A 72,089-nucleotide genomic window follows, 5' to 3' on the forward strand; every position below is an offset into this window, starting at 1 on the left:
TTATTTCTTTAATATTCCATAGCCTATCCATCATAGGATTGCTAAAATTCATAGGTTTCAGATCAAGTATCTTCCTTTGATGTACCTTGGAATCCCCTTAGCTCTAGGAGCTCAATTAAAGGACTATTGGTAGGACCTTTTGGATAAATTCTAGAGTAGGTTGAGCCATTAGACTCATAGGTGGTTCTCTTCCACTAGGAGAGTAATTCTCCCTAAGATAGTGATTCAAGCTATTCCCATTTATAGGTGCTTTGTGCAAACTCCCCCTGCTAGTGTTATAAAATAATTTGATGCTTTGTATCAAAAATTTCTTTGGTTAGGTAATCTTCTCTCTTCGAAGTGGAGCTTAGTCAATTGGGACATGGTTTTCTTGCCAAAGTTTTCTGGGAGTCTAGGCCTCAAGTGTATGGATCTTTCTTTCAAGGCTCTGACTACTAAATTATACTGGACACAATGCAATAATCAAGATTGGGTTTGGGCCAAGATTCTTGTCCCAAAGTATTTTTTGAGAGTGGATTGTCAAGATATCCCAAGACTTTCTCTAGTTGGGAAAGGTTCTTTTATTTGGGATACACTAAACAAGGGAGCACATCTAATCAAGGGTGGCATTTTCTGGATATGTAATGGGGGATCATGTCCTTTGTTCTGCTAGGATTTTTAGGATGGTCATTCTTGCATTCTCTCCATTATCCCCATTTTCAGCCTCTATGCCATATCTTTACGAATGCACGGTGAACTAAGCTGTCACAATTTAAGACTGTCAAAAGGTGTGGATTAGTGGATATGGCCTATTGGAAGGACCCATGTGAGTGGCCTTTAGGTGGTTCCATGGTGATTAGTGTTGAACTTGATAACCTCCTCTTGGGTAGGCTTTGCAGTTCTTCTAAAGACAAGGATATCCTTGCCTGGGGTCCAAGTCCTAAAGGAAATTTTAGTGTTGCCCAAGGTTATGCTTGGCTAGATAAATAATGATATGGATTAGCAAAAGCTCCCTGGTGGAAGAAGGTTTGGAATAATTTTTCTTGGCCTAAGTGTAATTTTTTCTTATGGTTGGTGGCTCAAAAGAAATGTCTTAGCTAGGATAACCTTCAAAAGAGAGGATTTCAAGGGCCTTCTCTTTGTCCCCTTGATATGTGGGATGGGAAGAGTGTATCCCATTCATTTTTTCTTTGCCCCCTCTCAAGATAAATCTAGCACAAGTGGTGGGAGGCATGGTGTCATTGTTGCATCCATGCCAAGTCTCTCATTGAATTTTGGGAAAGCCTTGGTAGACCACTTGTGAAAACCACTTTCCTTCAAGTGGCATGGGTTATTAGACCTACTTTCATTATATGGAATCTTTAGTTTGAGTGAAATCAAAGGATATTTTGCAACTCAATTTTGGGAGTCACTAAATTGTGGCAAATGATTTTGAGCAGACTCCAGGAAACTATATATGCCAAGTGTGATATGATTGAATATGTTGACCCTAATGATTAATAGTATAGTAAGGAATTTGGGACTAGTAGACAAAGGAATGGGATGTACAAGTGGTAAGATATCCTAGCCACTCAAGAGAAAGGTTTGTAGAGTTGGAGGTGGAGACCACCTCTGACTGTCATACCAAAAATTAATACGAATGGCTCCTCCGATGGGAATCTTGGGTAGGAATGTATTGGGGGCATAGGTAGAGGTAAGGATGGTGAATTTATATATTTTTTCTCTCTCTACAAATGTGACTACTTTAATAATATGATGGAAGCCCTTGCTATTAATTCAACTAGGATGTTCTTTGGGATGGAAGAAGTTTATATGTGAGTCAAATTCTCAAAATGTTGTGGATATGATAAATAACCAAAGTGTGGATGATGTTAACTAGAATTTAGCCTCTATAATTAGAGAGATTTTTTATCTAAGTAATCATGTGGATTGGATCTCTTTTTGTCATATTCCTAGGGAATAGAATGGAGTGGCTAATATTTTAGCAAAATGGGCATCAGAGAATGAAGTTGGTTCGGATATTGTAGGAAGGGATAGGCTTCCTACTAACTATATTGGGATTTTGGAGCAATTAGTGAAAAATTGATAGGATTTAATTGTTGTGGTGGTTGTTTGTGTTCTATTGGGCCCAAGGCATTTTTTGTTACTTTGGTTCTAATTGAATAAATTTTTACCCCCTTTTATCCAATAATCAATGACCTCGTTGTATTGGAAAAATACTTAAATACACTAGTCAATTATATAAAAATAAAGAGGTGTAATAGTTTTACATTACTGAACACTAAAATAACTAGAGTGGTTTTGTAGTAAATACTTTCCCCACTTTTATTCTATACCTAATTGATACATCAAAACATATACAATAATCCTATGGAGGCATGGTTATTATTCTTGGTTATAAAGACCAACAAAACCAAAGTTGATTTTTTTTTCCTTCACCTTTGTGATTCCTTTTGGTGGAGCTTGTCCACATTTAGCCTATTTATTATAGAGTTAGTCCTTGATGGAACTAAGGACTTTTCTTGTATCATCTCTATGTACTTAAGAATTATCATAAAAATACCATAAAGGAAAGGATGATTATGTTAATAAGTGGTGACTACTCAGGAAAGTACTATACACTTTTCATAATCTACTTGTCAAGTATTTTTCAGCTTAACTTGTTAAGAAAAATAATCTAGCTCTATTTTTGTAAGCAAAAAAAATCTTGTATAAAATGACTCAGGGATAAGAATTTCATTAATTTTTTTGGTTTCACAATGCATGCCCCATTTCTTGTAGAAATACCACACCTTATTGAAGACCTCACCCCTATAGCTCCACAACCCCACTCCCAATCCGCTACACACACAAAACCTAAGATTAGAACCTCAAGGAGATGTGCACATGTGCACCTCAACATGTACACACCTCCAAATTTAGAAAAAAACACTAAAAAGCTAAAAAAATAAGAACCAAAGACCTAAGCCCCCCCCCACACCCCTTAGTCACACACACACTTTAAACAAAAAAAAGTCTAAGACCCACCCCCCTGAACAACTCACATACATGTGCATACCTCCCTAAGATTTCCACATGTATAGGTAAGAAACTATACAAAATTAGCCTTTTTCCATGCCAATTAGCATACTAGCACACCCGTAAGGGTGCGCTCGGTGCACTGAAATGCACAATAGGATTATTCTGGGGGAGATTGCTTGTTCACTTATTTTGATTAGTTTTTACTTCATTTTGATGACATTCAAAGTCTCGTGGCATCTTTTTTTTTACTTCTAAAAAATGTTTTTCCTCGTCTATGTAGACCAAATGGCATCCTCATCACCTTCCATGGCAGAGAAAATGGCACAAAAAGTAGTGGTGTCCAAATATCAAGGAGTCCCAAAGAAATCAAGATTCGAAGATGGGCATGCAAAAATTAGGGACAAAGAGTTAGGACATATTGATTGGAATTCCTTCCTTACAATCTACAACAAACCTAAAGAAAGTTTGGCAATGGTATCTGCACTAATCCGATCATGGCTCATAAATACAACATCTCACTCGACATCAATTCAATCTTTAGAACTGATAAAGACCTTAGTAGAGCACTATGTGACTAAAGAAAATGTTGTGGAAAGTGTAACTTGAGAAATAGTATTGGATCTCTTGCCACCAAACATAGAGAAAGTGTTTCACCTCCCAAGGGCAGACCAATACCTATCAATTTCTTATGATGGATAAGAGCAATGGAATAGGGAGAATGAGAAAGAGACCAAAAAAATTGTAAAGGCATCATTTCTCATTGACAGGACACCTATGGGCTGTATGGTAGGAAAGGTGGATATGACCTAGGGATAGATGAAAATGACATTGGATATGCAATTGTCCTCCTAATTAGAATCATGGGTCTTCCTATAGCAGGTCATCTTGAGACATAAACCATCTGAACCATGAAGATTCCCATTGATTGGGCCACCATCCTAACTGACAACTTGGAAGAGCAATTAGTAGTCATCAAAGAAAACCCTTGCTTCTACATGACATCATACATGGTGTACTTACTGGTAGATAGAACCATAGATTATCTAGGCCTATACAAAAAGGGAAGCATGCAAGATGCAAATGCATGGCCCTATGTGGTATACTTACAATTGGTAAAGAAGAAGCTCTCACTATAGAGTGTGGAATATAAAGTAGTCAATGATGGGTTTATCTTTTCAATTATCAGGTTTATTGAAGGTGATTATGCAAAGAGAAAGCTAGTAGAGGAAGCAACCAAAATCGCAAAGGTTAGTGTCTACTACATTCAATTCATGATTTTCACATATATTTGGGTAGATGGTACTCTATTGTGCCCAAAGAGCTCCCAAGATACCCCTAAAATAGGCTAATACTCTTGGAGATATCCCACCAACTCACTTCTACATATGACAGAGTGAGAAAATGGCATAAGAATACATGGATCTAGCTCATTACAACTAGTGTATTTGAGGTGAAGAAGAAGCATAAAATTTCCACCTTCGACTCTAAATGGGATCAGTATCCCTAAGAAAAATAATAACCCCCTCACCCATTATTTGATAATAATGGAATTGTCTAGCATCTAGCAGGGAAAGAGTTTGTTCATGAGGAAGCATTAGATGAGCACTAGATGAATGTTATAGATGACTATGATGTCTATATAAGGGACTATTATTGGACCCATTTTTGAAGGCATGTTAGTAATGGCATGAAATTTTTGAGGAGAGGAGGGTGCAAATTAAATAGGAAAATTTGAATCTATTGCACAACATCCAATCAAATGATGACAAGTTGGTTTCCATAGTGAACCAAGATTTTGGGTTGATGGTTGAACTATGCACCTAGGCTAGGGACTTGTAGGCACAAAGATCAATAAAAGCCAGAGATACTAGATGCTAATGGAGGTATATATAGCTAAGGAGCTTGATAAGATTGATGATTAGATAAAGAATTTTTTGACAGGTAATAAGGTTATGGAAGGATTGCATGAGGAAATCTAGAGGATTAAAGATAAGGCTCAAGAGAAATTTTTGTAAGCAAAGACATATTACAACACCACTAGCCTTGAGATTTTTGAGGATGAGTTAAAGACCAGGTTTTTTGTGCTACAATCAATAGTCCAAAAATTTAGAGGAACTTTTGAAGAAGCTTCATTAGATGATGAAATTAGACAAGCCTTCAAAATCAAAGAAGTGTTGTTGGAATTAGACACCAAGCTTGAGGATTTTGTGGATACAAGAATCATAATTAGCATTACCAAAAAGTAAAAAATGATAAATATGAGACTGAGATGATAGAGAAGTTTAGAGTAAACATCTAGACATCATTTTGGTGTTAAGAGGAAAAAGAACCAGATGCTAGAAATCAAGTTCTCACACTTCAATTTTTTTTTTAGATTTTTGGAACCTATCACCAAGGTGCATAGGTACGCAAGTGCACTTTTCATAGAGGTGCACCAATAATTTTGAAGAAGCAATAGTGCACCTATAATCACCTAAAAATAGTCAACTAGACTATTAGCCCCCTTCTCAGCATTTTGGCTAAATTAATTAATCATTCACCTAGACCAAATTGCTAAAAATCAATTCAATTTGATTATAATCTATAGTTTGACTATACTATCCTAAGTTCATTATTTGATCAAAAGAACATGTCCCTTTTTAATTAAATAAAAGACCCCATTCTTCTAACCCACTCAATGTGCACACATAAAGTATTATTCCTATTTCAAAATTAAAAGAAAAGGCTCTTTTTGTCTCACATGCAAAGTCAACTCTTTTTTTATTGGTCAACTTGTTTGTGCACATGGATCACTCCAATTTTTAAACTCCACCCTTTATCCTTTATCATTTGATCTTGATCCCCACTATCTTTATGTCTTTAAAAGAAAGAGCTCTCCCCTTCTCAAAGGATCCACACTCTTGAGTATTGTTATACTGTAGGTTTATCATTCAAATTCTTGAGAGCTTTGTGGATAATTTTTAATTTCTCATCTCATTCTATCATATCATATAATTCTAGTTTAGATTCATATATTTTAGCTTTTATTTTGCAATAATCTAGCTCACATAGTAATTAGTTTAGATTGTAACACTCTCATCTTGTTTAAATCTAGCTGCATTTTACATATTCATAATAGTTTAGTCTACATTTACATTACATCCTTGAGGAACTCCTTATGGACATTTGTATTTTTGCATCTTGTCTTTGGAACTTCCCATTATATGGCGTACTAGCAAGAAATGCACTTCCAAGGCTTAGTTGAGAGACCATTTCATGTTATTTTATGCATCCTTGCACTCTATGGATAGGGAGCTCTAAGTCAGCATCCAATCTTTCTAACTCATGGAATACCTTGGATAGAAGGGTTTAGAGTGTGACACCTTTTGAGTGTACATTTTTGGTGCCCACCATGGGGCTGAACATCCTAGTTTTACTCTTTATCTTATTGTATTTTCTACATTTTTTCTACATCTTTCTTTTTTTTACAATCCCATATTTTAAGTGATAGTCTTCTAGTATCGTAAGATATTTGTTTGTATTATCATGCGATAATTTTCTAGTAAAAGTATCGCACACTTTACTGAAGTTTATCACCCCAGTATAGTGATTTTTATCCCCAGCTTAAGTAGAAATATTGGATGAAAGAAATTGTCACATGGGTATACTAAGAAGTATCATTTTATAGTCTTCCAAAAAAACCTATCACCTAGCTTGAATTTTCTTGTTGTTTGGGTGATTTAGTTTCCCAACTACATCTTGTTGTTTGTCGGATTTTACAGGTCTATAATTGTCTGACAAAGGTTTATTTACAAACTATTTCTACTATTTTGGGACTAACTTGTGGTATACTAACAGTTATTCTAGTAGGGTATTACCTTTTAAAAATTGCATAATTACCTTTAAAAGAATGCATGTCAAAGATTCAAATGTGAAAGGGCTACTAATACTTGTTTGTAAGGCTTTCCAAAGCTTAAAAACCAAACTTTCTTGTATTTCTTTTATTCAATGTGTGACACTCTACTAGTTGCTTTCATTTCCTATGTACATTAAACGTGTGATTGAGATTATTTGGTGATAGGAGAGTATGCTCTTCACCATTGTGGTGAATCAAAAATATTGACTCACCTTTGGGCTTCAAAATCAAGGGGTTAATTGAAACTTCTTGGCATGTTTGGGGGAAATAACCAAGATAGGAGAGTATGCTCTTCACCCATGCAATGAACTAGATGTCTTGACTCTTGAAAGTAGATCCAATCTATTGTAGTTAGAATCCTTTAGAGGGCCTACTCTTGAGAAATGAAGAGAAATGACCCAAGTGGGGACAAAAAAACCTAGCTATTCCAACCCACTATAAACTCAAGGCTATCAAGGACACAAAACCTTGGTAAATGTAGTGTTTGTCTTTGCTTAGTGTGAGTACTTGTGGGATTGGGACCATAAGGAAAAAGCTAAGCAAGAACACTTAAGGTGCTCATGTGGCCATGAGGTCTATTACCCATTGCAAGGTGGGGTGTCCCATAATTGGGTACAAGAGGAACATTATGAATGGAAGCCCTTTCTAAACATTCTAAGTTAGTAACTACCCTATTTTCCACTCAACTTCTTGGTGCAAGGATCGATCCTAGTGGGTTACCTAGATCACCTCAAGATTTTACACTAACCATCTGTGTTCCCTTGGTCATGCTTATGGAATTTCCATGAAAAATCCAATATCTCTTGTAGGAAACCACTTGGCATGAGGCAAAGGAGCACTTAGTGTGGGACAAGTTGTTGAGTAATGAACCGTGACTTTTAGGTAGATTACTTGAAAAGTATTTTCAAATGTGTTGACCTGTGTAAACATTCTCACAAATCAAACATCCTAGTAACATTGGTAGGAAGGATGTTCTAATATCAAAAATGCATATTGGCGAGGTTGTTTTGACCCTTTATTAATTGTTTAAGATATGCTAAATACCCTTAATGTTTGAAAACCATGTTGTTCGTTGACACAAACTAAAGTCTCATACTGTCTTATCTAAAAACTATCTGAGTGTTAAACTAAAATGTAAAACTTTTGGGTCAAAAAATGTCTCTTTCACACTTCATTAGCAAACTATCACATCCTTTCTAGAGAAATATTGTATGATACTTTTCATCCAAAATAGTATTGCTTGCCTACTTTGACTTATATCGCCCAGTTATACTGAACTTTATCGTCTTTTTAAAGAGAAGTTGTCACCCAAGAGAAAAGTGTTGCCCAGTTACTATAAATTTTGTCATATGATACAAATTGTTGTTCTACTATCACATGGCTTTTGGAAAAATATCACCTAGGTTATTTTGCTGACAAAACAGAGTCTACGTGCATTTTAACTGATCTAGAGTCTTGTCACTTGATTCCTTTCTGAATCTAGTCTCAAATTTGTATGTTAGGTACTATCCTAACTTGAAAAGATGAGTTTAGTCCATCAAATGTAAGTCTCAAAGTGTCATTGATGATCACTTGTCAAAATTTGGTTACTATTCTATGCTTGCTATTTTCTATCGAGTTTCTTGCTCGCTCTCTTAGCTTGAGTCACTAGTGTTGTAAATTCTTGAACATTTTTGACAAGCCATATATTTTACTTTGATAAGTGATTATTCTTGATTATATGAGCTTCAAATCTGAATTACTACTCTCACCCTATTAAGAAAAGTCATATCCTTACATGTCAGCCACAACTAGGTTCCAAGTTGGTAATGGTAGTTGTACCTCTTTCATTTTTGCACAATTGGAAACTCCACCTAGACACCCTCATGGACAACCTTGTGTGGAAGATCCTAACTCAATCAAACACAAATAGCCCAACATATGACATAATCCACTTTACAACTTTGAAAACCTATTTAGTACACCCTTTGACACACCTATGTGTGAAGACAACATCTTGACCAACATGCATCCCTAAGAGATCAAACTCCTCTTATAAGAAAAAACATGAGAAAATGAAAGACTCAAAGAGGCAATATGCGCTAGAGAAAGGGCTTATCAACAAGATGAGCCTAATACTCATACACACAATGGGGAAAATAGAAGAGGCTATTATCACAATCCATTTGATCACATTCCCCTTGATGGTAATGATGGCAAAAACATACACCCAAGGACTCCTAGAGTCAATGTGGGATCATGCCCATCACCACCTAGATAATCACAATCACATCACAAAAGTGATGATGAGATCACTAGTGAAGATGTCATAAGATTTCAATAAAACAAGGTTACTCAAAAAATGATGCTCAAAGATTTGTAGTAAAATGGGGACCAATACGTCCAGTATATGATAGGAAGTGGATGGAAACTCCCTCAAGATTTTGATGTGCAAAGAATAATAAAAAAGTGAGAACCTACTGAGACTGAAATCTTGAGAGAAGAAATGAAAGAACTAAGGAAACAACTTGCACAATTACAATCTTTGAAAGAGAAATCTAAAACTTCATTTGTTAAATTAATATGTGCTCTCCCTTTTGATAAGAGTTTATACATGCTACCATTTCCTAGGGACATAGTGTTGACATTTGATTGAAAAGATCATTTGAAAAGAGTATTGTTAAGAAGGAGATTGTTGAAGAAGACTATGTGTTTCAATCATTGTTTTGTCATTGATGTGAAACCTGCTATTTTCAGGTAAGATAATTGCTTATAAGATTCAAGTACTATCACTTAGTTGATTGTGTAAGGAAACTTAGGTGCAGAAACAGCTTCCTACACTAATCTCATAAGGAAAGTATGATGCAAATCCTATTAAAATCTTCTACACTTACAGATTCAATATCATGTAAACAACAATATTGCAGCCAACCATGCATACAGAAAATAGACAGAGAAAGGAACACATAACACAAGGATTTTTCGATGGGGAAAAACCTTTTGGTAAAACAACCCCACCCCTTCAAAACTTGCACAATGTATTATCTTCAACACAAGGTTACAATACACTTGCAATGCAAGTTCAACATCAACAACAGAAGACTCCAGTAGCTACTTGCAGTACCAACAATACACCTTTTTTGCATCACATCTCTTCGCAACCCTAAAAATGCTTATAACATGTGCTTCGCTTTAGGGCTACTCCCAAAAGGTAAACAATACTCAAATATCTTAGTTGCCACATGTCTTCACCTATCATTGAATCTTCCTAACATAGCTCTTGCGTGTCATAGGAATCCATCATAACTGTTTTAGTCATGATCTCCTTACACACAATTCAAGATGTCGACACATCAGCATTATTTGCAAGAAATACATTTTACAAAACAAAAAATAAGAATAGGAATTATACAAGGTTGAGACACCTTATTCCTAACAGATTGATGAGGAGGATTTGATCAATAAGATGTAACAAAAGCACCTAGCGGAAAGGTTGAGTTATGATTATGTAATGAAGTACAAGGATCAGTTAAGATAGTGATAACATGATGTATTGATGATCTACATAAGGTTACAAAATGGATTCCTACATTTAGAATGTTTAGAAGAACAAGTTAAATAAAGTTTGTCTGCCAACTTGACTGAGCGGATAGTAGGTGCCAAGCAAAGTTAGTGCAAGCCAAGCAAAAAGTCAGTTGGAGCTGAGTGAAAGAAAATTCTAGTAGATGTCGATTAGGACAGTTGATGTTGAGCATCAATAAAATCTAGTTGATGCTGAGTGATGTAGTATGTGTCAAGCATTAGAAGATTGATAATGTCGAGCTACTGCATTATGACAAAGAATGAAGATTCACCAAATATAAGCCAACAAGTTTGTTTTCTTGGAACTTGTGAACTAGGAGGAAGATAAGATTGATGAGCTGGTGACATAGAATTTTATGTAAACCATTTTTAGGAAAATTTAAGTGGATTCTAAGAGAAGTTTCTAGAAAAGACAAGATATGGGGTAGATGCATTTTATCCTACCTAATCCATCCAAAACCCTAATTTAGACAATGGATAATGAGCGGGAAAAATATTCTAATTTCCTTTATATAGAAATGTTTGGTCATGAAGCAAAAGAGTTAGAGGGGTTGGTGTCATGTGTGAGAACCTAAGGAGGAGAAGGAATTAAGGATTTTGCTTCATCAAGTGACCCAAGAGAAGTGTCTACAATGGCATACCAAGCAAGAAGGCTTAAGGAGATGAATGCTTGAAGGATGAACAAGCTATCAGAGCTACAAAGTATGAAAGCCAACAAAAATTGAGGATTGAAAAGAGATATGTAATCTGTAAGTGAAGTCGTAAGTTGTATCAGATCAAATCTCTATTGTTACTCTCTAACAATTGTATCAATCTAGGGTAAATCCTTTGGATTAAGGTTGACCTAACAGTCACTAGAAAATCCTTTAACAAGGTGGCATTCCAAGTGAATGGCCTAAAGTCCTCTAACAAAGCTCACTTTTAACAGGGTGACTGAAATCCCTTAATCAGATCACATTTAACAGTGTGTGTTGTAACCTTTAATAGGGTTGGCCTTTCATAGGGAATCACTTCAGAGGAGTGAAAAGGAGTAGCATGTTACTGGTGGTTTTTCCCAAATTGGGTTTCCATGTTAAATCACTGTGTCAAATGTGCTAATGAATGTGTTGTATTTCATGCTTTACATTTCTACAATTTGATTTGTCAATAACCTGCAAGTTTTAAATATTCACATATTCATTTGGATGCATGCATGAATATGAATGTTTTAGCGGTTCACTAAGACAAGAAAAGTTTTATTTGTACATCTAGACCTTGAATAACTGATTCACCCCCCCCCCCCCCCCCCCACCCTCTCAGTTATTCTAAAAGAATTCCAACATATAGAGGTTCCCAAGTATGATAAATACGATGGAAATGGTGATCCTCATGATCATGTGAGGCATTTTTATGCTATTAGCATGGATTTCATGCACAAACACATCTATCTTATGTAGTTGTTTCCTAGGATTCTAAGAGGGAAAGCTATGGAGTGGTTCACAAAATTGACCTCCCCTCTCAAAATATTTGATGAACTTGCACAAAATTTTATCCAACAATACTCCTATAATATTCAACACCCTATAACTATGTTGGACTTGTGCACCATCAAACAAAAACAGAGAGAACCTTTTGCAACATTCCCTCTCAAAACATTTGATGAACTTGCACACCATTTTATCCAACAATACTCCTATAAAATTCAACACCCTATAACTATCTTGGACTTGTGCAACATCAAACAAAAATAGGGAGAACCTTTTGCAACATACCTTTAGAGATGGAGATCCCTACATTCTAGATACCCTTGGCAAGTTCCTGAGGTTGAGAAAATTGACATCTTTGTCAATATTCTGGTACCAAAGCTTTACTTTGATATGAGAAAATAGTTTTTCACATCCTTTAACATGATAGTTGAGAGTGCATACCTTATTGAGGATGTTTCTATTAGGAAAGGTGACATTATTTTAAAAACAAAAAAGAATGGTACTAGAAATGGAAAGGACAAAAGAAAACCTTGGAACAAAAAAAAATATGTTGTTAATGGAGTAGTACTAAGACCAAGGAATCTACATTCAACCTTTCCAATGCTATTTGTGGTACAAAACAACAAGAGGGTTCAAAACCGCAAACATTTGATAGGAACACCATGTTTACTAAGAAAAGACATGTTTACACACCAATGGTTGAACCTTATGATGTGGTCTTGAAGACCTTAATTGCAAACAAACTGGTTACACTTCTAGAAAACTCCTGCAGCTATGACCCACCCGTCAGGCCTGATTGGTGGAAATATGATCATTTCTACAACTATCATAGAAGAAAAATCCACGATACTGATCATAGCTTTAAACTCAAAGATGTCATTCAAGATCTTATAAATGCTAGTAAAGTTGTCACAAATGACCTTGTTAAAAACTTTGACCATAAAGCTTTTAAACAACTATTTCCAGAGTATGAGAAAGGTGAATCCTCCAAGGTTTCTAAGAAAAACTATGATGCTAAGATCAACTATGCGTAAGGTAATACTGATAATGTTATAAACATGATTGATCCCATTGAATATCTTTTCATGATGAATTCCAATTTTGATAAACAACCCAACTATAACACTGAGAATGAAAGATCCAAGGTTGTCCTCAAAATGTAAAATGTTCCCCAAAAGCATAGGGACACCCAACCTAAGGTGGTACTTTGAGTGGCAGAATCTTCCTCCTACTAGAGTGAGTTACTTAATGTTGTCACTAGGGGGAAAGTTAGAGTTATTCTTAAAGTTTCTAAAAATCCTCAAAATGCTTCATCATCCGAACAAGCAATTGTCTCAAAAATCTCCAATTATGATATTGTCAGCCAACTACAATGAACCCCAACTCATATATCCATCTTTGAGTTATTAGAATTACCCCCTTTGCACAAGAACATCCTTGAAAAAGCCTTGTGTTCTAGCAATGTCCCCATGGATATTGATGTAGAGTGATTCCATGCTATGGTGAACCATATTTCTTCACCTCATTTTCTCACCTTTTCTAAAGAAGATGATAGAGCTCTTAGTCATCCCCATAATCTTACCCTTCATGTTGAAGTCCAAATCTTCTCTAATTGTGTTTGTTGGGTCTTGATAGACAATGGTGTAGGATTGAACATCATCTCATTCAATGTTATCCAACAATTAGGCATGTTTGAATTTTCCATTGACCCTAGGTGTAAGATCATTATCAAAGCCTATGATGAGGTCGAAAGACCTTTTAAAGGTCTCATTATGCTTCCAATCTGATTTGGTCTGGTTGAAAAAGATGTTTTTTTTCCAAGTCCTAGACATACCACTCGCATACAATTTGTTACTAGGAAGAAGGCCCTAGATTCATGACATGCAAGTAGTACCTTCTACATATCATCATTGTATTAAGTTCCCTTTCAATGGTATTGAGATAGTTGTCCCCGAAGACAACTCAATTTCTATCAACATGCTATCTACTGCAAAAACATTGGTTTCTCATAATCACTCTTCTCATGAGCTACTACAAAAACATTGGTTCCTCATAATCACTCTTCTCATGAGCTAACACTTTTATAGAGTGCAAATAGAAATTGAAAATGATGAGCCTAAGAATGGGAAAATACACTATGGTTTCTATAGTTGGTTTACCTATATCTCCTCGTTCTTACAAGAAACTTTCTGCCAAATTGAAGTCTTCATCTTCTACAATGACCATGTTTGGCACCTTTGTGCAATCCTTAGTCCCCCTAGAAGCAAAAAAAAGAAGAAAAAGAAATAAAGGATTGGATATATAGGGAAGAGGAAGATGAGCAAGATGTCATAGTCACCACTCCCATCTCTCCTAAGTGCTATGGAAAAGGATATAAACTTTTGGTAAATATGGGCTATCAGGTCCACAAGTCCTTAACTGGTAACAAAAAATCTCTTGTAGAACCCTTAAGTCATACTAAGGGTTGCAACACTCAAGATACTACTGGCCTAGGTTTTGGGCTAGAAGATGAAATATCAACATTTGACAGAAGAGCTCCCATGTCTAGTGAATGGGGGGATGATAATCCACCTTTTGTTGTTACTACTTCGCAAGATGAGGATTTCATGTCTCCCACTTATCTTCTTTGGGGAGAAGATCCAATAATTACCCACAATGATGTTGAAGCTTCTATTTCTAGACAACATGAACAAGATGAATCCAACCATGAAGACTTAAATAGAGGAAGGATTAGTCAAAATATTGCTCTCTTAATTGCTAGGAACCAGAGTACATATTCTAGTGAGTATGAATGGGAAAGTCTCTCAGATGCATCTTGCAAATTAGGGGTCGACATCATTCACACCTATGCTACCCAACCAAATGTAATTGACAAGTCTAGTGTAGGGATAGAGGACTTTAGTTTGCAAACTGCTTTAGTGGACCACGTTGGTCCCTTTAGGTCTATTACTGATTTGGATTCCTTTGCAACATTCACTATAGGTTCAACTTCTCATATAATTGAAGATGACTCATTTTGTATCAATAACCTTGAAGCTTCCACATCCCTCTATTTAATTCACCCTGATCTCATAGATTGGTCAGTTCAACATCAAAGACTGGAAATGCAATCTTTTCAAAATGATTATGAGATCACTTGCTACCTTAATACCATTAAACCTATGTCTTCTTCCACTAGTGAACTTGTGGTTAACATGATGGAAGTAGATATTAAATACCTTAGTCAATAAATTAAAATAAAAAACAAATGGTTAGATGACAAAAACCACTTTGTGGTGGTATCTGAACCTAAAAAAGAAAGTAAAAATAGAGATGCGTCCAATGGTGAAAACCTCCTTGAGGCATCTACAGGATGATGTACTTGGTAGTCTGCCAAGCTATTTATAGGAAAAATCTTTAGTTCTGATTGGACCTACATAGTCTATCCACTTGGGTACAGAGGAATCTCCTAAAATTATCCATGTGGCTCAATCATTATCAACTGAAGAAATGGAGATTTTTTCCAAGTTCTTTCAAGAAAAGAAGATCAATTTTGCATGGATTTACTCAGATATGCTAGGACTTGACACCAATCTAATTATGCATTATTTATCTATCTCTCTTGGTGTAAAACTTGTTAAGAAAAATTGAGAAATATGCATCCTCATGTAGCCCTCTTGGTCAAAGAAGAAATTGGAAAAAATCCTACATGAAAACTTCATTAGAGCTATTGATTATGCGGAGTGGATTTCGAATATTGTACCTTTGTCTAAGCATGAAAAATCCATTCAAGTCTATACTAATTCTAGATATCTAAACAAAGCATTCCGTAAGGATGACTTTCTAATTCCCAACATAGACATGATAGTGGATATGATGGCAAGTTATAAAATGTACTCCTTAATGGATGGCTTCTTTGGGTATAACCAAATTAAGATTACTCCTGCTAATTAGGAAAAGATAGCCTTTACATGTGCATGGGGCACCTTCTATTGGAATGTCATGCCCTCTGGGATAAAATATGTTGGGGCTACCTATCAAATCATGATGACAACTATCTTCCACGATATGATGTATAAGAATATGGAAGATTATGTTGATGACACACTAGAAAAATCTACAAAAAAGAGACACACATCTTAACATCCTTAGTTTGATCTTGGACCATATGGAACAACTTTAACTTAGGATAAACACAAAAAAGTGTGCCTTTGGTGTCACATCTAGAAAATTGCTAGGCTACATTATATTAGAAAAAGATATTGAGGTTGATCCTGAAAATGGTACAAGCCATCATGGAAATGCATCCTCCAAAGAATATTAGTCAATTCAAAAGTCTTCAAGGATGTCTACAATCAATTAGAAGATTAATTTCTCAATTGGTTGATAAGGCCCAATCTTTTAATCATAAAGGCTCTACCTGCATCTAGAATGAAGATTGTCAATAAAGCCTAAATCAAATCAAAGGATACTTGGATAAAGCCCCAGTATTAATGCCACCCTTACTGGGAAAACCTTTGATTTTATATATCTTAGCTACAAATTCCTCTCTAAGAGCATATTGGCACAAAGTGATGAGACTAAAAAAGAACATACTATATACTACATCAGTCACACTTTGGTGGCCTATTAGATGAACTACATCAACATTGAGAAATATTTCCTTGCAATGGTATTTGCCTCTCAAAAACTCAAACATTATATGTTGGCACATATAGTTCATCTGATTGCTAAAATTGATCCCTTAAAATATTTGTCAAGTAAAGTTGTGCTTATCAGCCACCTGGCTAAATGGATGATGATTATTTTAGAACTTTACATTCAGTATGTTGAACACAAATCTATCAAGTGGTAGGCCATAGCTAACCAATTGGTTGATTTTCCATTAGAAGATACAATGCCTATGCAGATTGAGTTTCTAGATGCTTCAATTATGTACATCACTGAGAGAACTTGTAAAATGTTCTTTGATGTTTCTCATACATAGAATGGGGATGGGGCAGGCATCTTGTTTATTTCACCTCATGGTTATACAATCCCAAAATCTTACAAACTCTTATTCCCTTACACTAAAAATATTACAGAACATGAGACCTTAACAAATGGGAGCAAAATGTCTCTTGAACAGATAATCATAGAATTGCATATCTATGGAGATTCCCAACTTGTCATAAATCAATTGAACAATGAATATCAAACCAAAGATGACAAGTTGGTACCTTACAAGAATTTGATTGATTCTCTAAGGAACTATTTCACTTTTGTGACATTCTAGCAAATTCCTAGAGTAGAGAACAAGGTTGTTAATGATATGGCTACTCTAGCATATATCCTCCAGTTACAAGAACATGAATCACAATTTGAGTTCTTGGTGGAAGAACTACATCATCCTGACTATGATTCCTCTACTAACCATGTGATTTGAACCATTGCAGGTAATGATTCATCCCACTATGCTACCATCTTCTCCTACTTGTGTGATTAGGTTATTCCTGAAACCCTCACACGTAACCAAAAATACCAATTCCTTTGCAATGCTTCACATTACACTTTGGTCTCTAGTGACTTGTATAAGAAGGGTCTAGACAAAATGTTTCTTAGGTGTTTAGAGCTAGAAGAGTCTAAAAAGGCACTCACCAAAGTCAACAAGGACATTTTTGGGGCACATTCTAATGGCCTTGCACTTGCTCAAAAATTTCTTAGGGTGGGTTATTATTGGCCAACCATGCAAGCTGATGTTGTTCGTTATGCTAGGTCTTATAAGAAATGTCAACTTCATGGCAACTTGATTCATGCTCCTAGATGTGAGCTTATACCCTATGTGACATACTAGCTATTTCAACAATGGCCTTTTCACTTGGTAGGGAAAATTCATCCATGTTCATCTAGTGGCCACAAATTCATTATCACAGCGACCGAGTATTTCACCAAATGATTTGAGGCTATGCAACTATCTTCTTCTATAGGAAAACATGTTACCTTTTTTATACTCAACCACATCATTTCTCACTATGATATTACTTCCTCCATTATTGTTGATAATGGAGGACAATTCAAGAATAAGGACCTCAAATAGTTGTGTAAAAAAATAGAATCAAACAACATTGGTCCTCAATTTACTATCCTTAATGGAATGACCAAGTTGAGGCCTCTAACAAAACATTACTCAAGATTTTGCACAAAACAATTCACAAATCAAGGAAAGACAAGCATTTACAAATCAGTTTGGCATTATGGGCCTACAAAACCACCATATGTACTCCTACAGGGGCCTAACCCTTTTCTTTAGTCTATGGCTCTAAGACTATCCTCCCCATAGAAGTTGAGATCCCCTCATTGTGAGTCTCCTTACATGGGTTGATAACTAATGAAGACCATAGGGCTATGCAAGTACAAGAGCTAGAAACTATTGATGAACATAAAAAGGCTACTTTTGATCATATGAGGGCTTATCAAAAGAGAATTTCTACTCAATATAAAAAGAAGGTTCATCCCCATGAGTTCCAAGTGGGTGAACTTTTCTTAGATAAAATCCTAAAAACTAGCATAATAGAGAGCAAAAAGGAGAAATTTGAACCTAACTAGTTGGCCCCTTACATTATCACAACATTATTTGGGTCTGGTACTTATCAGCTTTCTACTCTAGAAGAGGAACAACTTGTGGGGCCTATCAATATCCTGCATCTAAAAAAGTTTTATTCTTAAAGCCTCACAGCTTAGCTATTTGTAAATATTTATTGATCCTGAAAAAATCCTAAAAAGAAGAAAATGTCCTAAAAAAATGACCATCTTAGTCAAAACTTAGCAATTCGCGCTTTGATGTATCACCAAAAAAAAGAGGAAAAAAGTCCTAAAAATTTTGCTAAGCGGTGAAAACCTAGAAACAAATGCTACTTGAGACCCTTACACCTATGTCTATTAGTCTCAATCACTCACTCTACAACACATCTCCTAGCTGGGAATTGTTTCTTATCCTCATCTTGGGGGCACACCTGCTTTGCCTATTGAGGTTTCATTGTGCATTAGAGTTTCTTTGGCAACTCACAAAATAATATTTCTCAACAATACCCCCTTTTTGACATCAAGTGTTTCTCAACACTTCTTAGATAGACTACCTACAATCTCTGATGTCATGATATTTCTCACTATCAAAATCAAGTCTTGAAAAAATGGCCAAGTGACTTACACACATGCACTTAATCATTTAAACTGTTGAGCTATGATGAACTTTATCTTTATTTGTGTGTTGTTTATGATAATTTCTTTTCTATGTGTTCCCTCCCTAATAGTCTTTCAAGGATGTCATGGACTAGAAGACTTGGGGCATGGGACATGTTTACTTGCTTTCTGCTTGTGGGTATACTTTATAAGTCTACAGTGTTTAGAGAATTCATGCTTATCCTACTTAACACTTTGGACCTACAATGTATCATCCTTGACTATTTTCACATGAACACACTCATGGGTTGTCCTGGCACTTACACCTTGATATAGGTGTAATATTTCTATAGTAAACTTAGGGAATCTAATCACGTAGACATCTTGACTTACATGTCTTTGATGCCTAGATAGGATTTCCACATTTCTATTTGATATTGATCATATTCATATCCTCATAGTTATACTAGTGATGGTTGTATGATCTTATGATGTCTGTAATAAACACTAAATGATGAAATTAGAGTCTAAATGTTATGTGTTCCTTACTGATAAACCACTTTGCATATTAGTTGCATTATAGGTTTAATTTATAGCTTAGTCTTGCATTATTGCATATTGGGGAGAGATCTCTCTTCATCTCTTTCGAACACTGTCAGCTAACTACTTTCATACCTTCTTTGCTTTCTTCTTGATCATGTCTTTTCATATTCTTGATCTTTTTCTTTGCCTCTTTTCTATCCTATCATCACAAGGGGTTAATCTAAATATCACATCTAATATATCCAAGTATTACATTTTCAAAACATAAGTCTATATCATACACATGAGAGCTAAAAACCATACATGAGAGAGATCCATGAACATGTCAACATAAGCATAAAACATCACATACATGAGCAAGAAATTGAAACATCACATAGAAACATAAAGTTTTGAAACATCCATCAAATGAATCAAGTACCCAAGATTATCACTCAAATCCAATATCTCATATATATTGAACTGTGTGCCACAATACATATACAATGTAAGATCCAAAATTTGGATATGTCTCAAAATATATGGGGTATAATAAAACTATCATGAAACATCAATCTAGACCTAAGACTCACTCCCCCCTGCATGAGTAGGTTGTACCTAGGGAGGAGGTACTAGTGCTCTTAATGGAGGCTGCTCTGATCTACCAACCCTATTTGAGTACATAGATACTCATCGATCTACCAGAAATGTAATAATGTATACCCTATGGTAGTAGGTTGCCCTAGTTTTCTATCGCTCCACCTCTTTTTGGGCCTCTACTAAATCATCTCTTAGAGCTTGCTCTCATCTATTAGCCTCTGCCTACACATCCATTAGCTGTTGGTCCTACATAGTGATGGTTATTTGAGCTACCTACAAATTTGTCTCTAGTGTCTGCAACCTCACATCTTGGTCACCACCTCCTCCATCTCCTCCATCTTTTTCGACTGGCTACTCCACTCATACCTCCACTCACTCAACTCTCTTGCATCTTAGTGGACACTCCTCCTCCTCCTTCTCCCTTATAGCCCAGGCCTATGTCTGCCTCTTCCCAGCTCAAGAACTACTCCTGACCTCCATCTATCTATTTTTGCCTCTACCTCTACCACCATCTCCTTCATCTCTCCCTTGTCTTTCTATTGTGAGTGGGGTATCTAGCTGTGTAAATGTAGGAAATGGATGCCTTTACATCTCATATAAATATGCTAGGTCTACTCTCACATCTGCTACCTCTAGTCTATAATTCCATGGCTCATGCACTAAGGTTATAGTATCTCGAAGGCTTGTATGATAATCTATCATGGGCATCCAACCCTATGCCTCCTCTCCATGAAATTGGGCATAATTCATAGTCTCTATGGAGACCACCTACCACTTAGAAAAATTCTACCACATTCAATTGATCAAAAAGTGCTCAACAATGTCTACATGACTTCCAACCAGTGGTCAACTATAGTGCATGTACTCTAACTCCTAGGAGTTAGACCATCTATGACACTATCACTATGGCCACCACACAAAAGTTGTAAGCTCATCTAGGAGTCATTGATAGTAGGTCACATCTCCACTATGGATTTGTAGTAAAAAAACCTATGTACCAAAAGATATAGGGTTGGTTGTGCTCTTGCAGTTGCACCCATGGTTAAATCATGAGAATGTGCTCCCATGCCCATATTTGCGCCAACACTACTCCACATGCCCAAGACTATCTACTATGATATACTACCTCATGCAACTCATGATACATATCTACTAAGATGTACGGTCCCAATGTTATCCTCTAGGACCGCCCAATCAAATCTGCCACTAATCTGCCCCATCCCAATAGGAAGCCCTTCTCGCTCCTATCAATAACTAGAGCCTGCAAAACTATTCAACATAATAGGTAGTGTAATGGATACTCATCACCATACTCATCAATGAGTCACTCCCAACTCAAATGGTGGTCCAAGATGGTAACATCCCGAAAAATGTGTTGCACAACTGCTCTCTCCTCTATTAAGGTTTGATCATAATAAACCTGTGACATGTAAACAACCTCGCATTAGTATGCCTTGCATGGATATCAAAAACTTAAAATGCAAAAGATAAATCAAACATAAACTTACTAGATCTTTATGGCAAGGTACTCAAAAAATGTGATATACATACTCTAATTTGATAGTCACCTCTCTAATAGGTAGGTGGAAAGTGTTCTGCTCACTATGCCATCGCACGGCTAGCGTAGTCAACAACCCATGGTTTGCCCATGTATGAGGCATCTGAGTGACTCACTTCAGACCAATACTCACTATAGAAACTTTCATGTCCTTAGTAAGGCATCCTAAAACATGCAACCCCACCACTTTGGGTTCCTAATGTTAAGTGGCAGAAACATAATCTGCCAAACAATGACAAGAAAACATCAGTAAAATCAAAAAACAGTGCTCAAACATGCAAAATTCAACTCAAAAAATCAAAAGATAGGTTTTCTAATACTTCTTGCTATATGTAGGCAATAATTTCTACTGATAAAGTATCATGCAAGACTTTTAATTATACCCAAGTGATACTTTTCACCTAGGTGATATTTTGCACTAGCTCACACAAGATTTGTGTTAGCCCACACGAGAACTTTACAAATCATGCGATACTTTTTTTTTGTGCAAAATATCATGTGATATTTTTTAAAGTACCCGTGCGATACTTTTAAAAATATCATACAATATTTTTTTATACAATCCTAAAACATGTGAAACAAGGTAATAAATGCAACAAAAAGTGAGAAAAAATTGACGACTTATCGATGCCTCGTAGTTAGGTGCTCGATTATGCAACTGATTGTGCTCAAAATGGTGTCGATGGGACGGAATGCCTACTAACACTATTTCTCTCTCTCTCAAAATCACTCTAAGCTCTCAAATTCACAAAAGACAAAATAAATTGAAAACGACACTTGGACCCCTTATATAGCATTCCAAACTAATTTTGACCCATTTTTCAAACTCAAAATTCTACAAAAATTGCACCTCTAGCTTATTTTGATGTCCTAGATCCATTTTTAGGATTGAAATTGAAATCTGAGTCGATCTTGATAGTCAAAATTGCATTTTAAAAGTCTACCTTCTTCTATGCAATTAGTTGACCTTTTGAGGTCTAATCTTTGAATCTTCGTTGGGGCATCTTAATTTCTCCATATCTTCATCATTTCTACACATCATATCTACTTCCATTCACATTTTCATGTCTAAATCATTTTCTCTACTTGATTTCATACTTTATCCTTTATGGTCAACTCTGGTCAAACTGGGGCATTCTATCATTTCCTTATGGTCACTCTTTGGTTCTATATATTTGTCATCACAGACTTTTCTATATCTCAATTTTATCATATCTAGATCATTTTTTCATCACCTCATTTTGATTTCGATCCCAAGGGGGGCAGAAATGCTCTATCATCACGTGCTATAGCTAGCTATTTCTCAGGAGCATATGTTTGATCTTTTTATTTTCTCTCAATCTATTTACTTTGCTTGGTGTTAGCATTCTTCTTGAATACTAACATCATCTCTTTCCTAGTGTTTAGTACTACCACTATCAAGTTGTACATTCAGGATTTGTTATCTCTTTCTACATTTTGTTCTTCAGAATCAAACATCTCTATCTATTACTACCTACTTGGATTCTATTTTATTTGACATTATGTGTTTCCAAATAAATCACACATTAGTCAAAGAGGGGCAAATATAATCACTTAAAAATAGTCACCGAGACTATTAGCGCCTTTCTCAACATTTTTGCTAAATTAATTAATCATTCGCCTAGACCAAATTGCTAAAAATTAGTTTAATTTGATTATAATCTATAGTTTGAATATTCTATCCTAAGTTCATTATTTGATTAAAATAAAATGTCCCCTTTTAATTAAATAAAAGACCCCGTTCTTCTAACCCACTCAATGTGCACAAATAAAACATTATTCCTATTTCAAAATTAAAAGAAAAGGCTCTTTTTGTCTCACATGCAAAGTCAACTCTTTGTTTATTTTTTGACTTGTTTGTGCACATGAATAACTCCCATTTTCAAACTCTACCTTGATCATTCTATTGGGACTCAAAATTGAAGCCTTGATTTTGAGTACCATTCAATGGATCGAGCCCTAAAAGCACTTTTGGTACATGTGTACCTGACTATCTGTTTGAGACCTAAGAGGTGTTTAATGTTTCTAACACCTTGCATTTAGTATATCCACTCATCCCATGAAGATAAATTTCCATTTCAAGTCATTCTACGAAGTTTCATTCTGAGTAATGTCCAAATCTGAATTTTTGTCCAAGTGTCAAACAGTGATAGGAGGCCTAGGTTACAATCGAATATCTCACACCTAGTTATGTCTCGTGACTCACTGCTTTGGGAGTGTTTAGTATCCATACTAGAGAACCTATGTTTCAGATTTTGAGTCATTTCAATATGTTTTGACTAGGTTTTGAATCCCTCAAAGTTGGTCATTTATTGTTGTCATGTTGATGCTAATTGTTCAGAATTCTAGGAGGTCCTATTTGACTCATTATAATGTTGACCCAATTGACCAAAATGATAAAATTCCTTTTGAATTACATTCTAGAGGTCAGAGACTTACTATTTTTCAATTTTGAGCTTATGAAAAATCCATTTGATTAGTTCTCAAACATGATTCCATATGTAATTTGCAAAGTTTTACTAGTGTCATAAAGTGCAAATTAGTTGGTACCCCTGTTCATGATGCCATATCTCTGAATTCATGATAGGTGAGATCAAATGGATTATACTATTTTATTCTACTCTAAAAATATCTTAACCATGCCAATTTGTAAGTTTTGATAAATCAGTCTGCACACTTTCCCAAGTCCATTCCATTTGCAAAAAATACTTTTCTACCATTGTTTTCAGTTCTGCAAATTCAAGTAGCCCACTTTGACTGCTCACCAAATTTACCCCATTATTTTTCATGAGCCCTAATTGAAAATTTATATTATCCTCATGAAAATGAACCAATGCACCAGTTTTCATACCCTCAAGTGTCAATTCACCTTGTTTTCAAAGCCAAATCTGAATACAATTTATTATTTTTTGACATGTTTTCTTGCAGGCAGTTTTGAGAAGGCAACTTTGACAGTCAATATCTTTTGATTGAGAATTTTTCATGAGATGAAAGAATGTCAAATAGAGAATTAGTATGTTTTATTTTAGAGCCCAATCAAGTGTTTTTGGCAGTTTTTAAAGTCGGTCAGAGGACCCTTTGACATGAATTGGCAGTTGACAAGAAAGAAGCAAAATGGCTTGTAAATGATATTTCAATGATCGAGTTTAATTTTAATCAGTATCAGATGATTAATGAATTATTTTGAAATGTGAGTTGTTTGAAAACAAAAATCTTTTTAGCTGAACCCATGTTGGGGCCCGACTGATTCCATCAAGCAGAGTAGGTCTAATAACGACAAGGCATGGACATGATTAAGTAGGTTGCAACTACATCTCCATTTCTAGATGAGTCAAAGAAAGAAAATAATGAAGTTAAAGTGAATGCCTCAATGTATCAAAGTGATGAAGTGTATTTTCTAACCACAACATCTAAAGTGTTTTACAATGTTGGTCATGTTTGGTTGATCAATGTAACTCAGCTACACACCATCATGAGAGATTTCCAATTACTTGTGCCCATGAGAATTGTGATTCATTAGGTTTAATCTGTGATCTAATATCTATGTTTTATTTTGAACAATTGAATGAGCTTCCTCCATTCCTCATAAGGGGGTAAGGAGATGTTAAGAAAACTAGTTTTCACTCTAGTTCAATCCTTTTCTAACAGTCTGAAGAGAAAGGATAAATGAGACAGGAAGAAAAACTTTTTCTCTAGGATGGTGAAATTCTCCTCTTTTAAGTCTCAAAAAACTTTTCTTTTCTTTGTCAGTGCATCCTAAGCTGATTGGATTGTATCCCTCTCTTCAAGGTAGGTAGATATTTGTCCAAATCGATAAATGAAGGCACAATTCTTAGAACGCTTACATGCTATGCAATGTGGAGTGTTGGTCATATATGTAATGTGTAATTGGGGTCTCCTCAAATCCCCTATTTTTCCTCACTATATGGTTTGCAGATGGGGCTACCTGTGTTGAAATATGATTTATGCTAAAAGGGGGATTGGAACCTAGTGTGAAGAGGGATAAGCCACCAAATAATGAAATAACTACCTAGGAGTGTGGGGAAGACTATGTTCTCTCCAAATATTCCATATTTCTTTATAGAATCCATAGTTGTGATACCACTCTGCCTAGAGAGGTCATCCAATTATGTGAAATCCCACTTTTCTTTTGACCTGCATTTAAAGAGAGAAATAAAACAAAGATAGCAATATTTCCATACTAAGCATTGTATGGGTTTTGTGTAGAATATAGAGGAGGAGGCTCCTAGTTTTGAAATAGAAGCCAATGATCAAAAACCTAGTGATCTATTTCCAACCATTGTGTGGATGAAGTTTTGTTTCTTCTTTTTCATAAATTAGGTGGAAGTTTTAGTCCCACATTGTTGAGGATGTGGTCATTCATGGTGCTTTTATATCTTAAGGTAACTTTACTAATTGTCTCCAAGTCATTAGGCTTTTATAAGCCACTAAATAATGCACATGGGGCCCATGGCTAGCCAGAAGGAGAAACATGAGTTGAATTTTGAACACACATGCAAAACAAAGTAGTGGCAAGGTACTTGGCAACCAATTGTGCGATGACAAGTGGTAGTGTGGTGACAGAATGATGAATTAGGCAGTGATGTGGCAATGAATAGACTAAATGCACCAGGTCGTGCCACATGGCAGATCAGATAATTGTCACCATGTCACCAAGGAAAGATGCAAGGAGGATACGTATAGCGACATGGTGACCAATGATGTGGCAGGATGATGTGGTCACCATGTGGCAGAATAAAGGATTGATGGGATAATGACACATCGTGCCTTGGTGGTGAATGTCAAATGACAAAGAAAAATCCAAAAAATCAAAATGTGACATGTATCAGGATTGGTCAAACATGTTTGACTCGGATGAAATTTCTGGTGAAATTTTTCAAAATTCTAAAAATCATTATTTTATTATCTCCTCTAGAAAATAATGTGCAGCTGGAGTTTTAGATAAAATTTGATATATTCTAAAGTTTAGACTTTAGAAAATGGTCAAATATTTGCATTAATGTTGTCTGAAGCCATAAAAGGAGCCTATTTTTCAAATTAAGATTATGGGCATTTATGATAAGCCCATATAGCACTATTATATATCACTAAAATTAAGAGAGTGAACTTTCCATTTCTAGAGTTTTTTTTGCACAAGAGGCCACTAGTTCAAGTTATGCAAGGATTTGTCTCAGGTACCTAATTTTCAGTTTAATTCAGTTGAGGTAGTTCAGATCTGTTTTCCAATGAAATGGGGAACTGAGTGAATGTGAAAGGTAGTAAAAATTAGTTATGGGAAAGTTTTGTTACTTCCAAGTTAGTTAAATCAAGGTATTATCAATATTCCATGATGCATTTTAGATATTTTAGTAATAGAAGGGTTTTTCATCATTGAGGAAGAGATATTTCAGGTTTACTACAAAATAATGATGAAAACCAAATCAGATTCCATGGGTAGAAAGATGAGAGATGTTTTACAATAGTAAGGAATGGATATTCAAGTGGACACATGTCATTTCCAGATCAGATCTGGGATTCCATTCCTTTTCTATATCTTTCTTTTTCTCACCCATTGTAGAAGTTCCAATTTTGGAGAAAATTTCTCACTGGTATGATACCTGATTGGCAATTTTCACTGTGAGACTAGGGTTCCAATTTTAAACATATTTCACTACTATGATACCACATTCTTTAACATATTTCTCTTGTATGAATAGTAGTAGTTAAGATAACATAGCTAGTTTTGATCTATTTAGTGATTTTATGAGTTTTTTACATGCATCTGAATGTATAGTTTCAAAGAAATGAATACAAATGAGCACGAATCTCTTAGTTTCATTTTGATTCTCATCTCTTATCTCTATAATTTGCAATATTATGTGGTTTAGGGACAAAGAACTGAGACCTATTTACATCCCCTTAAGGTTGTATGTCTGATATATTTTGCTATTGGAACAAAGGGCCAAGTAAATGCTTGATGTATTTGACAAGGTTGTTGGTTATTTTGAGAAGGATATTTCATGAGAATGAGGTCCTTATGAACATCGATGTTTGATTCACAAGGTGATAAGATAGATCTAATATCTTGATGTACGGAATAGGTCACTGGTATCACAGATGTTTGTATTTAATTTTTGGAATTGCCTAATAGATAAGGCATTGAACAACTACATGATCAACTTGTTCTTACTATTGCATATTTGGGGTTTTTCTGAAATCAACATCACTAATCAAATATCTTTTCCTTTAATGTTGAAGAATTGAAAAGGATGCCCTCACTTAGCTTAGCAATTTCTTAGGCCATGTTATTAGTTATTTCATGTCTGGGATCTTTGTATAAGTGTTAGAAGATTAGGGTTTTTATCTACTTTGTTAGATTCAAGTGTATGTTTTAGCATTGGTACCATATAAGTGAATCTGAGATACACCCGCCAAGGTTTTGCAGAGCCTAAAGTAGTAGAAGGGTATAGCCTTATAGTTGGCCTAGTGTTTGAAAGGTCATGTTAAAGATGAGAAGTAGTTGCCCCTAGATGTATCTTGTTCTCATCAGGGTAATTTGAAACAATAGTGTAAAAAACACCAACACATTCATCATTTGATCTTGATCTCCACCGTTTGTATGTCTTTAAAAGAAAGGTCTCTCCCATTCTCAAAGGATCCACACTCTTGAGTATTGTTATGTTGTAGGTCTACCATTTGAATTCCTAAGATCTTTGTGGAGAATTTCTAATTTTTTGTCTCATTCTATCATATCATAGCATTCTAGTTTAGATTCATATATTTTAGCTTTCATTTTGTAATAATCTAGCTCACATAGTAATTAGTTTGGATTGTAACACTCTCATCTTGTTTAAATCTAGCTGCATTTTACATATTCATAATAGTTTAGTCTACATTTGCATTGCATCCTTGAGGATTTCCTTGTGGACATTTGCATTCTTGCATCTTGTCTTTGGAACCTCCCATTGAATGGTTTACTAGCAAGGAATGCACTTCTAAGGCTTAGTTGAGAGCCCATTTCATGTTATTTTATGCATCCTTGTACTCCATGGATAGGGAGCTCTAAGCTGACATCCAAGTTTTCTGACTCATGGAATACCTTGGATAGAAGGATTTACAATGTGACACCTTTTGACTGTACAATGTCGACAATTAACTGCTAGTTCCAAATTTAGAGCATTCCATACACCAAAAATGCATTTTGACGGTAATTCAACTCCTATAAATGCCTAGAGAAGGCCAAGCTTCCATTTTTAGAGCTTCTAAAGACTTTTGGATCATCTCATAGCTTCCTTCTTATATTCATATTCTTTTGTGTCTTGTAAAGGTTGATGTACCCATTGATAGAGATAAACAAGGGTGGAGACCTACTTAGAACCATTTAGAGAGTTAGTTTGTATATAATTATTTTATTTTTTATTAGTTTTAAGCATGAGTTTCAATTTAAGAGCGCTCACTCCTAACACAAACGGAGGAGATAATTTCTTATAATTACATGGATGTAATATGTACTCTGGATCATTATTTTGATGCAATAATATATGCTATTGGTGCTCTCATTCTAAGTGTAGTTATTCTTGTCAAAGTGTGTTATTTTTGTGAATGCATGTTCATGAATAATAATGGAGCCAATGGTTTTATTTTGTTGTTATGGATGTTTGATCTTTTAGTTCTGGTGTTTTCCTCATGTTAACGAATTTCACTATTGTGAAAAATTGGAGAACAGATAATCTATTGTTCTTGCATAGTGTCTTGTCTTACATGAGCGCAATTTTTGTGGCCTTACAATTTGATGAAATATGAAATATATTTTAGTTATTATTAAGTTCCCATCAATGATTGCATTAGTAGAGTTGAGGAAGCACTTCTCCTAATTTCATTGGTTTCCTACCCAATCCTTTTGATAATTTAAATTGCAAATGTGTTGTTACCTTTCTTTATGTCTGTTAGGAATTTCCCTTTCAAGTTATTTTCTTTAAATGTCATGTTACTCTATCTTTGTTATTTTCTTTTATAAGAGTTTATTAAAATAGGAAGTCATATAGTTGCATTGATAAATTGCATTCATCATAAAATAGAAAATACAAAAAATATCTCTTTTTTGGTTATACTATAGACAACAATAAGAACAATTAGATTGGTTCAAACCAGCAAAGGCCTCCTTGTGAGCATACACATTTGTCTTCAACTGAATGAACCCAGTAGGTTGCAAGACCACCCAGGACCTTGGAGTTAGTCCTTGATCAAATTTTCAAGACACTAGTACATTTGCACTTGTTTTTCTACCAAAATTTTTGACCAAAGGCATGATTTCCTTTATTTTTTGGTTTCCATCCCCGTATTGGTCAAAATTTTCCTAAGTATTCTCAAGTTGGTCAAAATTTTGGCCAACTCGAGTCATAACCTTAATATGTTAAAAGTATCATATAATAGTATTGGTCAAAAATTATGTTAATATTTAATCTTTATTCGCATGGGCTTATTGTTGTATCATTATTTCATTCCTGCATATAAGGGTATCATGGAAATTTGCAGGTATTGGGGCTTCATGGGTAACAAACAACTAATTCCCATAGGTGTTCCTACTATTGATTCAATGAGGTCTTCCTTGAGTCTCTCTGCTAGATCAATGATGGGCTCTATGGAGCAATGCCCATCTCAAAGCTTTTATGAATTGCTTGGTATATCTGGCAATGTGGGGTTAGATGATATCAAGTAGACATATCGGCAACTAGCTAGAAAGTATCATCCTAACGTGTGTCCTCCTAAGCATGCAAAGGAGTATACAATAAGGTTTATTGAAGTGCAAGAGGCTTATGAGACTCTCTCTAATCCTAGGAGGAAGAATTTATATGATAGTCATCTTGCAATGGGGTTTGCCTCTAGAGCTTCTAGAAACAAGTGTTGGGATTACCCACAAGAGGTAAGGGCATTGAGAAAATGAATTTTGTTTTGTTTGATGACTTTTTCATTTTTAAAACCTATTTAAGCTAAAGACATTTTTTTATTTTTGGTTTAAAAATCCATTCAAGCAGAGCCAATGGACTGGTTTATTACTTCTGCCCTTGTGTTCCTATTGGTTTTGTGTGACAATTATCTATCAATCCTAATTGCATATTTCAAGAAAATTCAATGTACTTACTAGTTTTGGTTGCTTTAGACACCTAAATTCTCATTCAAGCAGATTCGATGAATATCAATTCTTTTTTTTTGTTTTTCACTCCTAAAATCTCAATCAAGCAAATTTAATAAAAACTCTCTCTCTCTCTCTGGAGTGGTCACAAGAGTGAAAATAGATTTTTTCTTTCTTATTGTTTGGATCCACTCAATCAAAGCCGATGATTTCTTGATTGTTTATTTTATTTAAAATCTATATGAGCCAATTTGATGATGATAGGGTTATTACCATTTGATGCATTGAAGTTGCAATTTTCGGTTATTAAGATTTCAAACTTTGTGAAGGTTTGCTTATGTTGGGGATTGAGATTTGGGGATCAAAATTGTAAAAGAATGCATGTTTTGGGGATCAAGATCTATGTTTTTCTATGCTTTGTCTAATTAAGTAATCAAAAAAAAAAAAATTGTTTTGATCTCCAACCATAACTATGTCAAAGGAGTTAACTTGTGTTGGTGTTTGATTATCTGATATTTGAAGCTCTAAGTTTATAAATCAACTTAATACCTACTTGCAATGAGTGATCGGGAAATAATGCTTTAGATTTGTGTAGTCCATAGGTGTCTGGGGGTGGAAAGTTTTATATTTCAATTTATGGTGTGGAAGATTTTGCCCATCTCTTAGGTCTGTCTAATCTCCAAAGTTTATCTACGCATCTAATTTCTTTCAACTAACCCTATAAAATCTTCTACTTTTCTTATGGTTGAAGGTTTGAGAACTTCGAATGTATATTTGATGCAATGAAAACATCTCAGTTTTTGGTTGCTCATGATTTTTAGTTTGTCTTTGCCCGTAAATGTTTTATGCTTTTATGGTATCTAAATATGATGGTTGAGGATTTGGACTTTGTTGTCTTTCTGTTTGATTTTTCAAATTCTATTTTTGTTTTACAACTTTGATTGGATAAGCTGGTTTATTTTTCAAGTTCCTATGGTTTAATCTTTAGTTTCCTAGTCTTTCTGATAATGCCTTAGCAAAGTGGCTATTTATTCCCCTAAATATCCATTGTAGTAAAATAATTCAATCTTTGTTTTCATATATTTATATTTTTTTCATTAGTAAATTTGGATCTGCACCTTTCTTTGATTGAATCCTAATAAAATTCCTCTATCCTTGTGTGCCTGTTCAAATATCAAAAGTTTAATTGTAACTAAACTTGTATTAAAATTAGTAAATTTATCAAGTTTTGGGAGTTGAAGATTTAGGAACTATGTCTATTTTGGTTCAATTGTTATTTGGTAATCTGACATATTATCACAAGGCAAAATTTAATCTAGTTGTTCAAGGAAACCATTTTTTTTTAATTTCTATTTCTATTTTATTATCTAACTCTCCATTAACAACTTGTTGACTCATACTTTTTTCATTATTTGTCTTTGGAGATTTGGCTCTGTGGCTTTCTCTGCTTAAATATCCAACATATATAATATGTCTTAGCTTTCTCTGTAACTTTTGGCATTTTATTTAGGTATAAACAACCTATAATATTTTTCCCATGCTGTAATGGTTGATGGTGGGTGAAGGTCGATTTTGTAGCTATGCCTTTTTACATCCAAATTTGCAATAATAAAAATTGGTTGTTCCAATTGTTGAAGTTTTGGCTTATGCATCTTGGTCTACTTTAATTCTCATTTTATCAACTCAACATCTTGTTGTTGAATAAGATATTCCCATAATTTATCAGCTATTAACTATAGTAATATATCTCAATTTCTTTTTAATTGAACTTTTTTCCAAATTAATACTCCTTAGAAGACCTCTTTAGTGAAACCAGTCAAATCAACTCTTTGCCAAAATTTTGGTAACTTGCAAAGTGTACTCTTATTCAAGCTTTTAACCCTCTGAGTCCAGGTCATATCACTTCGTTGCCAGTTAATACCACTTTGCCTGATGGACCTCAAAATATATAATATATATTTATACTGATGGTGTTTGCATGGAATGAGAACTATAACTTTCTTGATTAAAAGTAAATATATTTGAGCTTTGAAGTGCCAATTCCTCTTACCATATTCAAGGACTACATATGTTTAGTACCAATAATGACATTATTGATCCTAGGTTGATTGATAGGATTCATGTACCTCTTAGTTGTTAGGGGTTCTTGCATTAAATATTTTATTTCTTCCACAATCATGTTCTATTATTCTGTGCATAATAAAGATGTGGTTTGTGCTCTATAACAGTAATGTTTACTATTTTACCATTCCATACTAAGTTTAGTTATTGAATTCTAATAGGAAATTATGAAAGAAGAATGGAAATCAAGGTGGGAAGCTTAGCTCTCAAATCTGAAATGGAGAGGTGATGTAAACAATGGGAGTCAACCATTGTCCTGGGCTACCAAGATGTGTCAAAAGAGGAATTCTACTTGTAATTAGATAATACTCAAATTTCTCTAACAAAAAAGCCTATTTTATGGACTGCAAAAGAGGACCTTCAAAAGCATGAAAAGTTTCATCGGCTTGAAACCTTCTTCCTAGATACTGGTCCACTTTTGACTTCTAAGTTCTTATAGTACTTGGCAAGCTTGTTTTATTTGAAAGTAAGTTGTTATGAGTTATTGTACATATAATATTGAAGTTTATTTTGTAGTTGTTCCCTTAGTTGTGAATTGATGCCAGAGTGAAGCAATGACTTATATTAAATATCTTTCTTAATGGAAAAGAATTTTGGCTTAAAATAGCGAGAATATGCTTCAGCATGTTCATTTGTATCATACCTAACATTATTATTTAACATAGGTGAGAGCTTTTGTTTAACATAGGTGTGAGTTTTTTATAAACGTAGATACCTTTTAGTTTTTTATAAAAAGCGAAGCAATAGAACATTTGAAAAAAAAATTAGTGAGATTACTTTTAGTATTAATGTGCTTTAGGCTATTATTGAGATGCTTAAGGAATAATGTGCTTCAGTATGAATGTGATTTAGCAAATGTGTTTGCTTCTTTAGGAGATTTTCTAATGGGTGGTAAGTGTTCCATTTATTCTCAAGAGAGATGGATTCATGTTGAATCACTACTCATGAAGCATGGGTCAATGAGTTTAACTTAAAATCACACAATTAAATCCTGATAGCAATATCACAATTTGACTTGCTGTGGAAATTATCTCCTACTTATTGATAATAGATTTATCAAAGATTTAAGGATTTATGAATATAATTAGACCAATAAATCATAATACAATACCCAAAGTAAATCATATTGTAAATTCTGTAGAAATACTTGTAAATCTGCTGAATTAGGGGGTTTTGCCCCTAAATCAATAGTGACAATACCAAGGGTTTTTGTCCTTGACCAAGATTTGGGTTTCCATCCAAACTTGATAAGAGCATGAAAGGGTTTTCAACATTTTCCCTTCCAATTCTTGTGGACTCAAAAGGGATTTTGTCCTTCCTATTTGCAAGGCACTACCTTTATTCAAAACAGATAACTTGATGTATTTTCTAGACTATTGCTGATTTGACGCTTTTTATGAACTGTCTCTTCAATGAATGTCTAATTTTATTTGTTGCTCGCTAATTTTCTCACCTGATACTTGAAAAATGAATTTCTGAGTTGATTTCCTCAAACTCAAAGTTCTCCCCTTCATATCTTCAAATTGGAGTCAATCTCACCTCTTCAACAAACCTTTAAGTTTGCAAGAATTACAAGCTTAGTTTTTTTTATGTTGCAAGAATTAGACTTCTTCATTATTGCACTTGGAGAATAATAATTTAATTTTTAACAAATTTATTTGTTAGCACTATTGTTTATTACACTACTATGGGTATGTAAAAATGTTGAATGCAAGTCATGGACATTAGAGACTTGTTTGTGGAAAGGATGCATAGTTGTTAGTGGAAGAGATGCATAGCTATAACGTGTACGTAGTGTCATTAGTTATCCTTTTGCTTTTGGCATGACAAGACACATAATCATCCAACAAGTATGGTTTTTACACATCTTTTTCATAACACATTTATATAATAGTTAATTATAATTAAACTTAGATTTCAAGAGACTTTGTGGATTTTCTCATATCTTGTGTAAGAATTGGTTGTAAATATGACATGCTCACCTTAATGTGGATAGATAAGACTATTTGACAAATACTTGCAACCTTACCCCTCTCCTAATCTATGATTCTTTTGATGGCGAATATCCATTGATATGTGGAAGTTGGAACTAATTGATTTAGCGATTAGGCTGTTGAATAAAAGACTGGGGCTCACTTTGATTTTTGGCATATGTGCACCCAGCCTGTACCTTTGGAGAAATATTGTGATCAAGCATTGAATAAGATTGGATTCGTGTATTGTAGCCAAAATTCAAATAGCTATGTGTCTTGATTTCAGTTTATAGGAAACTCTTGAGTTGTTCTCTATGTGTCTAATTATGTAATCTTCTATACTACTTTAGACAAGCCAAAACTATATGAGCTATAATTTCAGTTGTGCAATGATTCATCTTTCCTTATTGATATGTATTCAGTGTCTTTTCTCTAATTTTGGTATGTTCAGAACTTCAACCATGTTAATTCTTTTTTTCAAAGTGGCTACTATAAGATATCTTTATTCTATCTTTAGATATTATTTTATTCTCCCATGTCTGATCTTCCCCATATAATTGTTGGCTCTCTTTCTCTTGTTGGATATGGTTGACCTTGTTAAGTGGAGAATACTATAGCCTTCTCTTCGACATTCATGAAGTTTGGATCCAACATCCTAAAACTAGAAGTTGCATAATCACTTCCCAAAGCTCATATTCAAGACCTTGGTGTTCTTCTAATGGGTTCAGGATATAAGGTAAGTTGATTGCGATTATTTGGAAGAGATGATCTCATAGCATTCATCCAATGTTTCTACTCTTATTCCATGGATAATATGATCTTTTTTTTTTCAAAATTTTAGGCTTGCAGGTCTTCTTCAGTGAATCAAGTCTATATGGATTCAAAGGGCTTGCTGGTCTTGCACCTATTGGTGTATATGCAGCTCTTTTTCTCATAATGGCAAGGGCAACTCTAAGTTCTAGGGAGGGCTACCGTGGTTTAGTTACAGTTCCTCAAGGCTTGAATTTTATGATGGGGGGTGTACTTACTCCAAATGGGATTTTGTCTAAACCAATTCCTAGTTTTCAAACCGAAGTTCATGTTGAGAAGTTTTACATTGATTATTATGAGAATGGCGAGGTATATATATATTTGGAATCACAATCCAGAGCTTTTGTTCTCTTTCACACAACCACTCACATAAAAGAAGAAATAGTATTCTAGCCACCATCTTACAACTCTCTGTTCTTTTTTTGTTCTCTTGGCTACATTTTTTAGTTTGATAATCTCAAAATAATCAAATTTCTTTCAAAAACTACATTGAGATGTTAACAACAAGTATCTTACTGTTATTCACTTTTCTCGCCCATCTTTATTTAGGTATCCCAATTTCACACTGACCTTTCTTTACGTGATACAAATGGAAATGAATTTCTAAGGAAGACTAGCAGTGTGAATAGCCCTTTACAATTTGGGGGCATCACAATCTATCAAATAGATTGGAGTATTTCAGATATTCAAATACAAAAGAATGGTACATGACCATTCAATCTTGCAATGGCTACATTATAGAGTGGAGATAATAAACTTTTTGGTACATTATTGCCACTAGAAGATGATAATAGTTCTACCAATCCTAAAGGAATGTAAGTATACATGGGAAATCTTTATTTCTAAAATCTTTAAATCTCTCTTTAAAAGAGCCAAAAAAAAGAAATCATCTTGAAGGATATTTTTATCATTCCCTAAATTTTGGAGCTTCTAAACCATTATATCTAATTCATTTATAAGTATGTGAATCAACATTTCAGATCATGTTGTATGTTTATCATTAGGATACAAGAGAGCTAAGAACACATTTGAGTGCAATCCAAAATGTTGATTCAAATACTTATACACAATCTATTTCAGAAATTTGTAACTGAATCAATTATGGATCGTGGAAAACTCATATATTTAATTTATTATATTTGATGATTATTTCTTTGATGCCACAGATCAATTTTGGCTCAATATTTGCAGTTTGTTGTGATGTATGATCAAGAAGGGAAGTTTGTGGGAGTTAGGTGGCCTAGGTCAAATCGTCCAATAACCGTTGATGGCATGGAAGTTGTTGTGGATGATGTGATTGGCAGCACTAGCCTAGAACTAAAGGTCCATGCTTTTCCTCCATTATTTATTTCTATTTGATAGTTTATCATGTGAACCTATAAAGAATATAATGGAGATAAATCTATTTTGAGTTGAATTAGATTGAATAATCATGTGTAAAAACTTTAACAAAAAGGAGATTGATGTTAATCACAATGAGTATGCCAGACTCACTGATTATCAGTTATGACTACCCTTCCTTTTATAGTTGTTATGAAAAAAAAAAAAAAAAGTATAACTAAGATATGAATTCTTGTTTTAACCATATTTTCCCTAATCCCAGCTAATTGTTTTGCCTGATCTCAGTTGGATCCAGGGGTTCCTGTGGTATATGTTGGATTTGGAGCAGTCATGTTCACAATTGTTGTCAGCTTTTTTTCCCATTCACCAGTAAACCTAGATTCAACAAATTTCTACCTTCACAAAATTCATTTCAAGTTTTGGTTAATGTATTTTGCAAGTTATCACCATTTGGATAATGGCATGAAAATTCTATCTAATGTGTTGATTTACAAAATAAATAATGGATGTGTAGGTATGGGCTTTGCAAGATCGAACATCTGTTGTAGTTGGAGGAAAGAGTAATAGAGATCAACTAGGTTTTCAAGAAGAGATTAATAAAATATTTGATTCAGTTCCCAAAGTAGTTAGTAATAAACATATTGTAGGTCAAGAGTTTGTGAGCTTAGAAAGTGATGAGATATCCTCTCCAATGAAGACTACACTATCAGAGCATAAATAGACAGTAATTGGATTTGCCTCAGTAGTTTATTGAAACTTCTAATTTATAGAAAAAATGATCACAAGGCAAGGGGATGTACAGAACATACAAGCTCTCCTGTGTTGGTCTAAGATGTGACAAGAATGCAAACAGATTGATCAGTGACTTGCATCCCAAATTTTGCTAGGCAAAGTAAATTTAAGTAACAATTTCAAATTCATCTTTCACAAAACCATTTCAGCATTGTTTCTATGAACATGTGTTATCAGCAAATAAAGTGGCATGAAATTAGATAGCAATTCATTCAAAGATTCCTCAACCAAGTCCATTTTTTACATAGTTGTCCAGAATTTGCTCAATGACTAGAAAATGTAATTGATTTCTCCATTTATTAAACAGATCGGTTGCAACACAAATTAGGGAATACATTGAGCAACTAGGAGAAAACTTTAAATCTATAATGACTAGCCACTTTGAAGACTTCAAAAATTCAATGAAGCAGAGACTTAGAATACTAGTTTCCTTAGTTGAGAAACATTATAATGATGTATGTTTTCTTGTTGATGTTGACTAGACATTTTTCCAAGCTACCACACCAAGAGTAAGATGATTAAGACCCTTAGGTTATAGGTCAATGTAGATGAAGCCTCAGCAACAATGAGGCCTCAGCAACCATAACAACTCTACTTGCAGAAGAAGTAGATAAGACTGCAAAGTTTTTGGAAATTATGAGATGGTGAAATCAAAGATTGCCATGAAATTGAAGATAGCCTCTACAATCAAGAAGAAGGATAAGCTGGTAAAGAAGTAAAAAGAAAAATTTGGAGAAGGTGTTGAGGAGGAAGAGGAAGAAGAAAAAGAGGATGAAGAGAAAGAACAAACACAAGCTCAAGAACCTCTAGCATTAACTCAAGGCATGGGAGAAGACAAAGAAGAGGAGGAGACTGAAGGTTCCAAGGGAGAAGAAGCTGAGGAAGAACATACTCCTGCCAAATCAAAGAAGAGGAAGAAAAAGGTACAACCAATGGAAAGGGCAAAGAAAATTGTAAAACCAAGTCAACCAAAGCCCACTGTACCTACTACAAGGGCCACCACACATGCAACTACCCAAAAGGCCAAAGAGAAGACAAAGCAAACAGAGCAAGGAGGACAAGAGTAGAAAAGATAAAGGAAGTATGTGGCTCAACCAAATTCTAATGAAGAGAAGGTAGAATTAGATGATAACAACCAATTCAAGGTGGTAAGTCACAATCCTCTCTCAAATCTAGAGAACTTATGTGAAAATGTCAAGAGCAATGCAGATTTATCAAGTTTTAGTCATGTTAATTTTTGATAAATTGGCTAAAGAAGAGAAAAGTCAAGTGGAAGAGGTATTATATGCCATGATGTCAAAGTTCAAAACCACACCACTAGAATTTACCAACTTAGTACCAAAAAGTCTATATGACATTGTTGAGCAAAAATGGCATTATTATCTAAATTTGGAAAGACAAATCAGGGAAACAATACTAGCCCAAGTAATGCCAAAGTTGACAAAGGGAAAAATTGCTAAGGCAGTAAAGAAATATGCAGTTAGGTTCACAACTAAATACAAAGCCTTTAGCATTCTCCAAAACAATATTGAAGATGTTGTGATATTGCTATCAGGATTTAATTGTGTAATTTTGAGTCAAACTCATTGACCCATGTTTCATGAGTAGTGATTCAACACAAATCCATCTCTCATGAGAATAAATGAAACACTTAGCACTCATTGGATCTAGGTGATGCTCACAGGGGTGAAGCACGAGGACTTCTCGGGAGGTCACCCATCCCAGTACTACAACTGATGAGCTTAAGGGACTTTCTAATGAATTGTTCATAAGGCACAACACTTGGTGAAGGTTTTGCAAATGGAGTTGCAAGCTTTGGGTTTAACCATGGAGGAAACTCTATAGTTAAGCGTGCTCAGGCTGGAGTAGTACTGGGATGGGTGACCTCCTAGGAAGTCCCAGTGCTTCACCCCTGTGAGCATCACCTAGATCCAATGAGTGCTAAGTGTTTCATTTATTCTCATGAGAGATGGATTTGTGTTGAATCGCTACTCATGAAACATGGGTCAATGAGTTTGACTCAAAATTACACAGTTAAATCTTGATAGCAATATCACAATTTGACTTTCTATGGAAATTATCTCCTACTTATCAATTGAAGATGTTGTTAAGAAATCAAAACAAATATGGAAACTCATTTATGGGTTAACCACTATTAAGAAAGGAGAACTTGACCCTTCAGATGATAAAGATGATGAAAAAGATGATGATAAGGAAGATGATGAAAAAGATAACACAGTTGGAGGAGAGATAGAAAAGCAAGATGATGATAAGGCAAAAGTTGAGCAGCTGCAAGAAGAACGAAATGTGCATGACACACAATTGTCGAGTGTCAGTCCTCCCCATGACACAACCAAAACTACTAAAACTATAACTATCAAGGATGTCTCTAATCCATTAGCTCAGAACATCAATCCTCTTACTACAGAAGATTTAAATAAGATCTTAGATCAATATAACTGCAAGCCAAATTATGTGGCAATCCAGTTTTGGTTAGTGTAGAAGAACTACAAAAGGTAGTAACTGATGTCACAAGGGAAAAGGTGAATCCACAAGAACCACCTTCCATCATCCCTTTAGTTACTAATGTTCAACCTTTGATCCAAATGATATTAGATATATCTATCAAGGTTGATACAATTGAAAAGAAAGTAGAAGAAAAAGATATCATTGCAAGACAACAGAAGGAAATAGGACAAATAGATTCATCTATACCTAAACGACAAGAACAAGGTGCAAGCCAAGTCATAGTAATAGACCAGGGAAAGCCTAAAGAGACAGAACCAAAATTGAAGGAACAAATGGCCATCCAAGCACTGGTAGCTTTACTAGCAACTGTCACTTCTTCTACACAAACTCTTCAAAAGCCAAGCACGGATGCTACTCCATTACAGATCTCAGTGCCAAGCCCAAGCTATTCAAAGGTTGAAAAGGTAATATAATGTGGAGATATAAGCCTTGATGAAGAAATTTTTGTTCCAAAGTATGATTATGATACTATGACATTGGAACAAATAGGCATTTTATAGCAAGCCTTAGAAAGGAAAAAGCATCAAGAAATGCTTAGGAGAGAACACAGGTAGAAGCAAGCACTTCAAGACATCAAGGACATCTTTCTAGATGCATTTAGTCTACCAACCCCTGAAGAGACCAAGACACTATTAGAACAACTGATAGAAATAGTGGAGAAGGTCAGTAATGAAGACCTTGATACAAATGCAAAAATATTAGAATGGTCTAAAAAGAAGTTTCAAAGCAAGGTAAATGAGAAAATATCTAATGAGATAGCACTACAACAAGTTGCATTGGCAACCAAGGTTGAGGATGTGAAGAAGGTGCTTGAGAATATATTCTCATCGTAGACAAAACTATGCAATCCTACACTCTTCACCCAAGAGACCAAAAGTCATATTCTGAGCTTGGAAAGCCAAATATCTACATTCGGTGCAAGACTACCTACAAATCTAGCTCAGAGGGAGAAGCATTTTAGGACATTGCTTCAAACACAAACTTAGTTAGTTGTTTTAACAGTAGATGAGGCTAATATTAGAGCCAAACTAACAAGCATTCAAGCTTCCCTCACCCCACATATGGTGATAATGCGCAAGGAGCTAGGCTATGTTAAAACTCTATTGAAGAAAGACCCCAATCTTTCTAATTTAGATGGTCTAGTACACCTTGATGTTGAGCTTGCAATCCAAATTAAGTCATTGGATGTTGCATGTGATAACTAGGATGCATCCCTAAGGATAATAATGGATGTCCACAAATCTTTTTTGGACAAATACACAATAGGTGTATAGCCCATTTGACATAAGTGTCAAAAAGGGGGAGAAATATAATATGGGGGAGTATGAAAAAAAGGGAGAGAAATAAGAAAGGGGGAGCATAGCAACAAAGAGAATACAATAGAGCAGAGATATATCATTGGGGAGATAAACATTTTCGGGGGAGAAAGAACAAAAAGGGATAGATATTAGCTAAGGGAGAGCATATCAGATGAAAGAATATCAGTAACACAGTGCATTGAAGTCAAAGTGAATTAGCGGAGAGACATTTTACTTAGAGAGGAGCACAGAATTTTGGATACAATACAGACATATTAACTCAGGGGGAGTTATCAAATTTTGAGGTATACAATTTAGTGCAAAATTTTGAAATTTTGTATATAAGCTAAGTAATGGATATGTTATGCTCGAGAGATTAAGGATAATATTGTATATTCAAGTGTTTTTGACACTCATGTCAAAGAGGGATATTATTGATCTCAGATTGGTTTTGACAAGTGAGTGTCAACATACTTAAGTCATTTACTTAGTTCATGTTGAACTAGTAATACATACGAAGCACAACATGTAAATATTAGACCATGCCAAGTTGCAATGAGTTTCGAATCACTCATGTGCCAATTCACTCAAATGCTGAGTAGATAAACTATGCCAAGTGATTTAGGAGCCGAGTAAATAGTGGATGCCAAGTAATGTAGGTGTTGAGTCATAGTATATAGAATAGTGCATGCCGAGCATCAGAGACTTCTTATGCTGAGTGACACAATTTTGACATATTTGTTTTTAATGGCACAAACAACTATGTAAACCATTTTTGACCCGACTTAAGATTATATTTTGATATTTTGAAGATAAGGATGAATCTCTATTGTGGATTCCCTATACAATTACATGTAGCCAATCAGAAAATAGGAAGGATTAAGTGGAAAAATGGATGAATCTCAGCTGTAGATTCATACCTAACCCTAAGCTACCTAAGTCTTCTTAAGAAGGATGGAAACCCTAAACTATCTATGGAAAAAGGAGAGTTGAAGGAGCAAACAAGATAGTTTGCATGTAGAGCATTCAAGGTGACTTAGAAGCTATGAAGAAAGAGTGAATTGCATAATCAATTAGAGAAGAACAAAGGATAGAGAAAAGGATACAACATTGAGAGATTTGATCGTGAATGATCAAAAAGATATTGTTTAGAGGTGATCTATTATCAAGAAAGAAAGTGCCAACCACAGGATATGCTGAGACATTTTAATAGGTGATTTCAGTAAAATCTCTTAACAGAGTAGTCCTAACAAACTATATGAAATCCTTTAACATGGTGCTTACTTAGTTGTAAGTTGAAGTCCTCTAACAAGGCACACTTCTAATAGGGTGTTGAAATTCTCTAACAAGGTGAGACCTAATAGTCTTTGTAAGCCTTTAATAGGGAAAACCTTTCACAAGGTAGATCATGTTTCATGGTCAAAACATTGTAACCTTCATTGGATACAATTTATTATTGTAGTAGTGAAGATTTGTGGGTGTCAACCCCACCCCTATTTTACCATCTCATTTGGAGGGTTTCTGGGTAATCATATCTGGTGTTATGTGTGTGAATGCTTACATGGTTATATGATATAGATGCATATGTTTTACATGTCATTTTAGCTTACTTATTAATGCATGAGATGAATGAATGGTGAAAGTTTTATGGGTCCAAGTTTAAACTACTAATTCACACCCCCCCCCCCACCTTAGAAGTTTACCTTTCCTCTTGTAATTCCAACATCAAGGAGTGGATGTTAGTAAGATTCAATTGGTGAAGAGTGACACTTGTCCTCCACCTAAATTTTGTGTTATTCCTGAGATTGCAATGAGAGGAGATTCAATGGGTGTGTTATCCTTGATACGACCCAAGGTAATCATGATACACGGTGTGCAAAGTTGTTACATGTGTAAAATTGAAGAAGTAGGTGATTATGAAATTTAAAAAGCTTATGAGAAATTGTGTGACAAATGAGTTCTAAAGGAGGAATTCAAAATTGTTGAGAGGAAAGGGTTAAATCATGCCCTAGAATTCCCAAGAATTTCAAGATAGAATGGATTAAGGTTGTGTTGAGCAGGACTCATGACATATGAAGTTTCGGCTACACAATGCACTAGTCAAAATAACCAAGAAAATGATTCACAAAGTTACTAGTTATTTCACACTAGATAAGAAGTAGAAATGAAAGTCTAAGTTGAAAGGAAGGTAAATAAAACATAGGTGCTAAGTAGAATGGATGAGGGTTGTCCATTACAAACATTTCCAATCCATTGATCAAATTTGTAGTGAGAGTTGTTTCTCACAAATTCTATAAATCAAGAAGATTGAATAGTGTGCCACATATAGCAATGGATCAAGTGTGGAAGATAGTCATGAAGGATCATGAATATGATCTTCCCTAGTTGTAGAAGCTACAATTAGCAGAGAACATGACATCTATCAGGAAGACAAAGAACTCAATGTGAAATTTTGGTTCACTTATCATGTACATTTTCTTTTGCATTCAAAAATACTTTCTTAGTATTAGAAACATCATTTGGGAACAAGGAAAACTAGTAATAAGACAAACCAATGAATACGTAGCTCAATTAGGAGACAATTTTGAGAATATCATGGATACATATTTTGAAGAATTCAGATAGATAATGAAGATGAGGATGAGAATTCCAAAAGAATTGGTAATAAGACATTACAATGGTGTATGTTTCCTAGTAGACATAGATAACACATGTGTGTAAGTAGTAAGGCCTAGAAAGGCATGGGTAACAAAGTTTAACTATGATATTGGTAGTGAGATTGTGAATGCAAACATTGTTGCATTATTGAAAGAAGAATTTGATAATAAAGTATAACCTTTTGGGAAATATGAAGAAGCTAAGGCAAGAATAATAATAGATATCAAGATAGCTTCAAAGGAAATGAAAAGGAAGAAAATGATTGAGGACCTAGAGGCAAAGCTAGGCACCCAAGGCAAGAGTAGTGAACCTTTGTAGATTACACAAGGTCTAGGAGAACATGAAGAAAACAATATTGGTGATGAGGAAGAGGAAGAAGAAGAAGGATTCAAGGGTAAAGATTTTGTTGTTGTCACACCACTTATTAAGAAGGACAAAGAAACCACAAAGGAAGCTAGTACAGATAACCCTCTCTCCTCCACCACCCACCAAAACAAGGACTAGAGCAACAATTAGTGATGGGAAATCTACAAGGCAAGCAAAAGCAATGGAGACCACAAATCCAAGCAGCTCAAGACCAAAGAAAAGAAGATTGGTCAAAGGACCACCCACAAGAAGAACCAAATCTATTGATGAGGTATGTGCAGACCTAAGGAGATCTTTGGGATTATCTAGTTTTAGATTTGTGAAATATGATACATTGGATAATGATGATAGAATAAAAGTTGAGGAGGTCATGATAGATATGATGGAAAATCATAAGTTAGCTCCAAATGAAGTGGAAAAGAATATACCTATATATTTGTATAATAGACTTGAAAGAATGTGGCAACAGGTAGAAATAGGAGAGAAAAACATAAGAACTGGCACATTAGCCAAAGTTATGCCTGATTTGCCACAAAAATAGAAAGAAAAATTTTCAAATAAATATAGGAATAGATTTTTTCCTAAGTATAGAATTTTTATCATACTACAAAATAAGATAGAATTTGTAATTCAACGAAATGAGTTGCTTTGAAAAAGCATTTTTGGTCTTACAATGAAAGAGGTAATAGAAACAAAGGATGTTGAGATGGTTATTGTTGAAGATGATGAAAGTGATGAAGTGAGTTTAGGTGTACTAGTTCCACAAGGTACCATGTCAACATTTCATGCCAACACTCCTGATACTCTAGAGAAGCCCTTAGATACAAAAAAAGAGGAGCAAGAGACAGGAGAAACTAAAAAAGATACTACTGTAGGCATTCCTACCAAAGGTCAAGAAGGACCAACTGTGTCAGGACCTCACATTGAGGTAAATAAGGAGGTAAATAAAGAAGATACAAGTGCACCTATTGTTGTCTCTAGCACTAATTTACGAACATGATCGAGTAGTGATACCCACACACCCTCTCCCAAAGCAATGTTGAGTAGTAGAACTTCTACACCTCACACTAAGAGAGAAATAAATGACCTCTCTCTAGATATTGAAGTTAGTCTAGATGAAATTATTCAAATGCCACAATTGGATTTGGCAGATCTCATTCTTGATAAAATAATTTTGTAATTTCCTAGCTTGTAAATATTGTTGAACAAATAAATGTTGGAGCTATTGAATTCAATGAAAAATTCATGAATTGGTTAGCAATGAAATTTAAGAATAAGGTTATAGAGAAATTCTTTACAACTATTATAGAGTAGAAAGTTCAATTGCAGGGGCATGTATAGAACACAATAGAACTAATTCAAAAGGTACAACATTTGTACAATATTTTGTGTGATGTTCCAAGCTTCAAGAGTGATCTTTAGTCCAACATCTAGTAGATTTAGGCTAATATGAAGACAACAAGGAACGTTATCTTGCAACCAATTGAATCTAGCATGGAACAATATAATAAGTTATTGAATACTCAAGGCAAATTGGTCGAACTTTAGGCAGCTGATAGTAGCATGAGATCACAGTTGATCTCTATTTAATAAAAACTAATACCTCATTTGGAGGTTATGTAGAGAGAAATCAAAACAGCCCAAGATCTTAGCCAGTGAAGATCATAACCTTTCAATGAGTGACAGTTTAATTGATTTGGCAGCTAGGCTATAGTTGTTAAATCACACTTTGGAATAAACAAGAACCACTTGGGATCATGCACTTTCTATAATCACCCAAATCCACAAACCTTTTATTTAAAAATATGGTTTGATCCTACCCATTTAACCGTAGCAGTAGACATAAGTGACAAAAACAAGGGGGAATGTAATTTTGACTACATATTTTGAATGGAGAAAAGAAGAAAAGAAGAACAAGGAAAATACAATGGTAATCAGAAGAGTTCAAAATCATAAGGCAAACAAATTTTAGAAGGCACACAAGGTATGACACTAAATCAGACTACTTAAGAGTCATGTGTATCTATTGTTCAAATTTTTTTATTCAGCATAAGTCATAGTTTTGTAGTTCTATATGAACTAAGTCATAGACTTAAGGGGAGTACTTGTATTAGTATTGTAACAATGTAATCATGACAAAGTGTTTTTTCCACTTATGTCAAAGGGGGAGATTGTTGGTCTTTCTAACTATTGTTTTTTATTGGTGTCAAACACGTAGTTATTTACTAGGCAGAGTCAGATGGTCATCACTACGACCGAGCTACTCTACATAGGCCGAGATCTATAGGATTTGAGAAAGTATATGTTCATTGAGTATTCTCAATGTAAGTTGAGTCTAACATTAACTGAGAAGTTTGAGCATGTTGAAGCAAGGTTACATAGGAGGTGTCAAGCATAGTAGAGACCAAGTGTCAACAACATATATAGTGAGTGTTGAGTGTCAAAAATAGTAAGTGTTGAGCAACAAAAAGTTTACAGTCAGGTCAAGAATGATGCAAACTTTGAGGTAAATCATTTTAGGATAACATGGACATGATATTTAATATTTTTAGAGCTTATTATAGAGATTTTTATGCATTTTATGATGTAGATCACAGATCCCTATGTTTTGTGATGAGCAAATCAAATGAAGAGGCAAAATAAGGAAGCATCTAGAAAACTCTTTATAAAATCTTTAAATAGGGAAGAACTTGACCTATTTTGATATAGTTGTATGGTATGGTGATACGAAGGAGAAAATGAGCCATTCATGTGCTTCTAGTATGAATGTATGAACATCACAGAAGAGGCAAAGAGTTTTGTTATTCCATAACAGAGCAAGAGACCTAGTCAAGCAGTGAAGGGCAGAAAAGATTTATCAGATCAAAGATAAGGATCAAATTGGAAAGAGGAGATCCAATATCATCTTATCAAAGCAGACTGAGGATCAGGTACTAAATCAATTTTAATAGATTGAGTCAGGGTAAATCTCTTAACAGAGTGGTCTTAATAGATCTTTGTAAATTTTCTAATAAAATTCTTACTTTGTTGTAAGTGTGAAATCCTCTAACAGGGTGATATCTAATAGTCTCAAAATATTTTAACAAGGTGGACCCCTCATTATATATGGTCAAATATTGTGACCATAACAGGTTAACTTTATTACTGCAGTAGTGAAGATTTGTGGGTGTCATCCCCACCCTAGTTTTACCTTCATTTTGAAGTGTTTCTGGGTAACCAAAATCTTTGTGCCATGTGATTACTTTTCATGCATGTGATTGATAGATTAGATCTATATGCTATTATAGTTTGATTTTATAAGTTATGCATGCATAAGCAATTGGATATGAGATGGTAAATGTGGTGAATGTATTATAGAATTGTTGAAAAGATTAAAGTGTTATAGATATTAATTCAAACACCACCCCCCCCCCCCCCCCCCCCGCATCTCAGGTTCCTAGTGTCCAATTAAGACTTCCAATAGGATAGTATTGTAGAGGGTGTGAAATCTCATGAGGTGCAAGATATACATATTGTTGAGATCTCTAAGATAAAGGTTACACCACAACCTCACCAAGCTATAAGGAATTTCAAAAGGACAACCCCTCTAGTTAAGACTAAAAAACCAATACAACTCATTCCTACAAGGATAACTAGACATAAGACAAAATAGTAATGACCTAATCCTAATAAAACCAAGATCACCAAGTCTAAAAATATAGATAAGATTGAGGAAATAGCGTAAATAGAGGATACAAAATAGGTTGAATTGAAGGAAAAATCTAAGGTTCTAGAGGCAAGATAATAAGATGAAAGAAAGAAATAGAAACTAGATATTTAAAAAAACCATAATAAGAATAGAGAAAGAAGGTAAAATTGACCAACTTGAAAAATATTATTCTAGATATGAGGAAAGTGACCAAGTATTACTTGACAATTCTATTGTTAGATATCTTTTGAACTTAAAAGGAATTTGTTAGAAATCAATGGTAGTATACCAATTGTAACATATGGTAAGCTAGATTTTAGATGATAGTAATCTTTGGAGGAGGACCAATAGATAAGAGAGAAAAAACTAGTAACTATAGACATAATGAAGGATATATTAGGTAAATCTAGACCAAAAATCAAGACCAAGATTAGGATTGTCAAAACAATGGCAGATCTATGTGATGAAATTTTAGAGGAAACTAAAAAATCTATAGCTTAAGTTTTAAATGAGATTTATTAAAAGGGCACACAACCACCTAGAAAATTTGGAGTTTCAATAAGATAACAAACAATAAATCCTCCTAACAAGATAGAATATGTAAATCAATTAGTATTGTAAGCCAACCAAACTTCTTTCTATTTGGTGTACTACAAGAAGAGGAGATAAAAGAAAAGGAAATTTGTGTAGATAACTTTGTGTCTAGTGATGAAATTCAAGATATCATGTTGGAAGAAACTAATGAGGTACAAGAGATTAGAAAATAAAGAGGAATATGATAAGGAAAAGGAGAGGAAAGAAAAGGAAGATAGAATGGCAGAAAAAAGTAAGGAAGATGATTAATCAAGGTAAAACTTCATTCATGATAATTGATACAATTAATCAAGGTGACATTCCATCTGTCATACCATCAAACTAGACTATGGTTGATCCTAATATTAAGGATAACATTAAGTCTAGTTCTAGAGTGGAAATAAAGAAGAGGAAAAGTATAATTGAGACCCAAACTTTATCAAGTATGTAGACATTATTGGCAAGGGACTTGAGAACAAGCATTTCTAATATGGACAAGGATAATAATATGGAGTCATATGATGATTATGCTTGAATGTCAAAGATTTCATTGATTTATTTTTCTAAAACCAAGGAGCAATAAGATTAAAAACCATTAAAATATACAAAGATTCTAGGCAGAATATTGGACATATTGCAAAAGGCATTATCCATATAGGAAACATTCCAAATTAATGATGTTGTAGAAAATATGGACATAATATTTAGCGATTTTGATGCTCACTTCACTTTGCTAAAGGAATCAACCAAGCCTAAGATAGAACAATTCTATACAAAAATTCATCAAGATTTGGATTATTTTGATGTTCACTTAATTTCTTCATTAAGAACATTGTTGATTGGTGGAGAAGGGGTAGACCAGCTCATGGGACAACAATATTTTTATTCTCCAAGAGGCTCCAATTTGTTTAACATAGGCTAAGGAAATGGAATAGGAAAAGTTTTTGTAATGTCTTCAAGCCTAAGGTTTCTTCTTAATCCTCCCTTAATGATGTTACATATAAGATTAGGGAACATGGGCTTTCTAAGGAGTATTTATAGCTGGAGGTAGAAGTAGTCAAGGACTTGGAAGAATGGGAACTTATGAAATAGATCTTCTAGAAATAGAAAGCTAGACGTTAGAAGATGGTAATCTTTGGAGGAGGATCAATAGATAAGAGAGAAAAAACTATTAACTATAGATAGAATGAAGGATATATTAGGTAAATCACAACCCAAAATCAAGACCAAGATTAGGATTGTCAAAACAATGGCAGATCTATGTGATGAAATTTTACAGGAAACTAAAAAATCTATAGCTTAAGTTTTAAATGAGATTGATAAAAAGGGAACATCACCACCTAAACCATTTGGAGTTTTTATAAGAGAACAAACAATAAATCCTTCTAACAAGATAGAATATGTAAATCAATTAGTATTGTAAGACAACCAAACTTCTTTCTATTTGGTATACTACAAGAAGAAGAGCTAAAAGAGAAAAAAAAGTGTGTAGATAAATTTGTGTCTAATGATGAAATTCAAGATATCATGTTGGAAGCAACTAATGAGGTACAAGAGATTGGAAATAAAGAGGAATATGAGAAGGAAAGGGAGAGGAAAGAAAAGGGAGATAGAATGGCAGAAAAGGTAAGAAAGATGATTAATCAAGGTAAAACTTCATTCATGATAATTGATACAATTAATCAAGGTGACATTCCATTTGTCATACAATCAGACCAGACTATGGTTGATCCTAATATTAAGGATAACATTGATTCTAGTGATAGAGTGGAAGTAAAGAAGATGAAAATTATAATTGAGACCCCAAATTTATCAAGTATATAGACATTATTGGCAAGGGACTTGAGAACAATCATTTCTAATATGGACAAGGATAATAATCTAGAGTTGTATCATGATTATGCATGAATTAAGATTTCATTTATTTATTTTTCTAAATCCAAGGAGCAATAAGAGAAAAAACCATTAAAACATACAAAGAATCTAGGCAAAATATTGGACATATTGCAAAAGGCATTACCCATATAGGAATCATTCCAAGTTAATGATGTTGTAGAAAAAATGGACATAGTATTTAATGATTTTGATGCTCACTTCACCTTGCTAAAGGAATCAACCAAGCCTAAGATAGAACAATAATGTACAAAAATTCATCAAGACTTGGATGATTTTGATGTTCACTTAATTTCTTCATTTAGAACATTGTTGATTGGTGGAGAAGGGGTGGACTAGCTCATGGGACAACAATGTGTTTATTCTCCAAGGGGCTCCAATTTGTTTAACATAGGTTAAGGAAATGGAATAGGGATTTTTTTTGTAATGTCTTCAAGGCTAATGTTGCTTCTTAATCCTCCCTTGATGATGTTACATATAAGATCAAGGAACATGGGCTTTCAAAGTATTTATAGTTAGAGGTAGAAGTAGTCAAGGACTTGGAAGAATTGGAACTTAATGAAAGAAATCTTCTCGAAACATAAATCTTGGATTGACTAGCTTCAAAATAGTGATAGTAACACCTATTTTTCCCATAAATATATACAAGAAAAAAGATAGAGAAATTCCATCACCTCAATTAAGTCTAATGAAGGTCATGCTCTTTCTTCTTTTAAATTGATATCTAGAGAGGCTAGAAAATATGTTTCTTAAGTTATTTTCTGAAAATAATCTACAAGCTAGCATGGAGGAGATTTAATTCTAGACTATATTCCATCTTTGGAATGATTAATCTTGTTACTTTGTAAGAGCTTGACAGGATTTTTTTCAGATGAAGAAAGGTAAAGCTCTTAGACCTAATGGATTTCCTATTGACTTCTATTAGGAATTTGGGATATAATGAAGATGGGTCTCTTCAAGGTGGTTGTGGAGTCTCAAAGTAATAAAAAAATGTTAAAAGTTATGAATGCTACATTCCTAACCCTTATTCCAAAATAAGAGGGGGTTCATTCTTTAGATCTCTTTAGACCAATCACTCTTTGCAAAGTTGTCTATAAAATTATTACCAAGTTGATTGTTGAGAGACTTAAGCCTTGGCTTGGACACTTAATTTCTAAAGAGAGGGGGTTTTCTGGTCAAGAGATAGATTTTGGATGGGGTTGTGTTTTCTACAAAAGCTATTCATTCCATGAATTTCTCTAAGGAAAAATCCATGTTTATCAAGTTAGATATGATGAAGGTGTATGACCAAGTTAGGTGTCCCTATATGTTGAAGATCTTAACAACTTTTAGATTTTTTTTGGAGTTGATTGAATGGATTATGAGTTGTATTACCTCTTATTCATTATTTTTTCTCATTAGCAACAAACATATAAAGCCTTTTGATGCTTCTTGGGTCCATTGGTAGGGGGACCCCTTCTTTCCATATTTATTTATCTTAATTTCTAAGGGATTAGGGATATTGATTAAGGATAGAGTTAATCAAGAACTAACTTATGGATGGAGTTGGGAAGGAAAACTTCTCACTCCCACTTACAGTTTGTTGATGGTAGTACTCTAAAGGGGCTTGTCAGAGTTAGTAAGGCTAAGGATTTCAGGAGGACACTAGATACCTACGTAGTTGTGCCAAGACAAAGTATTAATAAAGATAACAATTAAATTTATTTATTTAATACTTCAAAGCCTATTTAGAATAGAATTGCTAGAATCAAGTACTTCCATATTGGGGCCTTATCATTGGTGTATCTTAGTATCCCTATCACAGTTTTATTATTACCAAATAGGTTTTGGAAGGAATTCCTTGATAAGTTCCACAAAAAGTTCTCTCAATGGACTTATTAGTGGATATCCTTGGTTGGAAGGGTTGCTCTCCTAAAGGTAGTTATTCAATTCCTTCCCCTCTATAAGTGCTTTGTGAAAAATGCTCCTTCTATCTTTAATCAAGAATTCAATTCCATGTCTCAATAAGTTTTATGGGCTAGTAAATTTATTACAAATAAAGGGAGTCTAATAAAATGGAACTCAATGTGTAGGAAAAATAAATAGGGGACCTTAGGCTCTGACAAACCAAATTAATGGGCTAGACATAGGTGAATAAGTTATATTGGAGGTGGTATTGTCATCAAGATCATGACTAGTCCATAATTATCAATAGGAAGTACCTAGATAAAGTTGGGATAGAGAAGATTTTAGATGTAATCTTGTTGGTAGAGGGTCTTTAATATATAGCACCCTTAAAAGGGGAGCCACATTAATCAAGAAAGGTCTTTTTTTAAATCTATAATCAAGGTTTTGAAGCTTTAGTCTAGACTGACTTATGGTATGGATTCCCTCCTCTACTTTCTATGTACACTCATCTTCATCCCCTAAGAAATGTTTTTATAGAGGTAGTCATACTAAGGTGACTGACTATAAGGTCTCTCAATACCTGGGGAAAGTTGATATGTTTACATGGAAATAGATAAAAGAATGGCACCCTAAAGGGGTGAAGGAAGACCATCAGGAGACCGTAACTACCTTACCTGGTTACTTTTGTAGCTCTATTGTGGAGAGGGATATTATTTATTAGGTCCCTAACCAAAAAGGTAAGTTATTAGTGGATCATGGTTACAAGGAGCTTGGTAGGATGCTCCATGTATATTTTGAGGTACCTTGGTGGTGTATGCTAAAAAATGAGCACACTTCTATAAACTATTATTCTCAAAGAACCCCATGGATTAGGAATCATGAGAGACAACTTCTAGCTCTCTATCTATGATGTGAAAGAATCCAAATGATGTGATAGTGGCTCTCAAATGAACCTAAATATGGAGACCCTTGCAAGGTGCACCGTGGACAAAGAGATTCAAAGAGTACAAGAAATAGGAGATGCAAGTATCCAAAAATTAAGTGATTATGCATTTCAAGCTAACTAGAATGAAAATGCAAGATTAAGCTACTATGAGATGAAAGAAAAAGAAAAGTAAAATAAACAAAGAAAGATGAAGATTACTATTCTATGCTAGTTAAGTTTTGTGAGCTAAGTTAAATGCAACTAAAAGAAATGTTAAACTAGAATGCAAGAGTACAAGTGAGTTCTCAAGTGCTCAAGAAATCAAGAATCAAAGCAACAACATAATATTAGCATTAGCAATATGGATATGAGAAAGTGGGGAGAGAGCCTCCTTTTAAAGATATTTGGATGGTTAGAGATTAAGAGGCAAAAGAAAAGGTGGAGATTAGTTGTTTAGTTGATTCATGTGCAAGATATTCTCAAGAGGTAAAAGGGATTGATGATATTAAGAGCAAAAGATGAGCGGTGAATGTCAAAAAGCAAGAGATATTCCACTCATCTTGGAAAGTGTGCATTTAAGAATTATGGTGTTAGCTAGTTGATAAGAGATATGAGTTTGAACTAGCACTAGACAAAGTGCATTAAGATAACTAACCTTGAACTTATAGTGAAAAAAGGTTCAAGATTGATAATCTTGAATGCATGGTGAAGTGAGGAAACTAAAAATTAGTAAAAGGTTGATAAGACAATACCAAAACTGATGTGATGCGATGAGAATTGATATGTCTAAGAGAGAATAGATAGGTAAAGTGTCTACCTCAAGTGCAACTAAAAGGTTTAAAGGACATCAAGTTGATGTGAAGCAATAAAGTTGAGATACCCCTAGATATTTATAGCATAGCATAATCAATTTTTAGTGTTTAAAGATCAATTATAAATTATTTATGTCCCCTCAAGATCAAAATCAAAAAGATGTAGAGGAGATGCATAAATGAGATAGATATGATCAAATTGAGATAAGGTATGGTTTAACATGATTGAGAAGCAATTTAGAAAGTGTAGAACTAAGTTTGACCACCAAGTAATGAGAATGTGCCCTAGTTTGACTAAGTTTAACCAAAAAGTTGTAGCATTAGAACTAGGTCAAAGAAAGTGATAATGAAGAAAAGAGATTGAATTTCCTCAAAAGATAAAAAGATGAGCCTCAAAAAGATTAGTCAACTACATTAAAGAAGAATAAGTATAGATCACAATTTTGACTATCAAGATGAATCCATATTTTAATTTTGATCCCAAAAATGAATCCAGGACATTAAAATTAGGTAAGGGTACAATTTTTCCAAAAATCCAAGATAGCTAAAAGTTATTTGAAAGCTTAGAAGTTGGATAGATTAGAGATGATGGTAAGATTAACCCCTTTGATGAAAGGATGGTAGGAGATGATTGAATGATAAAGAGATGATCGAGAGAGAAGATGATTGAAGATGATGATCAAGCACAATTGAGTATAAGGAAATGATACAAAAATGTGTCCAATAATCATGAAGAATAATTTGTTCTCACCTAATGCAATTTTAGAGCCTAAAAATGCAAGCTAGGATGAAAATTCAACGTGAGGTTTACAAGGGTCTTTTAAGTAGGTCCTTATTTTTATCATCAAGACTTATTAAGGTGAACATCACAAGATCATACAGTCATCACTAGTACAACCAAAACTATGAAGATATGAGTATGATTTATATTAGATAAGATGTAGGAACCTAACCTATGCATAAAAAACATAGAGGTATAGATGACTCATTGTTAGATACCTAGTTAATGTAGCAATATTATGCTCACATCAAGGAATAAGTGACGAGATGGCCATATATAAGAATGATTTTATGGAACAAACACAATGTAATAGTTAAGGACATAATTCCAAATCACCTAAGTGTCCAAATGAATTAGGTTGAGGTATACACAAAATTCTAACCAAGAGTAGGCACTTATAATATACACCCTATTGCTCACCTAAGCATCCAAATGAATTAGGTTGAGGTATACACAAAATTCTAACCAAGAGTAGGCACTTATAATATACACCCTATTGCACTTAGAAGACATGTTGACCGGTCGTTTTGCACAATGTTAATGGAAAAAATTCTTTTGAATCTCTCTCTTGAAAAGTTGATCAATAACCAACTCCAAGGTTTTGGATGGTTGTTTTCCAACCTACTAGGTAACTCAATTGAAGATAAATGTGAATGTTCACAAGAAGGCCTTTGTTGGTATCTACCAATTATGCACAACTTTGTTGAAATGTAAGCAAATATGAATTCTTATTTTAACTAAGTATTTTAATAGCAAATAAAAAAGATAGAGTATGGAGAGATTTAAAGAAAATTCTTGAAAGGGAAATTCCTAACAAATATAAGCCAAAGTAACAACACATCTACGAATTAAATTATCAAAAGGATCTAGTAAGAAACTAATGGACTTAAGAGAAATGCTTCTTCTACTCCATTGATGAAATCATCAATGGGAACTTCAATAAAAACTAAAAGATGTTTCACGTTCCATCAAATCGTGAGGTCCAGGAAAGTATGCTTACATGAGACAAAATGTTATGTAAAAACAATAGTGATCCTTTCTCCAATTCATCACAATAGAGAAATATGTTTTTTATTAAGGAAAATAGGTTTTGAAGGATTCCTATAACCCTTTAAAAATCAAAATATTTTCAATGTAGTCTGAACTAAAGATACAATAGATCAGAGGTGAAACAAGTCACCTACCAAAATTAGGTGACTAGGGTGGCCTCACAGATATCACAGTACACTTCTGCCACCAAAAATAGGTTTTGAAATGGGTTCTTGAGACCCCATGGTTACAAAAGAAATAGACATCAAGTCCTTAACCATGTCAAACTACAAAGAAACAACTAGCCAAAAAGGCCAGGAGAGCCAAACAATAAGGTACAGCCTCAAAAGAATAGGTGAGCAATAGGTTTTGAAAGGACAAACCAAATACAAAAACCAAGCCTCAAGATTTACCTCTTGCTCTCATCTTTGGAGAACATAAAGACATATCAAATGAAGGATTGGAGGGCTTGACTTTGTTTCCTTTTACTCTTGTCCAACCATCCTCCACCTTCCCAGTGGCTTTCTGCCATGTGAGGTCATCAATACCACAACCAACCATCAACACCCTCATGGCAAGAGAAGAAATATCTCCACCACACAATTTTTGGAGCATAATAGAAGAAGGGACAACAACACTATCTTAAGACAGAGCCACAAGAGGGGTAGCAAACGAATCAATAGTTATAGCAATCAAAGAAGGGACTACTAAACATTCTTGGTCACTACCATAGGGACATCATTTAAAACATTAGAGACAGCAATTGAATCCTTCACCACAGAAATATCTTCCTAAGAAGAAGCATCCAAACCATCACCAATAGTGGAAACTTTTTGAACTGTGTAGTAATCATCTGAAACCCCCAACCACCAAGAAGGTGATTTCCTTGATCTTACCTTTTCAGAGAAGAATCTTGTAGTGAGATGGCCAATCTTATGGAATTTCCTACATCTGAAGGGAATACCCTCACTAAGAAGTTGAATCCATGATCCACTTAGAGAGACCAACTTAATCATTTCACGAAGCCCCTTGGAGATGTCAATCTCCACAATAATGTGAGCATATGTCATCTGATACACATTGGAAGATGTGGCATCCACCATCGCAAAGTCACCAAGGGCCTACCCCATACCCTCCAGGACTAAATCCAACCATAAGTGAAGGGGAGGATTTGACATCCTTACCCAAAGAGGAATCTTATTAAAGGATTCAGTTGATGGGTCAAAATTCATATGCCAAGGTTTACCCATCAAGGGGAACCTCTCCTCCTAGGACAAACCACGGCACAGGATGGCCTTTCTATCTTCAACAGTAGCAAATTTCATAATAAAATAATAGCAAAATTTGTTAACATAAGAAAACACTAGAATTAAAAGATTGCACAATTATAATAATGCAATAAAACCATTAGCTCCATTATCATTCATGAACATGAATTTACAAAAAATAACACACTCCAGCAAGATTTACTACACTCAAAATGAGAGCACCAATAGCATTTACTGTTGCATCAAAATATCAGCCCAAAGTACATATTGCACCCATGCATCTAAAAGAAATTCTCTCCTCCTTTTTGTGAGGAGTGAGAGCTCTTCTAATGCAAATCATGCTTAAAAAATAATAAAATAAAGCTAATTACATACAAAGTGACTCTCTAAATGGTGTTAAGTAGGTTTCAACCCTTGTTTATATCAATTAATGGGTGCATGAGCTTTTACATGACTTAAAACAATAAAATAAGAAGAAGATAAGAAGAGAGAAGCCATGAGATGATATGAGAGTCATTGAGACTTCTAAAAATGGAAGTTTGGCTTTTGATAGGTGTCTCTAGGTGTTGAACTGCCATCAAAATGTGTTTTTGATGCATGGAATGCTCAAAATTAGCATTTGGTAGTTAAATTTTAGTGCACCACTTCATCTTCAAAATTGTCAACACACCTCTTGATTTGGTGCACCTTGTGAAAAGTGCACCTTCGAAAAAGAACACCTTTGAAAAGTGCACCTTGATGACAAGATCAAAAAATATCAAAATTGTGCTAAGTGTCAAAACTGAATTTCCAACATCTGGTTTTTCTTCCCCTTTAGACCAATGTGATGTCTAGATGTTTACTCTTGAATTTTTCAATTATCTCTATAATCTCCTTAACCTCTGGCAAGTCTAATGACTTGTACTTTTTGTGTACTACCTGGTGATAGTTACTTATTTTTATCCTTATATCTACAAAGTCTTCCAGCATGGAATCTAACTCTAACAATGCTTCTTTTGTTATGAAAATTTGTCTGACATCATCTTCAAATGAAGAAACCTCAAATGATGCTTTGAATTATTGCACTACTGCATATACCAAAGAAACTTGAGTCCTTGACTCATCCTCAAAAATTTCTAGGCTAGTGACATTATAATATTTGTCTGCTTCCAAAAATTGCCCTCAAGCTTTATTTTTTATCTCCTGGATGTCTTCATACAATCCCTCCATAACTTTATTCCCTACTAATACTTTCTCAATCCAATCATCTAGTTTATCCAATTCTTCAGCAGTATATACCTCCACCAACATTTGGTACCTTTTTGCCTTTAATAGATTTTAGTGATTGTAAATCATTGGCCTAGGTACGTGCCTCATCCATTAGCCAAAAATCTTGGTTTACAATTGTAATCAAATTCTTGATGCTATTTTTTGTACCATGCAAAAGGTTTAAAATTACCTTATATTATTTGTACCCCTCTATCTTCAAAACTATGATGCCACCTTTTACAAGCATCCAAAAATGAATCTCCTAATAACTACTCTATCTCTTTCCTCTCTAACTCTACCCCTAAAGCAATCTCAGGGTGATCAAGATCTATAGGACCCACTATCTCATTCAAATATCCTCTTGGAAGCTCATTCTGCTTCTGCAAAATGAAAAGCTTTGATTCACCTTTGTCTAGGTGTGACAACACTTGTTTAAGGATCATGGTGATCAAAACTTTTGTTGTATCCACTGTGGGCTTCCTTAATACTATCTCTTTCATCTAGTAGTCTTTAGGGGTCAACTCTTTTGTATCCATGTAAGGAGGTTGAATAGTGATATGTGCTAAAAGAGCCTAATCTTGATTCTTCATTACAAAAGTGAGAGTCTTTGCATCACACTTGGGTGGCTCATGCTTTTTAACCACTTTTATTAGCTCCACCATACCTTCTTCTTCACTAAGCTCCACCTATCTTCTTTTTCTAAATAAGACATCTTTCTTCAACCATGATGGAGTTTTTCCCATTGGCGACATATATTATGACGAAGAAGTTGATTCTAACATTGTTTTTTCCCTTTATCACTTGTCTCTAGAGTTTTCTCATGTCGAGGAAGGACTTTAGACTAGGCTTATATATCAATATGAGCTGGGGACCTAGCTTATGTCCTAAGAGGAGCTTGCTACCTTTCTTCCACAATATTTCCTTCCTCTAATACTTCATCAACATGTAACCAGACATATTCTACTTCCTCTAAGGTTTGACTCTCAGGTTCGGCTATCGGAGGAGGTACAAAAAATGATTCTTGGTATAGATGAAGAGGCACTAACAAAATATCCTATAATGTTGAAGGAGGAATGCCTAGAGTTCCTTGTGGTAAGGGAGGAAATTGATAGCAATCTTCTCCTGTTGGTTCATTCCAAGGAGCATCTCATATCTCCTCTCGTATCGTCTTGGTTCCCACAGGCATGAAATCAAAATCTAAGATGTCAAAATCATCAATTCCTTCATCTTCCATTTCTTCAATCAATTTTTGTTATTCCTCTTCTAGGGTCTCAATGTGGACAGGCTCTTAAGGAATAGAAGGGGTTGTTTGAGTCAAACTCCTTCTTCTTTCTTCTTCTATAGCTCTGATTGAGCAGGTTCTTTTGTTCAAGGGGAAATATTCTATTTTCTCCCCTTCTTCCTCATCTTCCAACTTGGGGATGGTTTTGGGCACTTGAGGTGATGGAGTGCTCATTTTCTTCAATTTCTTCCTTTTCTCTCCTACCACCATCATCTTGATTCTAGTTCTTTTAGGTACTAATAGGGAGGCCCCTATTTTAGAGTCTTTTGGTGTTGATACTTCCTCTTCTATTGGTTGGGCCTCTTCCTTCTTAGGTTTAACTTCTTCTTCTTGAGTAGTTGGCTCTCCTTGAGCCTCTCCTTCTTGGTCCCTTTCTTGAGCGACCCTTTTTCTCTGCTTTCTCTTTATCCTTTCTATCTGAAAGTACTCTACCTCCCACTAGTGTTGATGTACTATTTATGGCCTTACTAGTAACTTCACAGGGTAGGTAAGCACAATGGCTTTGGTTCCTTTTTCCTTTTTGGGTCGAGTTATGGCTTGAAGAGTTGGTGCTTGAGGAATTGGGTCCAAATGGAAAGGCTTTTTGACCCATTCCCTTAACAACTTGATAACATGTCATGCCCTATGATGAATATCATCATTTTGGTCTTGCCCAATTTTTGCATTCATAATGGGCCTCTCCTATATCTTATCCCTATTATATAAGGGATCCAACACTTCACGAGCATCTTTATTCCATGCCTTGAGAAGTATTTCAAGGTTAAGCACCTTTTCAACAAGTTGTAGACTCATTCTATAATAGTACCTTGTTCAAACATCATAGTCATCTATAGAGTTTATCCAATGATCTTCAAGTGTCATCTTGGGCATGAACTTCTTGCCTACCAAATGTTTCACCATTCCAATATTGTCAAAACAAGGACGAGGTGACTAATAATCATCAAGAGGATACTAGTCCCATTCTAAATCAAATGTGGTAATGTCTTGCTTCTTTTTTACCTTAAAACCCCCAATGGTGATGGGCCAGACCTAAGTCTTCTTGTGTTTCTTCCTTGCCCTATCATAATCAAAGGCCAATTGCCTTGCTATCTCCAATAGTAGTAGTCTATCTAATGGGTATTATAGAAGCTTCTTCGTGCACAAGAGAATACCGTCTTCCCAGATATACATAAATGTCTTGAATTATATGTAATAAGATCCAATTTATGTTATCTATGTTATTTCTTCTACTAATATTATTTTGGCATAACCTCCTTCGATGAACCAAATGATGGCAAATATGAACCCATCATTGACCACACTATATTCAAGACTCTATAAGGGGAGTTTCTTCTTCACTAGCTAGAGATAAATTACATATGGACAAGAATTTACATCATGCATACGTCCCTTCCTATATAACCCTAGGTAATCTATGGGTATTGTTTCTAGAAGATACACCATGTAGGAGGTCATATAAAAGTAGGGCCATTTTTTACTGAAATTAATCACTCATCCAGATTATCACTAAGTGTAGTAACTCAATCAATAGGCATCTTCCCTATTCTAATGGTTTCTATGAAGTGTACCATCCACATTTCTAGATGACAACTAAAGGAAGTCTCATGCCTCTACTTAGAAGAACTATAAAGTATCCAATGTCATCTATCATGTAGCCTTAGGTCATGTTGACCTTTCCACTTCTCCTTCCCAGAGGTGATATGTCAATCAAGTACATCCCTTGTACCAACTCCTTGGCTTCTAACTCATTCTCTCTATACCATCTATCTATGTCATCATAGGTTATCTATAAGCACTGGTCTACTCGTGGAAGATGGAAGACCTTTTCAATGTTCTAAGGTCTAATGTCCAAGACTATCTCTTTGATCACACTCTTGACCACTTTCTCTTCCAATATAAAATGGTGTGCTAAAGTCATGATCAATTTTGATGATTAAACTAACACCAAAAGAGAGGAAACATTTACCAAATCACTTCAGATCAATGTTAACACCATGACTGACCTCTCTTTGGGCTTGTTATAAAATAACTGAAAAGTGTTCCAATTAATATGTCACATCTCAGTGTCTTAGATCTCAAAATGCTTGTCTCTGAATTGAGATTTCTTCGTACTCCTTAATACTTGAAGGCACTCTTTTGATGTAATCTTTGTGGCCATAGAGGATGAAGAGGGTGCCATTATATCTACACAAAAGAAAAATTCTAGTATCGTTGAATTTGGAAACCTACGATGACCCTAAAATGTCACTCAAACTAACAGAAGACTGAAAAAATAGAAGAAATTGTTAAAACCCCTAAATAAAGCCTAAATTATGCATGTGTGCACCTTGTTCACATAACGCACCTACACATGTATGCAAGGTTCATAATACATGCCTTATGAAGACTTTATAAAAAAATCAATAAAAATAAAGTGCCTAGTTGCACACATAAGTTCATCATGTGCACCTACTAAGGGTGCACACATAACACATGTGCACATCCTCAGTTGTGTTTTTTACCTCAAAGGGTGGAGATCTATAGTTGTGGAGGTGCAGAGGTGTAGAGGCCTAATGGGTTTGAAGGTGTAGCGTTTGAGGATAAGCTAAGTGATCAAGTGACGATGAAGAGGAGGGGGGCATTTATAGGCCAGGTTCATTATGATTTGCACCTTTGAGGGTGCACGCATGCACATGTGTGCATCCTTAGTAGTGAGTGTGTTAGTTGCACACTTAGTAAACATGCACAAGTGCACATGGTGCTCTAGTGTGCAACCGTGCACATTTTACACTTTAAGCCAAAATTAAGTTGACCTAATCCTTTGATATTTCTTGTAATTGCTCGATTGAGTCCATGGGACTAACCTAGAGTTAGAGGAAGCTCCTAATCGATCAGGGCACCTGACTGGGTGTTTTAAGATGGATCTTTAAGAAGAAGAAAAAAGGGGTCCCCATTTTGTGACTCAAAATGGGGCATGTGTTGTGAGACCACAACAAAAGGGAAAAAATAAAAAAGGCATTTCTCTATCAGAAAGCATTCTTCAAACTTGTGTCAAGTGACAACTTGATTCCAAATGCTACAAGTGACTTTCATGTACTTGTAAGCTAAAAACGTCAAAATATTAAATCTCTAGGCCCAGTGTGTGCTTAGTGTTCCAATTCATTTTGATGTCTCAAGGTGTCATCCATAATGAGTTCCTAGCAATGAGGAAACAATATTTCTCTTTATCAGAATAGACATTGGAAATCTCCATAAACCTATTTATCCATCAATATATAATTAGATGAGAGAATCCATTATGAGGGTTCTTAACGAGTTATCAATTTCTTTTCTTTAGTAATATTCTTTAACTTGCTTTATAGAGCTTGCATGTTTTACTTGATTATTCCTTGAAGTATTTTGTTCATTATATAGAATAGGATAGCAATTTAGAAGTGTTATCTCTATATTGATTACCTTCACAATTTTATGGAATCTTATATCTAACACCTTTATGATTTTTTTCTTTTCTTACCTTGACCATGTTTAGATTGAGTGGCCAAGATGTTGGTGTTTCTTTTCCGGATCAATATTTTTAGTTTGATAACTCTTGTGTTCCTATTTGAATGAACTTTTTGGGAAACTCTCATGCCAAAAAATGATCTTTACAAGTCTTTGAAGAGACCCTTCATGTGAACTAATAATTTTTGAATCATCCCTTGCTACCGTCAACCTAGATTTAAAAACAACCTAGAGGATCAATACTTTAAATTTGTAAAGTGTTGAGAGCAATCAACTTAGATTCTAACTTTTAAGGCAAGAAGCCTTTTATGATTGCAAATAACCCCTACATTTTAGTTGGTACAAGAAACAAAGCTATCTAAATGCTTTGACAAAGAAATACCTCTTCCCTAAAATCAAAACCAATTGGGATGGTCTTGGTTATGTTACAATGAAGAAATCTTGTTTACACCTTAACCCTAGACTGAGAAAGAAAAGAAAATAAACACACCAAACCTAAAGCAAACACATGATTAAAATAAAATACACAACTAAAAGTAAACAAACGCCTTTTTCTTTTTCTTTTTCTTTTTGTGTGTTAGGCTTCAAAATAATGTTTCAAAAATAGATTATTAATTAGTAATGTGACCAATTCCCCTTGTAAAGTACTTATCCTAAAGGTATTTTCCCCTAAGATCTCTACAATCTAATAAGGACCAATCCACAAGTGTTGAAACTTGGTATGATTGTCTAGTTTTTCTTTTTCCTTATCCCACAAAAGGACAAGGTTTGAGATTCTAATAGATTTGCCATGGCTCTTTTGTCAAACCAACATATTATGATAGCTTGATGTTTTGTATGTTCCAAAATCGTTGTCCTTTTCTCATCCAACTCCAAAAGATTCATCAATCTAATGTGGACCCTATCAGCATCCTCAACATATCTTCTCATAAATTTCAACACTAAATATTGAGATTAAGCGGGAATACTAGATCTTGGCCATAAAATAGTCTACCTATCCATAATGTGTATTTCAATTGGGTATGCCAATCTTTTGGTTTTTTTGTGAGCAAGTGTTTTATGGTTGTAATCAAATTCTTGTTGGTGGACTTGGCCACAACATTCCCTTGTGGATAATAATTAGATGAGAATTTGATTATGAATTGATTCTCAAATTCTCATTGAGTAAGAAAAAATGATGTGAAAGATGACCCATTATTACACACCAAGAAGAATGACATTCCAAACTTAGTCACAATGTGTTCTTCTAGGAAGTTAGTGACCAATTTTGTTGTACAATTTATGAAAGTTTCAACTTCAATCCATCACATACAATAATGTATAGCAATTAGGACAAACATATGCCATGTTGATGATGGTGGGTTTATAGGCCCAATAAAATCTAGCCCCCACTTGGAAAAGGGGCGAACCTCAAATATTGGTTGCAATTGCATGGTTAGGTTTATTTTCTTATTAGCACTTGTTTGGAAGATAAGATAGGAATGTACATGTTCAAATGTGTCTTTGAAAGTAGTAGGCCAGAAATATCCTTATCTCAAAATTTGATGGGTCATGGCCTCTACTAATTCATGTCCAATGTTGTACTTGTCATGGTATTGTTCTAGTAATTCTCTTTCTTCTTCATGACTTAAAAATTTCAAGTAAATCCCCTCATAGTTTTTCTTGTAGATTTTCCTATCTTGCAGCATGTAGGACTCACATTTCATTTTTCAATCCTCTACATTGGGAACTATTTATCCATTGAGGCTATTGATTTTGCAAGAGGCACAATACAATATCTTGGTACCAAACATCTACAATTATCCCTTCATTAGTATTTACTTGATACACTATGATTTGTTCTTCATTGTCAGTTCTCATCTTGGTTAATCCATGTCCTCTCACTAGCTTTATTGGTTAAATTTCTAAATCAAAATCTTGTAAGATGGCCATCCATTTTCCTCTTCTTTCTCCTAACTCATTCTGCATTAATTATTTGATTGTAGGATCTAGCACAATAGCATATACCTTACTCTTGAGTATGTAATGGTGAAACTTCTTGACTATCTTTACTAGGGTGAAAGATTGTTTATCCAGATTAGGGTAATTCAATTTGGCATTCTTTAGTGGGAAACTCATGAATAGGATAGGTCTCTCATCTTCTTTATCTTTATTTTCTGTGAGGATACCTACACATGAGTGTTCTAAAGCAAAAGAATAGACTTTGAAAGGCAACTCATAATTGGGACTCATGAGTACTAGGGTAGCAGAAATGACCACTTTGATATCTTCAAAATATTTCTTGACTTCAGGAACCCAATCATTTTTTGCTCCTTTCTTTAGTAACTCATTAAGGGGGTGAACTATTTTGGCAAACTAGCTAATGAACTTACATACAAAATAAATCTTCCCAAAGAAAGATTTAAGCTCTTTGTGACTATAGGAGGCAACAACTTCAGAATTGCTTCTATCCTTTTAGGATCAATTGAAATACCAACTTTAGAAATTATGGGACCTAGGAGCTTCCCTTTGGTAACTCTAAATGAAAATTTCTTAGGGTTAAGAGATATACTGTATTTCTAACATTGGTTGAAAACTTGTTTTAAGTCAGCAATATGGGTACTCCTCTCTTTTAAAATGTTGTGAGGTCATGCATATAGACAACTAAACATTTCTTCACCAATCTCTTAAATGCCTCATCCATTTCTCTTTGAAGTGTAGCTCCTACATTGATTAATCCAAAGGGCATTCTTCTATAAGCAACCATTTGGTGGTGAATTATGTCTTTAATTTTTCTTCCTTATCCACCATCACTAGGTTATATCCTAAGTATCCATCTAGAAAACACATCATAGACCCTTTTATAATCTGTAATACTTCATCAAGTGAAGGCAAATGGTAGTTATCTTCTGGGATGCCTGAATTAAATTTTGGAAGTCTACGCAAAGGTGAATCTCTTTGGTCTTTTTCCTCACTAGTACCACATTGGTGACCCATGTAGAGTGTTGAATAGGAAAAATAATCTTGGCATCTAACAACATCTAGACTTCTATCATTATCAAGTGTTCAATAATGGGGTTCACCAATCTCTGTCTTTGGCAAAAATGCTTAGCATTGGGTTTTTGAGGGATATCATGAGTGATGATGTCAGGATCATATGTCTTGAGCTCCTTGGAGCTCTATGCAATACCATATCTATATCATGTGAGTAACTAGAGCATATTTTCTCATTTTTGGGAATCACGAGCTTTTCCAATTCTTACCATCTTTGGGTTGAATCTCTCATGCCTAGATTATAAGAGTCACATTCTTTAATTCCATTTTCTTCATTGGTCCTCTTGTTGCATGATGACTCATCTTGATCAAAGATGTGTTCTAGCTCCACCATCCCCTTAGGAATAATATTATTTTTCAAATATATGGTCCCATCTTCATCTACCAGTTCATCTCCTTTAGGTTTGTCATCTAGTATGTCATCAATTGATTGTCCTTCGAACAAACAATTGCACATAATGAACTCTAGAATGTGTTGATCATCTTGGAAGACCTAGAAGTTACTAATGTTATGTGGGATAGATGGGGCAGCCACAAGTTCTACTAAAAATCTGTTAAGTTATGTTCTTTCCACATGTTGTAATGCAATAGCAAAAATTGTAAGGGCATTAGCTACTACATTTCTTCTTCTTGGAATAGATGTTATATTTAGGGCTTCAAAATCTTCCATCAAGTCCCAAACTCTCTCTCGGTAAGCAAGCAATATTTTGTCATTGCAAGAATAGATTGATTTGACTTTTCAAATCACCAATTAGGAGTCTCCTTCATCTATGAGAGCTTTGACATTATTTTTCTAATGCGAAGAGGAATCTATTTATCAAGGCTTCATACTCTAGAACAATATTAGTACACATGAATTGTAAATGATATGTAGCATAAAAAGACCTACCTTTGGGATATACGAGTTCAAAACCTACTCCGCTCCTAATTTATATTTGGAACCATCAAACCTAAGTGTCCATATTAATTTTTCTTTTGGTTTCTCAACTTGTGTTTATTTTTTTGAAGTTTTTCTTTTACTTGGACTTTGAAATATTGTTTCTTCAGGACCCATTGCATTCTTTCCTATATTGGGCTTGACGAGTCACTAGTGGTTATCCTTGATATAGGGATTGTTTGTTTCTTTTGTTCATCTTCAATTTCCTCAATTAACTCCTTGATTTTAGTAGTTTTTGGTTTAGGTCAAATAACCACCAAAGTTCAACCTTGACCTTTCAAAAAGTGTCTCATTCCAAGAACTTTAATCATCCCTAGTGGAGGAGAGATAAATCTCCCCCATATGAAGAGGTGTCACTATATGAAGCATTTAGATTTTATTTTATCTCCTCTTCATTTTTCATGATTTTAGGTGCATAAAAGTGACTTGAATTATCTTTGGGTATTTCACTTATTTATGATAGGTTGTAGAGTGTGTTATTTGAGTTAAACACTCGAGCAATTACTTCTCGATAGTCTAAGCACTCAAAATTTGAATGGCTTGCCCGATGCAACCTGAAAAATCCTAGAAGGAGCAAGATATTTGGATCTACTTCTTCCCCTAAACATTGTAAATTTGCAGCCATGCTATTTGTAGTGCCTACCCTCGTTTACCTTTTTATGGACACATTGTTGCTATTATTATCAAACTATGTTAGACTAGCTTTATGTTGATGGATTAGTGGTATTGTTTTGAGACTATCAAATATTATGTTATGGATTCAGTTGATATATGATGAGATCATTTAGACTTTACATTTCATGTATGCATGATGATCATTACATTGCTTTCAGTTATTGATGATGATTAGTTAGATGGTTTATTATCTCATGTGTTTTATTATGGATACTTACCCCATACTTGCATGTGTATGGTGTGCGTGTTTGCTCATATTGTATGGCATTTTTGATGTGGTTAAGGAAGGGAGTCGTAGTCACCTGCTAGTCGGGATCTACACAATGCACCACTTCCTACCATTGCCTGTTTAGTTTAGCATTATATATATATATATATATATATATATATATTGTATGTATATGTATGGTTTTTATGCAGCTTGCAGGTACCGGGTATCGACTTCCTTGAATTGCCAGGATGAGCGTACCCTATTACATTATCTCAATGATAAGAGAAGGGAGATAAATTCTCAAGTCCAAACCCTTAAACCATTTGTTCTAGTGAGGTAGGACAAGTATCTGGATATTTTACCCATCGAATGTGTCGGATGACATATTTCGTGATTTTTAACCCTTTAGACTGATTTTGTGTGAATTGTTCTATGATGGGTTTTTATATTTTATCTTGGAGGTCTATGGTGAATTTTCTATTAATTAAAGTCTTAATACATATATTTAATAAATTAATTAATTATTTGGAGAAAATTAATATAATATCATGATCTTTGATATATTGATTATAATTAATTAAATGAGAATTAATTGAGAAAAATAATTAAATAAAAGAAATTAGAAATTAAAATTAATAATAATTATAAAATAATAATAAAGTAATAAATAAATAATAATAATAAAAGTCATAAAAATTAAAATGAAAATTATAAAAATTAAAATAAAAGTTATAAGCTTGTCTAGGTGTTAACGCACCTCTTGATTTCACTTATGTCAACAACACAGGAGTTAGTGCACCAATTAAGCACATGGTGTCTACAACCTTATGACTCATCTAGAAGGTTGGAATAGACTCATGCTTAGTTGTCAACACCTTCTAGTTGTTTCTAGAGACATTCTAGGTATTTTCTGAGAGTTCTTTATATTCAGGCACTCCTAGAGGCTTAGGGAGAGCATTTTGGGAGAGCATTTTGGGAGCTTTGGAGGACCCGGCAACGTTGGAGAAGGAAGGAGCTTGCTCTGCAGATTCTGAGACATAGCAAATTAGCATCAGTATCCAGGTGCACTATGATTTTCGAATATTTCATTTGCACTCTTTATTCTTCCTGTCGTGATGCAATTCTGGATTTATAGTTTTGTATGTTATTTTCCTGTCACCGCTAGACTTCCTGTCGCAATGCAATTCTGGATTTATAATTATGTATGTTATTTTCCTGTCGTCGCTAGACTTCCTGTCGCAATGCAATTTTGGATTTATAATTTTTTATGCTATTTTCCTGTCGCCGCTAGACTTCCTGTCGCGATGCAATTCTGGATTTATAATTCTATATGCTATTTTCTTGTTGCCGCTAGACTTCCTGTCGTGATGCAATTATGGATTATAGTTCTGTATGTTATTTTCCTGTTGCCACTAGACTTCCTTTCGTGATGCAATTCTGGATTTATAATTCTGTATGCTATTTTCCTGTCGCCGCTAGACTTTGTGTCGCAATGCAATTCTGGATTTATAATTTTGTATGCTATTTTCCTGTCGCCGCTAGACTTCCTATAGCATAAGCTTTCTGTTTTGCCACTGCAGCAGGTTTGAATAGAATCTTATTACTATGCATTAGTTTTATATGATTTATTAACTAATCTAATTTAATTTAATTTAATTAAGATTATTTAATAGTAGATGAAGTGTAATTAATTATTAATTTAAGTAAATGGATTTTTAAATGAGGTCGATTTAAAAGAAAAGAGCTATTAATAAGTGTTTAGTGGAATTAAATAATTGAATTATTAATGAGATTGATTTTACTTAAAATCAATGAGGATTATTTTAAATAAATGATTGTCCTTGAAGTGTTTAAAGGAAATTGTAAACTAATTATTTGAAAAGTTGATTCTAATGTTTTGAATAGCGTGAGTGATTTTATCTAAAAGTCAATGGGTGCTAGTGCAATGTTTTATACAAGTATATAATTATCTTATGATTATTTTAGAAAATTATTTTAAAATAATGGAAGGATAATGTTGTCGAGGGAACAAACAGGTTGACTTGTAGGTCAAATGATAAATCTTATATACTTGAAGTATACTTGCAAACAGAAAACAGAAAACCTCTACACTTAATTCAGTTATGTAATTTTAGCAAACCAAAACATATGTTTGCATTGTGTTTTCTCTATGCTTCTTGTTTTGGGTTTTTTGGGTTGACTAGTGTTGACCAATTATAGGACGTCTACCAAAGGCTCGAGGGTTATGATTGTGATGTCATGATGATGTCTTATTTCTGATCTTTATAAACCCAACCATGGTTATGTGATGGAATGCTCTATGAAATGTTTGTAATTGCTTATCGTTATTGTTTTCTAGTCTTCTTGCGAGAAGTTGAGATTCATATGTATGAGACATTTGACTTAACCATTTTTTGAGTCATCGATCAGTTATCCTTGGGATATTTTCCAGTCGCCATGATGGGATTGAAATGTTGATTTATGATGTCATGTTGTGACATGTTTTGACTCAACCATTTTGGAATCTTCGATCGGTATGATTTTGAGATATATTTTGGTTATTGAGAACCAATGGATACTTTTGATTATCAGTGATACCTTCAGTTGCCAACAGAGAACTATTGAGGTCATGATTTTCTATGGATGCTTTTCAGTTGCTCATGGGGATTTGATGCTTTTATTATGGATATTTGATGTTCTTATCTTTTGATTTTTCTTTCCAGTCGCTTGTATAGGACTGGGGTGCTTTATGATTCCATGAGCTTAGGTTAGGTTATCTGCTTGTAGTGTCGGGGAGTGGCTTGCAATGGGGGCCAAGGCCCTAAGAGGCTGCCAGGGTAACTCATTATAAGTTGTTTAATAAGTGAAAACATTCACACCTAATATTAACTAAATGAACCTAAAAAGATAATTGTTTTGTTCTCATCCATGCCTCGAGTGCTTGTACAGACTAGGATGGGAGTAGAGAGAACGCATTGTTGCAACCTTGCATTCCATAGTATGCCTTGTCAGTATGAGAGGATACTAGTGGCTGCATGAGGATCAGTAGGGACCCGTGGAGTTTAGCTAACTGCTAGGGTAACTTCTACATGATATATGCGATGACACTTTCTCGCTTGCATAGTAGGTTCCTACATGTCTTGGTGTGCCTCTGGGGATTAGATGTCAATTTTTGTGATTGGAACCTTGAGTTAGTATACTTTTAGGATTCCTGGACTAGAGAGTATTCTTGTGCTATGTGATTTTGATAGCCTGTTTGGGACTTGAGATTATCTCCTCAGCATGGTGGGAGTGGACCACTTAGGTACCACGCGGTTGGGTGGTAGTGTTTTTCCACTCTTATCATTTGAGATTTGTTTGAGACATCGTGGCTGATGCATCGTTCATGATGGTGGATATGTATCCTTTCACTGATGATTAGCATATGTTAGATGATGTTATCTTATGCTTACATGTGCATGTTAGATTACTTTCTGCATAAGATGTAGTATGCATAGGTGTGACATTCCTACTATGCTAATATCGATGATCTCTTTGGTGATTTGGAATGTTATGCACGGAGGGATGGCTAGGATCCACGATGGTC

General features: G+C 34.6%; 2 pseudogenes; both read left to right on the top strand.

Annotated features, from left to right (window-relative positions):
- Positions 1-12,617: 12,617 nt before the first annotated feature.
- Positions 12,618-33,356, top strand: LOC149543327 (uncharacterized; annotated as a pseudogene).
- Positions 33,357-35,621: 2,265 nt separating this feature from the next.
- LOC149543328 (cytochrome c biogenesis protein CCS1, chloroplastic-like) lies at positions 35,622-37,859 on the top strand (annotated as a pseudogene).
- The last annotated feature ends 34,230 nt before the right edge of the window (positions 37,860-72,089 follow it).

This window comes from Cupressus sempervirens, chromosome 8 (assembly GCF_028749045.1).
Source record: "Cupressus sempervirens isolate cs-2001-9-10 chromosome 8, ASM2874904v1, whole genome shotgun sequence".
NCBI classification, from domain to species: domain Eukaryota; kingdom Viridiplantae; phylum Streptophyta; class Pinopsida; order Cupressales; family Cupressaceae; genus Cupressus; species Cupressus sempervirens.